Source organism: Medicago truncatula, chromosome 7, assembly GCF_003473485.1.
Source record: "Medicago truncatula cultivar Jemalong A17 chromosome 7, MtrunA17r5.0-ANR, whole genome shotgun sequence".
NCBI classification, from domain to species: domain Eukaryota; kingdom Viridiplantae; phylum Streptophyta; class Magnoliopsida; order Fabales; family Fabaceae; genus Medicago; species Medicago truncatula.
Genome location: NC_053048.1, coordinates 25939120 through 26002720, shown reverse-complemented (window position 1 = coordinate 26002720; position 63601 = coordinate 25939120). Strand labels below are relative to the sequence as shown.

Here is a 63601-nt window from a genome sequence, read left to right as displayed (position 1 = left end):
ATCGTTAATAATATTCGGCTAAAATATGGTTTTAGTCCCTGCAAATATGTCTCGTTTTGGTTTTAGTCCCTGTAAAAAGAAAATTTTGTTTTTGATCCCAGCAAAATTTTGTTTTTGAAAACAATATATTTTACAGGGACCAAAAACTACAAAATTGGTTCAGTTATAATGTGCCACATATGCAAATCATCACAAAAGTGGTGTCAGGGACTATTTTCAAAAACAAAAAATTTTGCAGGGACCAAAAACAAAATTTTTTTGAACTAAAACCAAAACGAGGCATATTTGCAGGGACTAAAACCATATTTTAGCCATAATATTCAATCTCATTACATCCAAAATAAAATACAAAAAAATATAATACAAAATTAAAGAAAAAACACTGAAAATGAACTTGAGTGATTTATGAGTTTGTTTGGCATAACCTGATCTCCATTTTTAAATAATGATTGTCCAATTATACTTATCTCAACACGAAAAAATATATGACTATTCTTTAATAACATTGGTAATTGATCTTTCATTCTAATTACGTGATTCATGAGATCTGTATAATAGCAATTCATTCAGATCTGGTTTACTACAAAACGAAAACAACCAGAACTAAATCCTAACGACAAATGCTTTTAAGCATTCAGATCTGACAATATTACGAATACAACAACAAAAATAAAATAAAATAAATTAACTTACAAATTTAGATCTGGAAAGTTTAGTTTCAGATCTGACAATTAAAAAATGTTAATCAAAACGATGAAGTTTAGTTTCAAGGACTTAGATCTAACAAACATACAAAAACGATGAAAATATGAAAGATTGTGAGGGAGAGAAACATGAAGGAATGGAAGAGAAAAGTTAAGTGAAGGAGGGGAAAGGGAGGAGAAATTAGAAATAATAGGAATGGGTGGAATTGGAAAGAGTGAAGTGAATATATTTCTTTCCAAAGAACCCATTCCCACAACTTCTAAATTCTCCAATCTCCCATTCCCACCACACTAGCCTGGCCGCCGTGTGAAGAGTTGCTGTGTTTGCTCCCTTATATATATACTACTAGGTTTAATGTACTTTGCTTACTCACACATGTGTCAAGTGTCACTACTTTGTTTTGTTAGATGAAGTTCGAGTACTTTGTTTACACAACTCCCACTTTCTTTTCTTTTTTTTTTTTACAAAAATAAAATGATATTCATTCATTTAAATCGAGAGATTGCATTATTTAACATCGTTAAAAAAGTAAAGTGAATCTACGAACAAATTCACATCAATCAAGTTAATAGCATATAACGGCATAATGTGTACAAAAATATATGATAAAATTAAAGTGACCGGAATATTCATGGTCTCCGGATCTGCAAGGTTGACGTCCAAATCTTTGATTGAATAATCAATCTTTCAATATGAATCAAATGAACACATCAAGAAAATGAGAAATCAAACAACGCCGCACAAGACGACGAACATATTCTTTAAAATTTCAACGCATTGATTACATATTTTCTCATAAAAACTTACTATTAATGGTTCTTAAAGAGTGGCACAGGGGCACTCGTTAACATTTCTCATATAAAAACTTAATAGACTTTAGGCTTAAGTGTACTTTCGACCCTCTAACTTTCAAATGTTGCGATTTTGACTCTCTATTAAAAAAATGTCAAATTTAATCATCTATAGACTAGTTCATTTGTAATATTCGTCCTTTTGGCCAATTTTAACTTATTCAACGTTGACATAACTTCTCATTGAACCACGTGGGTATTTTCAATTTTAAAATAATTAAAAAGTCCAGGGGTATATTTCTTTAATTAAAAAAAAACGTAATGGAAAACGAAGAAACTCGTGAATCTTCTTCTTTCACAGTTGTAACAAAAAAAAAATCTTATTCCATATTCTTCATCACCACCACATCTTTCTAATTAGTCACCATTCATCTTCATCGTCGCGATTCATCTTCTTAAAACTCTACCAAGCCCAAACCCAATCCTCGCCGTGATTCGACTCGTTCTGTTCCCATGTGTTTTGTTTTTGGATATGAATCCGATGTTTCTTGGTAAAAAACTCAAACATTCAAACACAAAAAAAATAAAATCATATGTGTTGCATATCTAATGCCGAGGAAGCTAGATAACTTGTGCAAAAGTTAGTGACGATGTATTGCACACCATGCTGATTTTCGAAGAGACATCTCTATTCAGTATCTACTATACTATATAGGACAATCCTTGTCCAATTTTTTACTATTTTACCCTTATGGGGTATTATGGTCAATTGATAATTGCTGCCTTTCCCTTATTTATATGTGTTGATAGAGAAAAAAAAACAGAAAAGAGCTCAATGAGAGAGAGAGAGAGAGAGAGAGAGAGAGAAAGGGACGCTGCCGTCGACCTCGCCGTCCAACACTCCGTTCGCGGCTGTCTATAACACCCCGTTTTCCCAATTTGTAATTTTTTGCATAAAATCAGAGTAATCAACTAAACAGGATGCTACACTACGTTAAAATATAAATAGAGTAAAGTTACTATTTATTCAAAACACTTCATGTCATCAATTCAAATCTTATTGCAGCGGAAAACATTAATTGAACAACGTAATGACAGAACGGCCTCAACATAAACAACTTATTAGAATTCAATCTAGGTGATTCATCAACATAAAATCATAGCAATTACGTAATACATGGAAAACAAGTAAGATCCCCATCCTGTTACGTATCAGAGCGACCCTAAGACGACGCGTGAGAGAGTCAACTCACTTCAACAACTATTCCTGATTATCTGCACGTTACCCACGTAGAGGCAACATTCAAACAGAAGGGGTGAGATTTCACATTCAATAATAATAAGCATATAACTCATCAATAGAATTTAACAACATAGACAACATCAATTAATAATATTAATTCTTCATGTAGTTCTTCATTAACAACTCATTGATATTTCGACAACTTAACAACAACGACATCAACTCGACAATGCAACTACAACAACATCATCTCGACAATGCAACTACAACAACTTAATCATGCATGTGGTACCAACCAGGGCATCAAGCCCCCCAACATATAGAGCATAAATATACTCACAAGGCATCAAGCCCCCAACTTATAGAGCAAATAGGCTCACAGGGCATAAAGTCCTCAACTTATAGAGCGAATAGGCTCACAGGGCATCAAGCCCTCAACTTTAATGAGTATGCATGGACTCAACAACCAACAACTTAAACAACTTAGACCGCTTTGACAACTTAGACGACTTCAACAACTTAATACAACAAACTTGCAACTTGGCGATGTTTATCAACCAACAACATCATTGACAACAACAATAACAACTTGCAACATAACAACATCAATAACAACAACTTGAATGATATGAACAACTATATTTCTATATCATACAATATTCACATAATATATGTATCTCAAATTATCCAACAACAACATTCATATTAATTTAGACTCACGGAACAACAATATAATTATAAACAACTTTCATTCTTACCCCAAAGACCAACTCAGAACGTTACGTGCGAAAAAGATCGCAAGAACCCTAAACAATGCTGACTGCCACTGAGTAACTCGCAAGGCGAGCCACTCTACTCGTTATGGCGAGTTCAGGAAAAAGGGTACTCGCTATGGCGAACAAGCTACTCGCCGTGGCGAGTTAAAAATGATGGCTCTCGGGAGTTTTGACATTTTTCACTCAAAAATTCCATTTTTAACTTCCCTATGCCCAATTTTGATCCAAAAACTTGGCTAATCATTTCTAAACATGTTAAGGCACTCAAAACCATCTAAACATGTTAAGCCCACTAATATATGTTTTAATTTTTGTTATCTAAAATATTGGATTGTAATAAAGGATCTAAATGTTAATTGTAATATTGGATTGTAATATTGTAGAGTTTAAAGTATTAAAATTAACGATTAATTGTTTTTCTTTAATATCTTTTGAGTCAATGACGAAAAAAAAAATCAAATTCGGGAGCATTTTGCACATAAATGCAAAACTTCACGTGGTATTTGCAAAACGTCGCGTTGACCAATAGAAGAATTTGATAGAGATAAATTGATCAACGTTGTACAATTTCAAGAGGCAATTGAAGTTTTGTGTGATAATTGACGAAACTTATAATTTAAGTAGGTTAATCGCCTATTTACTAATTAAACCACTATTAGAACGAAACTTAAGATTTTCTATTAATTTTCACTTTCAGCATAAAGTCCCTCGCTCAAAAGGGTTTAAAGCTTTTTCTTTCCAAAACTCTCTCTCTCTCTCTCTCTCTCTCTCTCTCTCTGTACTTTACCGATCCATGCCCATTAATCAACGTTATACCCTTCAAGCTAATGCATGTAATACATTGTAAAGACTCAAACTTTCAACCTAGATTTCATTTTTTCGTTCTATAATTCATCTGGGTCATTCTCTACTTGCCCCAGTTTCACTAAAAATCCTAAAGGGTCCTTTGTAAGTGTAAAACTAACAAATTAACAAAACCCCATTTGAAAAAAGCAACCTTTTTTTTACAATTTCAGTTCAGGAAAGAAGAAAAAGATGATTCAGTTATTGTTTTTGGTGATTATTGCTGAAGGTGTTATGGCTTTTCTTATGATGGTAAAGATAGGTCCATTAAGGGATCTTGTTATGAAGAGTTTGGATCAGCTCAAGATGGGGAAGGCACCAGCTACTGTAAAAACTATTGCTGGTACAATGTTTGTGATTCTTCTTTCTAGTCTTATGAGTCTTGTTAAGATCCAGAACAAAGGTGCTAAGCTTGGTACTATGTCACCTATGGATCAAGTTCTTTGGAGAACTCACTTGCTTGAGGCTTATCTACTTGGTATGTTCATGTTCCTTTTATCTTTGTTATTTGATTGTTTGAATGCTTAAGATTTATTTCAGTTTTGTTTTGTTAAGTTAGGTTAATTTTCAATTTGTTAAGTTAGGTTAATTTTACAGGAACTAAAAAGTGCGATTTTTTTTTGCTGGTTAGTTTTGATGCTCTAATGTTGTTAAGTTAGGTTAAATTTCAAGTTGTTAAGTTAGGTTAGTTTTGATGCTCTTATGCTGTTAAGTTAGGTTAATTTTCAATTTGTTAAGTTAGGTTAGTTTTAATGCTCTTATGTTGTCAAGTTAGGTTAATTTTCAAGGGTTAGAAAGAAGAATTAATGTGTGGCTGGTATGTGTTTTTTTTTACCTTTGTGTATAAGTTGTTTTAGAAAACTATATAATCTTTTAGTTTAATTAGAAACTCTAATGTACCGGTCGTTATTAAGTTGCTTTTGGAAATGGACATATTAGAAGTTCGTTTTTCGACTCACTAATCCACTTACAGCATACGTCATTTCCTTTATTTATCTGAGTTTATTACTTGATATCGTGTTTAGCGCGGACTGGCATTGTATATGTGTTATTTTCGTATAGCAGTTATAGCTCATAATTGCAAATCTGCCAGCTTTGGTGTTTGGTTTTTTTATGATTCTGATTAAAAACACCTTTATGACATCACAATTACATATTTATCTGTTTGAAATTATAATGGCTCATGACAATGGCCGTGTTTATAAAATAACCCAAAATGCAATACCTGAACGACGAGGCTGCATAGTGCGCAAAACATTAACCTCATAGCTCCCAAAATAATTGAAGTCAGATCAAGAATATATGTGCAGACCCACCATTGGAAGTTTGCAATGAAACCAACAGGCCAATGAGGTGAATGAAAACAACTCTGATGGGCTAAAACCTAGATATCGATCTGAATCTAACTCCAATGGGGGGGGGGGGGGGACCTAGTGCCTCCATCCTTCATTCTAGAAATTTTTATCCCTGTACATTGCCAATTTGTCCACCGACATTGAACTTGTTAAGCTCGTTTTATGTGCTGAATTATGAAACCTATACTTACGAATTTGTCCATCAATAATACCGCTGTGATATATGTTTCTGTATTCTGGTGTAGTATCCCAACTTGGCATTGAGGTGAATGAACCTTACTCTGATGAGATAAAGCCTAGCTCTATCAAGAATATAACTTCAACAAAGGGAACCTAGTACCACCATCTTTCACTCTTTAGTAATTTAGAACCTTGTGATTTGCCAATCTGTCCATTGATTTTGACTCTCTTACAAGCATTAAAAAGGCCACAACTTTCGGCGATGTTAGGACTAAACCCACCACGCGATTAAGGTGGCCAGGGATGAACCACAATTAAGGCGGAATTATAGAGTGATGTTTAGCAGCAGATATCCCCGTCGAAAACAGCTAGACTTTGATATGGTATATAAGTGTTGTTTAGTCCCACATCGTACGATGTTGAAAGCTGTCGACAGAAGAGAGAGCATAAAATAACCTTCAATTCCAACGTCTCAACAAGCTTACATAGACGGGGTCAATGGATGATCAAAAAGGTCCATGACCTAGACGAGTAACCTCCATTGCACTTAGGAGGGTTGCTGGTCTAAGGCCCACCCAAGTGGTGGTGCCTACGTCATAATTTGTGGTAGTGGGGCCGGCATTCGTGCGGCCCCTTCAAGTCAAAATAATGTTTTTTTGTATTTTTTTTATGTCTAAGGCCCGCCCAAGTGGTGGCGCCTACGTCATAATTTGTGGTAGTGGGGCCGGCATTCGTGCGGCCCAAAATAATGTTTTTTTTATGTCTAAGGCCCACCCAAGTGGTGGTGCCTACGTCATAATTTGTGGTAGTGGGGCCGGCATTCGTGCGGCCCCTTCAAACCAAAATAATGTTTTTTTATTGATTTTTTTTATATTTTTTGGTCTAGTAACCTAGTGGAGAAGCGGGGAATCCAGTTTTCGAACCACGACCCCTGCAAATATTGTCCTTGGTAGCTACCAACTGAGCTACACTTACGGGCATGTTTTTTAAACTGTGAAAAGGAGTTACATATTTTATTCATTTATTTAATTTTCCATATTGGCTTCCTACCGTTCCTTTTTGGTTGGTACCGATGGCACATTGTTGCCAGACCTCCTACGAGGATCTTGTTAAATACTTGATTTTTAAATTTTGTGTCTGTGTAGTATTATATCGTACAATGTATCTCGGCTTCTTAGAAATCAGGTGGGTCACGAGGAACGACGGCTTCTTAGAAGTCAGGTAGGTCATGAGGAACGACTCTTATTGTTATATTCCTCAAACAGGCCTAACATTTTGGACAATAAAAAGTCCTAAAGGCAATACCTGAATGATGAGGTTGCATAATACACAAAACATTAACCTCACATTGGTAGCACTAGATTCTACAACATCCTAATGTAAGCCTATCCGCAAAGAAGGTGAATGACGTTGTATTGAGTCTCAATCCGCAAAGAATAGATGAGCAAACCCATCATTGCAAGTCATCTAGGAGCCCAACAGTCCATTCGGGTGAATGGACCTGACTCTGATGGGCTAAACCTAGCTCTATCAAGCTGAATCTAGCTCCAATGATGGGAACCTAGTGCCATCATCCTTCACTCCATACATTTTGAGCCTTGTGATTTGCCAATTTATCCACCGATTTTGAACTTGTTACACTCTTTTGTGCGTGCTTAGTTGTGAACCTATATTGTGATTTGAGAATTTGTCCATAAATTTTGAATTTTGATCTATGTTTGTGGATTCTGGTGTAGTACCCCAACATGTCAATGAGGTGAATGAACCCTACTCTGATGAGCTAAAACCTTGCTCCGTCTTGTTGAATCTAACTTCTTTTTTATCATCATGCTGTGAAAACATGTATGTATAAGTTGTTTTTGCTCTGTTATTATTGAAGTTGTTTCAGAAAACTATATAATCTTTTAAATCTAATTAGAAACTTTAACGTACCGGTCATTATTAAGTTGCTCTTGGAAATGGTCATTAAAAGTTCCTTTTTCCAATCACTAATCTGCAAACAGGATAGTTCGTTTCCCTTATTTATCTGAATTTATTACTCGATGTCTTATTTGGTGCCGTTTGGCATTGTATATGCGTTATTTTTGTAAAGCAGTTTTTTTTTTTTTTTTTTTAAGAAGCTAAAGTAGCCCACCTAAATTGGAACCGGGGAGAATTGAACCTAAGACCTTGAGGAGGAGCACACTCCCAGGTCCAAGCCAATACCACCAGGCCAACCCAAGCGGGTTCATTTTTGTAAAGCAGTTAAAGCTCATAATTGTAAATCTGCCAGCTTTGGTGTCTGGTTTCTTCATGATTCTCACTAAAAACACCTTTATTACATTACAATTACATATTTATCTGTATGATATCATGGATCATGACAATGGCTTGTTTATAAAATAACCCAAAATGCAATACCTGAATGATGAGGTTGTGTAGTTCACAAAACATTAACCTCATAGTGGTAGCACTGGACTCCACAACGTCGCAACCTTTTCCTATCCGCAAAGGAGGTGAATAATGTTGTATCGAGTCTGTTAGAAACTGAGTTCACCATTGATGAATGTGAGAAAAGCTTGAAAAATTCAAAGAAAGAGAAGAGAGAGAATGAATCTCTAACTAACTTTGTTACAGAATTGTTATTATGATATTGTTGAATGAGTTACAAGGAGGTACAAGAATATATAGGCTAAGAGATAATATGACAGCTGCACACAATATGACAGCTGTCATTAGCTTGCAATGCAAGACTTAAAACAAGAGAAACTAACTAAACCTGAGATGCTTTAATGCATCAGAATCCTATATATTCTAACAGAGTCCAACCCCATAGCTCCAAACCAATTCAAGTCACGAATAAGAATATATGAGCGAACCCATCGTTGCAAGTTTGCAATGAACCCAACAGGCTATTGAGGTGAATGTAACCAGCTATGCTGGGCTAAAAACTAGCTCTATCGATTCTCAATCTAGCTCCAACGAGGGGAACCTAGTGCCACCATCCTTCACTCTAGACATTTGAACCATGTAAATTGCTAATTTGTCCGTTGATTTTGAACTTGTTAAACTCTTTTTGTGTGCTGATTTGTGAAACCTATACTTTCATTTGTGAATGTGTCCATCAGTTTTGAATTGTGATATATGTTTGTGTATTCTGGTGTAGTAGTATCCCAACATGCCAATGAAGTGAAGGAACCTTACTCTGTTGAGCTAAAACCTAGCTCAATCAAGTTGAGTCTAACTTCAACAAGGGGAACTCAATACCATCATCGTTCACTCTTTAGTAATTTCGAACCTCGTGATTTGCTAATCTGTCCATTGATTTTGATCTTATTATGCTCTTACAAGCATCAAAAAGGCCATAGCTCCCGGCGATGTTAGGAATAAACCTACCCAGTTTTATCCAGCACAATGAAAGCACAGGAGGCTGCAATGAATGCAGTCCAAATTTGCCGCAATTAAGGTGGCTAGGGATGGACCACATTAAGGCAGAATTTTAGAGTGATGCTTTCCAGGAGAGTTCCCCGTCAAAAACAGCTAGAATTTGATATGGTATATTCAGGTGTAGTTGAGTCCCACATCGGAAGTAGTTGAAAGCTGTTGACAGAAGAAAGATTATAAAATAACCTTCAATTCCAGATTGCAACATACTTTTACCTTGACGGTGCCGATGGGTGATCAAGAAGGCCCATGACCTAGACGAGTGACCTCCATTGCACTTAGGAGGGTCGCTGGTCTAAGGCGGGTGATTGAGACCTACGTTATAATGTGTGGTAGTGGGGCCTGTGTTTGCGGGCCCCTTCCAAGCCAGTATAATGTTTTTTAGACGGGAGTTTAGATCTGCTCCATTTAGGAACTATCCATTTAGTTATGACCGACGAGTGACCTCCATTGCACTTAGGAGGGTCGCTGGTCTAAGGCTCACCCAAGTGGCTGAGACCTACGTCATAATTTGTCGTAGTGGGGCCTGTGTTTGCGGGCCCCAGTATAATGGTTTTTAGACGGGAGTTAAGATCTACTCCATTTAGGAACTATCCATTTAGTTGTATGGATGCATGACACGTGGCAAAATAACATCTATGGGCTAAGATTAAAACTTGAAAATTAAAGTTTTTTTAATTAAAAAAAAATGAAAAGAAAGAAACACATCCACAATGCTCATTCCCTCTTCCTCTTTACCTTCACTGCTCCTTTTCATCTGCATCACCGCAGCTGCCGCCCATCGCCGTCCTGCAAATTGTGTTTCTCTCTTCTCCCCAAATCGTGTTACCGCCGCCGTCACAAACCAACACGTTTTTTTGCCTAAAATTATTCATGTTTTCGATATTTTTCATATCCATTAATTCCGATGATATTGTATCTTCAGCTTAGGATGAAAAAAAAAGACCTTGGTTGCAATATGGACTATAGGATGTTACAGTTTTGTTTGTTTTGCCACGACTTTTGTTGAAATACATATGTTGTGATACTAATTTGAATAATTTTAGCTTCATTGAAGAATAAAAATGTGTGATTCTGGTTTTGAAATTTGGTAGACAAGAAGAAAGAAACGCGATTCAGCGATGGGCGGTGCAAGGTGGTGGAGGCGATACAGATGAAGTGAAGAGGAAGAGGGATCGTGAATGGTGTTTGCGAATCTTGTTTGTAGAGAGGTGGTGCAGAGTGTGTTTTTTTTAATTGAGAAAAGAAAACCCTTAATTTCTAAGTTTTCATCTCAACCCTTGGATATTATTTTGCCATGTGTCGTGCATCTATGTACCTAAATGGATGACTCCCTAAATGGAGCAGATCTGAACTCGTGTACTGGAATTATTTATTCTATTCATTTGTTTAATTTTTCATATCGGCTTCCACCATGATGGCACATCATTAGTCGATTTCTAATGAGGATCCAGTCGATTTCTACGATATGTGCTAAAGTTCAGTGTTTGAATAAATAAAGATAGGCTGCTCCTAATGTGCACAACCCTTACATATCTTGCATGGTGCACAACCATTTTTTGACAATTTGATAATAAAATCCTACCAAATCTATCATAGACCCACCATACTAGATTTTTCTTACCCACTTTCATTGAATCTCCCTTTTCCCTCCTGCGGTTGAAGAGAACTCACCGCCACACAACCCACAGGAGAGATTTGATACGAAGGTGAACACTGGTGGATGATCAGGGAAATTTAATGGCGTTTCCCATTGAAGCTCCTTGATATTTTTGATACCAACAATTTCCCCTATATTGGTTTAAATCATCATCTGTACCAAATCGAAAGGTTTTGTGGTGGTTCTCTGTTAGAAACTTTCAATTTTAAGTTCTTAGCTTTTATGCAAAAATACAAGTGTGGTTCTTAGCATTGAAAATTGTAGCTCCAATAAGAAGTGAAAATGTTAACGATTGAATCTTTCAATCTGTTTTTTGTGGGCAGCATATGAACTGTACAATCTACGGAGCTGTGTGTGTATGTGAAGAAGTAGAGGAACATAGGGAAGATGCTTTAAGAGTGGGAAAGGGACTCAATGGGAGTGGGTAAGAAAAATCTAGAGTGGTGGGTCTATGATAAATCTGATAGGGATTTTATTATCAAATGGTCAAAAAAGAGTTGTCCACTGGGCAATATATGTAAGGGTTATGCACGTTAGAAGCAGCCATAAAGATATTATACATTATACGGTGATGTTTATCGACTGAGTTCCCAGTCGAAAGCAGCTAGAGTTTGTTATGGTATATACAAGTGTAATTAAGTCCCACATCGTTAGTATTTGAAAGCCGCTGACACAAGAAAATACATATAATAACCTTCAATACCAGCATTGCAACATACATACCTGGACGGGGTCAATGGGTGATCAATAAGGCCCATGACCTAGACGAGTGACTTCCATTGCACTTAGGAGGGTTGCTTGTCTAAGGCTCACCCAAGTGGTGGAGACCTACGTCATAATTTGTGATAGTGGGGCCTGTGTTCGCGTGGCCCCTTTCAAACCAGATTAATATTTTTTAGACTGTGTAATAGAGTTACTTATTCTATTCATTTGTCAAATTTTTTATATTGGCTTCCTACTGTGACTTTTATGTTGGTATCAATATCACATTGTTAGCAGACTTCTAATGAGGATCTACTAGCATGATATATTCAAGAGGAAAGGAATTTTTCGAAGGGTAGGGGTAAGGCATTAATAATTATAGAGAAAAGTGGTGAAGAAACAAGCTTCTATAGCTATAGTTTTCAAAGATAATGGTTGTTGTAGGTTTGTTTTAACGATGTTAAGATATTTACATGTGAAGTGTGTGAGTACTATTTTGACGAGTTCAGGCAATGCTCCATTTAGTCCATTTATGGTCTGGATGCATGACATGTGGCCAAAAAACAATCAACCGCTGAGATTGAAAGTTAAAAAATAAATCTGTTTAATAAAAAAAATCACAGATCACCGCTTCTTCCCTCACGGCTCACCCCCTTTCCTCTGCGGTGGTATGCACCAACTACTCTTCCCTCTTCTTCTAATAGCAGGGCGCCAACCTCCACCCCTTCGCCGCCCCTCTCTTTCAATTACGGTGTCACCCTTCTTCCTCTCATCACCTCTCTGCCCTTCTTCTAATCTCTGTCTCGCCGCCGCCGCCGTAACAAACTAGTTCATCACCGCTGCTACTGTTCCAGATCAAGGGATTATTGCTTTTCAAAACTGCAATGTTTGTTATTGGTTTGTAATTTTTTGTTCAATCATGAAGTTGCTCCATTCAATCTGATTTTGACAAAAGGGTGGGATGAACAGGAAGAAGAGGGAACAGTGAGGTTCCCCTGTGACAACACGTGATCTTTGATTTTTTTTTTATTAAACAAAGAATTATTTTTTCTTTTAATCTCAGCGGTTGAATGTTTTTTTGCCACATGTCATGCATCCAGACCATAAATGGAGCATACCTGAACTCTATTTTGACCCCCTCCACAATCGAGAGTGGAGAGTGTTTTGATTAACACATATCTTGATTTCATGTCATGATGATTGTACACATAATGTGTTGTTGTAAATGGTTTGAAATTCCTTCTGTTTATGTAAGATGTGATTGCTTAACATTAAAAATGAACAATTTCTGAACAAATCTGCTACGACCTTCCAAGTACTATACAAAATGTAAACTTCAAAAGCACACCAATTCTGACATTGGTTGAATACTTATATGAAACATCATTTAATGGTAACTACATCTCATGCTTCTTGTTAGAGAGAGATCGAGAATGGGAAAACAATATTAACAATCTGTACAAAGGCCATATCTTTAGGCAATGTAGGACTAAACCCACACGATTACACCCAACACAATGACAGCGCCGGACTGCAACAAATGCATCCCAAATTTTCCGCATTTAAGGTGACTAGGGACTGACTGCAATTAGGGCTGAATTTCTATAAGTTAATCTGGTCTGGTGCTTGCTTATAAAATATTTTGATTTTGTTAGTGGTTTTGTTTATTACTAAATTAGATTGATGAATTTTACTGCACAATGAAAGCGCAGGAGGCTGTAATGAAGGCATCCCAAATTTGCCACAATTAAGGCAGCTATGTTTGTGTATTTTGGTTTGGTGGTTGCTTATAGAATATTTGGATTTTGTTATTGTGGTTTTGTTTATCACTACATTAGATTGTTGAATATTTACTATACACATTATTGTGTTGAAATTCTATGATAGGTGTTTTAACTTTTAAGTATATATTATTACAGAGAAGAAGGCCTTAAGCTCGTATGGGGAGGCAAACATATATCATTATTAGCAATAAGCATGTTTGTATCTATTTATAATTAATTCACGTATCTATCTAATTCGCATGTAGTGGGGCCTGCGCTTGCGTGGCCCCTTTCAAGCCAAGATAATGTTTTTTTAACGGTGTAATAGAGTTACTTATTCTATTCATTGGTTAAATTACTCACGTCGGCTTCCAACTGTGTCTTTTTTGTTGGTGCCGATGTAACACTGTTAGTCTGCTAGCGTGTTGTATTCAGCCAGAACTGAATTAAGACAAGGGAAGGCGAAAGGAATTATAAAGAAAAGTGGTGAAGAAACAAGCTGCTATAGATATTGTTTTCAAATGTGACACAGTGACCAGATAGTGGTTTTTGTAGGTGTGTTTTAATGAGGATGAGATGTTTACATGTGAAGTGTGTCAGTACTATTTTACCCTCTCAGCAACCAAGAGTGTTTAGATTAATACATAGCTGACTTGGTTTCATGTGATGATGATTGCACAATTATGTCTTGTAATTTGTAAATGGTTTTATTATTTTCGTTCTGACTATGTAAAATGTATTGCTGTACTTTAAAAATGAACAATTTGTGAACAATCTGCTACTAACTTGGTTTTGTCAGCTTACTTCCATTGCATTAAGTATTTGATTACATAGTAAGCTAGAGATTATCTTGGTCTTAACTGAATTAAATTCGTCTTGCAGGTTTTACATTATTCCTCGGGTTTCTAATTGATCGAATGCACCATTACCTCCAAAAGCTTATTAATTTAAGGAGTAACATGGGAGCTTCAAAAGAAGAAGTGGAGAACCTCAAAAAAGAAAATGTCGAGCTCAAAGAAAAGGAGGAGAAAGCTTCCAAGGAGATAAAACAGCTGAAGAAAGAACTTTCAACTCTAACAGAAGGTTTGAAAAAGGTAAAGATGGAATCCGAAGAGAAAGACAAGAGAGTTGAGACGGCTGAAGCTCATGTTGCTTCCCTCCAAAAACAAGCTGCAGATTTACTGCTTGAATATGACAGACTCTTGGAAGACAACCAAAATCTTCAGGCTCAAGCAGGGAGGCATAAGAGTTGAGGAATAGACTGAGATACTTTGGTAAAACAAAGTTTTGAGGAGAGAGATCTTACTAGAACCACCCCTAGTTTTGTTGCAAAATCAGCTTTATTTAACAAATGAAAGAAGGGTGTTTTTTTGGTTCTCCCTGTGAAAGTTTACAGATTTTGCAGTCCTCTCAGTTTGTTCAACATTTTCTTATTAAATTGTTTCTTAACAATTAGCCATCTTAGTTGTTTTTCTTCACTTCTTTTTAGTTTGGTTCGAGTGGATACATTTTAGTTCAAGGGTTATTGGTGGAACAAATAGATGTCATGAATTAGGAAAAAAAGTTTGAATTTCATCTTTATAATTATGCTTCATGGTACATCTTTCTACTCGAATTTATTCCTAAATCGGTGTTGTTAATCGAGGATTGTAGATTGCGGAAAGCGGCAATTTGTTCAAATTCGGCTATGCAACAGTACCATAGCATCACTATAGCTGCTATTGTCAATGTTGTGTTAAGTATCGTACTGCAGAACAATAACGATTTGTTCATTTTTTACTGGTCATAACCGTCATCATTTGACAACACCGGCTTAAATTAAACTTAATTATGATTCCTCGAAACACTGCCTGGTTAAGTCACAAAAAGCACATCGCCACACAACATATTTCTTCATTTGAATCAATGTAAACCGATGGTTTCCCCTTGCCATGTAATTTCAGAAGTTTGCTACATCAAACACCCCTGATCAATTAAAGAAATTGAGTATCAGCAATAGTATTAGCATGCTCATTGATATTACACCTAGTTTTACACTGATATTACATCACCTTTAAACTCTTGTTTAAACGATCAACAAAGCATTTCATCCAACTTTTTAATGATTGATTCTTGATGTAAAGACAACAAACAAACTTAAAAATGTGAAAAACCCACTTGTTCAACTTACAATCTCTTCCTCTAGCTCTCTGGTAAAAGATCATACACAGTATTTATTACACATAAAACCGACCAAAGTACATGTTTCAAAGAAAAACAGTGTTCATAGTTTTCAGCTGGAAGCACTCTTGAATAGTGACCTTAAACCACCAAAATGCAACCCTTATGTCCAAAACATAAAAAATTAAAGGGAAGTAGTAATTCTGGATTCAATTACTAGTAAGAAGAAGGAAGGAAATCGAGCAGTGAATGGTTCAAATTGGTAGCCTTGAACTATGAAAAAAGAGGAAGTAGGAGTAGCAGGGGAGTGGGAAATACATTGCATATAGTAGTTGAGTCCCACATCGGGCAAAGTAAAAGGTGTTGAGAGAAGGAAGTGTATAAAATAACTTGAATGTCTTCATTGCAACATACTTACCTGGATGGGGTCAATGGGTGATCATGAAGGCCTATGGCCTAGAAAAGTGACCTCCATTGCACTTTGGAGGGGTGCTCTTCTAAGGTCTACCCAAGTGGTGGAGCCTACATCATAATTTGTTGCTGTGGGGGCCTGCGTTCGCGCGGCCCCCTCCATATTAGTTTAATTTTTTTTTTTAAACAAAATATTAGTCAATATGCTGTGGAGGATCGGATCGAGCACTCAGAATGTGATAAGCACCATTTATAGTATAACCCCCAACAATGTCTGGGTTCCACTGCTGTCACCTGTCAAGATTATCAGTTCTCCATGCCCCCAGTCTCCTCCACACCTCTCAACCAAGAGCACACATACCAGTCACCATGCACATCTTATTAGTCGCTAAATCAAATGGCTAAACCGTATGCGCAAAGGAACATCGCCTACCCACCCTATCATACCAAAAGAAAGTACTAGAACCATCTCCCACTCTTTTCGACACCCTCTCAGCAAACCAACCCTCATCAGCAACTCCTAACTCGTCCCTAATCTTCACTAGATCCTTCCACCACAAAGAACCACTCCGGCCCCCAACCTCCAACCTCTCTGCCTCCTCACCATATCGTGTCGCCAACACCCTATACCAAAACCCATCTCTATCCACCAACATCCGCCAACACCATTTGCCTAATAAGGCACTATTAAACTCCCTCAACTGCCTGACCCCTAACCCTCCATACTCCTTACGTAAACAAATAGAGCTCCAAGAAACCCAGGAAGTTTTCCTGTTCTCCTCATTCCCTCCCAATTTTTGTATTAAAAATAGATTTAATGATAGAAATGATACTCGGCGGAGCTTTGAAGAAGGAAAGAGCATAGACAGACAGAGAGGTTAAGACAAACTTAAGTAGAACCAACCGGCCCCCAAAATAAATTTAATGGAGAATTGATTCTAGTAAACTCAAAAGCTATGAATTGTAGCTTCAACCATAATTACTTTTGGAGATGAGAATTGATTTTGAGAAGCTGAACCAAACATGTTGGAATTGCTAGTTTTCACTTTTGAAGCTACCAGAATTGCTTTTGAAGGATGTAGAAGCTGAAACAAACGAGCTTACACACACACACAAAGTATCCCAAACTATATATTTAATTATATTTTTCGATAAAAAAAAACATCCAACAATCGTATTCTAATTTTCTGAAAATATTACTAAATTATCCATCAAGATATTTGTTATAAAATAAAAGTGGATCTAAGTTAGCAAATTGGTGCAAGTTAACAAATATGTTTTAATGAAAATTATTAAATAACCCTCAAACTATTAGTTTTAAATAATAAAGATGAATGTGTGTGTTCATCATTATGTTCATGCAAACCTAGAAAAAAAAATTATGGAACTCACCATCTCCATTTACCTTGATAACCAATAAAAACTCTAAATCTAGCAAGAGGTGAGCATCTAACATAAAACCATAGTCATTAGAAAACACAGTATCAAACCGGAATCCACTTCGCATTGTCTGGCTCAACAAAAAAAAATCATTTAAAATCCTCTACCAACAAAATACCATATAAGTCTTTTCCTCCCCCCTTTGAAATACTATGCGTAATTCAAACTATTGTCTATTGATTAGAGGTTGTTAGTAGTTAATTATTGTGTATGTTATAAGTAAGTTATGGAAGTTAGTTAGTCTATAACTAATTGTTTTACTTGTCATATAGGCAACCGGGTTGATTGATTCACGTAATCACATCAATATTTAGTCTTTCAATAATCTACATCTTTTATAAAGCATATATGATCCAATTGCTTTGATTTTCATGTAGTGAGGAATCAGAAAGTTCAGTGATCAATCATGGTTGAAAATGGTAATTTTCACGCTAATCTTCCAATTTTTTATGGCAAGAATTGGGAAAGATGTGTACGAAAATGAAGGTGTCTTTGGTGTTTATGATGTGTATGAACAAGTGAGCAAAATATGTAACAGAGATAAACTTAAAATATCAAAACGGAATAAATTTTAATTAAGGGATCAAAGCGATACTAAATAAATAGTTAAGGGACGAAAATAGCAATTAAGTTTATATTTTACTCCCAAAAGAGTCTCTCATTTCATCCCGTGTTCTCTCTCACACTTGCTTCAACTTTTGATTTTTGACTTTCTTGAAAGTTTTGATTTTTTTCCTTCACATATGTTCTTTTTCACATGAGTTCATCTCACCTAGGTTTGATTTTTTGACTTTGTTGAATGTTTTGATTTTTGATTTTTTTTTTTTTTTTTTACTTTGGCCCATGTGTTGAAATACACAAAATAATATAAGATTTTATTTTTGATGGATAATAATAGTAATTAGCTGTTAGATTTGTCCGGTTTAAAGTCATTACCTTCAACTCCTTATCCCTTATCACAACTCAGTTGAGCTACCCTAAGCCGATGAGTATAATGAATCAAAACCTTAATAGCTGATTGCTACAGTACCGCGAGTAAGAAAGGAACCAAACGAGACGTCACCACTATAGGGAGAAGAAGGAAAACAATGTTCCTTCTTGAATGTTTTAATTTTTTTTGGCCTTTTTAAGAATTGAAATTTGTAATTATGGTGTGTGTGGTGTGGAGGAAATGCAAAGTGGAACATAGGAAGATGATCATGGATGATTTAAGTGTGGAAGAAGGAGGGCGGTGTAGAAAGGAAATGGCGAGGATCTGTGTTTGTTGAAGATGAACCAAGAGGCAATATCCTATTTATGTTTTTTTATTGGTTCATTGCAATTTTTTTGGATCATTGATCCATTTGTGTTTTATCTGGGTTTGTTTTGCCGGTGGATTTTTATTTTATTTTTAAACAATTTTTGTGAATTTCGTAAATATTTGATAAATTATTTAATAGCTCAACACAAAATTGAGGAAACATGATTATGGGGAGCCAAAATTCCAATGTTATGTTCCATCTTCAAGTACACCAGATCGTTATGAGGTGTTGTTCATTTTGGGGGTAAGCCATTCACGACTTTGTCCTTCATAAAAGGGACATAGTTGAATTGAAAAATGTGGATGTTACAGTATAAATTATCATTGACCTCGATTCTCAAACAATGTGCGACTTTAAGGTGTACCGGAACAGTTGCCCTCAATTGAGGCTAAGGGAGAGTTTCTGTGTCGATCCCTAGTGAAGTCACCAATGTTTCGTTCCACCTTAAAGTATGTCACACTGCGTTCGAGATATTATCCGCTTTAGATGTAAGCCCTTCATAGTTTTATCCTTTATAAAAGGTGTCATGTTGGGTTGAGCAGTATAGATGTTGCATATAGATTATCCTTGACCTGCTATCGATTCTCAAACAAATGAGATTTTAAGATATCCTAGGAATAGTCGCCTAATTGAAGAAATTAGGAGTCCAAAAGTGCATTTAAGAAAGACAAACTATGAATTATACCCTTAATTATCATTGATGAACTAATGACAATTGAACTATAGTCTTCTTGGATCCAAGGTAAAAAAATACTAATTGCAACAAGCAATCAATTACTAGATTCACATAAATTAGTTTCCTCTTTGTCGGCCAAAGGAAATTCAGTGTGATACATTCCTTTTTTTTTTGAGAGAAAGTAACTTATATCATTTCATTAAAAATTAATTCAGTAATACATGTTAGAATTTCATCAAATGTACAGAAGCTAGAACTAGATGTGGTTGCCTTAGTTAAAGTATGTGTGACACATTCCTAATATTCCAAAGCGATAAAAAGAAAATGGGAAATGAATGGCTATGCATTACTTAGATTCATGGTTGACTTATCCCATTTAAATGAGTTTTTTGTTTTGTTTTTGAGGGACCCATTTAAATGAGTTAGTTAGTTTATTACAAATGAAAGTAAAATAAACCATGGCCCAACAGCTGAATGGTACCAATCCAATACCAATTCTGGATTTGAGATCTGCCTGCTGCAAGTTAACCAAAACTATGTACTGAAAATTAATACTTCATTATTTCAACATTTAGGTTCCTCCTTTGTTTTTATTATATAATTTCTTTTGTCTCTTTCAATTATGTAGAAGAATATTTGATAATTTTTTTCATATTGTATTTTTATAATTTCACCAAATAGCTTCTTTATAGATCTGATTTGTTTAATTATTAACTTATAGGCTAATTCTAACAAAAATAATGGGGACTTCTTTGTTGCATGAGTCAGATATATCACTATAACTCTATAAGTAACCGTAGAAACTAATATATATATATTCTAAAATCATAGCTTATATTTTGGATTTTAATTTAGGGTGGGATCTACAATGAACTACTTTGATAGGTCTTCTATGGTAGATTAGTACTAAAAAATTATTTGAAACTCTAACAATGACCGACAACTTTCAAAAATATAAACCTGCTATCATCCCCATCTTTAGATTATGACTTGATAAGTGCTCGTTTCACAAAAAATAGACAAAACGAATGAGTAGGGTTTTGAAGCATCCATATTTGTTTTTCCTTATTTTCCTATAACCGCCACCAATCAACTAATTGTCTCAAAAACCGACACTTCTATACATACACTTAATCAGCAATACACTTCTATACTTTTGGTAAATTTCTCTTCACTTATTATATTTTTCTGTTTTTATATTTTACTACTTATTAACATAAAAAAATTCATGTTGCCGTGTTCAAGTTTTTTGCCTCCTCCTATGGTTCCTTGCTAAGTTTGCTCTCTGGATTTGTTCTTCTCTCATATCAAGCTTCAACAAATTAGTAATTTTTTACTTCTAAATACTTCTAAATTTGAAATCTCGTTTTTGAACTAGAATAAGCGTCAACAAAGAAAGAAACTTGTCTCAATCACCAACTCCTTTAACCATTCATAACAAATATAAAAAAAAAATTATAATAGACAAATAACAAAAAAGGGTGATGAACAATTCCATCATCCTCAAGATAGCTTCTAAGTGAATGATTTTGACATTTATATGTGTTTGAATCTTGTTGAATTAGCAACTTGGTATAAGACTGCCAATATCTTATAATTGCAATGATGAATTCTTGATTTTTTTTTTTTTGACGTTGATAACGGATGCATAATTGAAAGTAACATATCGTCATAAATAGTGTGTAGCTTGATAAGCAACTTGCCTAATATGAGAAAACTGTGAATTCAAACCCAACTGCCAACATCATTTGGCCCATTCAATTTGTACTAGCCGGCAGGAGGACACTCCAAGCGCGCCTTCTAAATTGGAGTTACAAGAACTTGCGCCTTATTTCGACAGGTTGCATTGTTTGAGTTGATAAATAACTCAATCAAGGATTGTGCTCAACGCGCCCCTCTGCGTTAGACATATTCTGCCCGTCAAAGTTTCTTTTATCATGCGCGTGCCAGATTTCATAATAAATCGCCAACACCAGCGGAATAACCTCATCTAAGTCATGCTGCACTATCTGCTCACTAGAGATCTGATTCACATTGTTTCGAATGTTTCAAGAGGGATGTGAGCCAGACTGATCTCGCCCAATTACACTCCATAAACAAATGATCAATTATTTCAATACAAATGTCTCATACATGATACAACACACAAAGGAGAACAAGTAACACAATTACCTGGTTTTGGGGACTACACTTTGTAGCCATGTCGGAAAGGCAGCCAAGCCATCTCCCAAATTCAAATTCCATTACAACCTCCCACTCTCCACATACCCGCATGGATACTGATCTCTTCTCGGACATTAGCGATACTTCTTCAGGCATAACTCGAGTTATATCCAATAGTGCCTTTTAGAACATTTGGTCAGAAGAAGTTCGTCATTTTGAATTAGACGCCATCCCTTTATTGCCAAATTATAATCTTTTAAGAGTACATAAATCCAACCTTCCTTTCTTCTTCTTCTCCTTCAACACATTCTGCAACTAATACAGTGAATTTTCTTTTCTATTTTAAGGTTGGCACGTCCCCTTATTCATAAGTTCAAAATTTGGATAAATAGAGCTTCATTCTCACACCTTTGCTTTAATTGAATGGTTTTACCAATTCCTTTTCAGTGTGCAGCATCACCTTAGCAAGGTCCAACAGTGAAAAATGTATACTCCTTTATGGAGTCCTATTTGCCATCTCTAAATCCAGATCAAAACAAGTAAACTATATGCATTTTTTTTTTTGCTTGATAGACGAAATGACAATTGCCATGGGCAACTCACACACACACAAGGGAGGAGTCAGGGTTCGAATCTCGGTCACGACATCCAACCTAATAATTTTGAAATATTTATATTTGTGCCATTGGTTTATACATCAGTTAGTGAATAAAAATAAGAGTATGGTTCTTAGGAATCTGAAATATAATAAACCAGCACAAAATTAACTCAAGGAAGAGATAGTATTGTGTCTTGGTTGAGTTCCATATAAATGTCACAACAATTACTGTCAACCAGAAAATATATATCCAAATTTTCAATAACATGAATATAAATTGTTAGTAAAGCAATTGAACTGAGGTAGATTTCAGACTTGACAGAATCTTTAATGCTTCCTAGGTGTTAATTCAATGCATGCTATGTGAATTTGAAATGTAGTGTGTGTGCATGTTTTAGTCCCACATCGTTAATTTATAGATGCTGTCATTAGAAGCAAGTGTATAAAATAAACTTCATTAGCGGCTAAACAAATTACTTACCTGGATGGGGTCAATGGGTGATCACGAAGGCCCATGGCCTAGGAAAGTGACCTCCATTGCACTTTGGAGGGGTGCTATCCTAAGGTCTACCTAAGTGGTGGAGCCTACATCATAATTTGTTGCTGTGGGGGCCTGCGTTCGCGCGGCCCCCTTCAATTAGTTATCAATTTTTTTTTTTGTAATTAAATTAAATTTAATTTTATTAATAGTAAGTTTTCAAATACTATACTTGATATCCCATGATCAAATTGTTGACTATTTTTTACATGATTGATTAGGTCTATACTTTCAATGTAGAATTAACATAGGGACTTGTAATATACTATGTTCATTTTGTTATCTTTTTTATCTTGTTGAATTATAGGTTTCATATTCATTTTGCACTCTTTTTTATCTTGTTGAATATATAAGTTTCATATCATTCATTGGAATGAGTATCTCCAAGTTTATAGATTATTCTAGGTATCTATTAAAAAAAAGTTCATAGATTTTTCTGTTCTCTCTCATTTTGGTATAAGATTGTCAAAATATTTAAAAAAACCAAGTTGTTAAGCACTTTTTTAGGGGAGTACCATTCCTACTATAATCTGCAGTGAATTGTCAAGATCAAGTACCTATTAGCTATTGGCTCACGACTAGCCCTTTTGCATACAAAGTAAACCTAATTAGGTGATACACCCTCCTACCAATCTTGAGTTGGTAAAGAGAAAATATTAAAAAAAGAGACCTAGTGACATGGAAAGCAGCTTATAAAACAAACATAAAATAAAAAGGAAAAAGGAAACAACATATCTTTCATCTCTATCTATCCTCACCAGATAAGTCTCTCTCTACCAACACCGTTTGTCCTCTTCTGCGATCTCTTCCGACCAACCCGTTTTAGTTACAGCCACACTGTCGGTTCACAATCAACAACTGTTTTCTTCCCACAATCTCTCCATTCTTAGGTGAGGTTAATCTCGAATTTTCATTTTATTTTATGACTAGGATTTGTGTTTATGGTTTATCTGTCTGCATTTTGAATGTTTTTTTTAAATGATTTGTTAAACCCTAATGAGATGGTCATTTGTGCTGATTTCAAATTATTTGTGAACAATTTTGTTAAAATCTTCTGTTACATTACTGTCTTATTGTTGCCTTTTGGGTTGTTGCCTATTAAGATGTTATGTTGTTGGTTGCATTTGATGAGATCTACAAATGAGGTTGGGATGATAATTTGTGTTGGTTAAGTTATATCATTCTTTTGTTAGTTTGTGTGAAACATGTTATACATAGAGTAACATTCATCTCTCATCAATTATTTTCTTAGTCAAAATTCACAAGTTCTCCTCCAATTATTTAGTATGTCTTTAGTGATTCGTGGTCAAAGTTATGTTAAAAAAAATGGCTAAGTGCGGGAATTTTGGAGAAAAAAAATGTGTGGTTAATTATTTGTTATAATATGGTTAAGTGCATTAAACTAGTGTTGAGAACATGTGTTTGTATTTGTTATAATTTTTGTGAATATTGTTGCAAAAAAAACATTAAATTCAATGATTCAGTTGCAAGATCCAAGGTGAAATATTGTTATTCATTAGAATATCCCATTAAAATGTATTCTCTGTAAATTGTATACATAATAGTATAATAAATTAGGTGAAGAAGGAAATGTTTGTGATCCATTTTGTGATTAAATTAAATCTTTTTAAAATCATCATAACATATCAAATGGGTTTTGTTGGACTTATATTATGAATTGATGTGTGATTTCATTTTTCTCGTAGTAGTAGCTCAGTTGATTAGTGCAAAGTTTGAAGAATTTGTAATTTTCATGTTTGAAGAGAATTATGCCTATGAATGATTCATGGTGAATAAGCTTGTAGGTTGAATTGTATGGTTGTGCGGAGTTGTGATGTTTTTGGTGATGAGTCTTGTGATTATATTAATGAGTTTGTGGTTATAAGAGATGTCTTATGTTCAGTTTTGTATTGGTCAGGCGTGCCAAGCAATATATTTCACATAACATATTTTTGGGATTCATTGCTGTGTTGTTTCATTTGATTATGTATCTTCTTTGGTTAAGATTCATGGGGTTATTGGAGCCCTTTTAATTGTGCGGCTAGTTGGACTAATTTGTACTTTTAGTTGTAGAGGCATTTGGTTTTGGCTACACATATCTTATCTTGGGTTTCTTTGATTTGTTGTCATTGCTTTTTTAGCATCATTGGGGTGTTTTTGCATGTTTTTTGTTTAGTTTTGTTTGTTAAGTCCTGTTGTTAGTTTACACAGCGATGAATTTATTTGGGTGTAGTTTTATTTACTTAGCATTCCTTATTCAAACTTTTCAATATGTTCATTTAGTCATGAACCGTAAAACAGAACAAAAAGGTATGCTACTTCCTTCGATCAATGATGCTTCTTTGTGTTGAGATTTTGTATCCTTGTTAGATTATGATTATTAAAATTTGGACCAAGAACAAATATAGTTGCTCATTAAGCCATTGAACAAGTAATGATAAAAAAATGGACTATGCTCATTGCAATAACATGTTTGGTTACCTTTTATTTTTATTTTCTTAAGTTCGATATAGAAGCATTAACATTGATGCATTTTCGGGTTGTTCCATTGATTAGCAAGTTGATTTTGATAAAACAAGACATCCATGAAAGTTGTGAAAATGAGAGCTTTGATATTGAATGCAGTGCTTAGATCAATTGAATCTCTAGGATCGATACTTATCAACAAGTCAACCTAATGACGTACCATCATATATGATACAGGATGAGGTGAACTCAATCACAAGGAAAAGTTCATCCCTTTGTAGGAAATTTGTAAATTAGTGATAGGACTTGATGAGTTATAGTTCTATTGTAAAATTATAACAAGACATGCTAAGTTGTAGTTCCGTTGGAAGATATTATCATTTTGTTATAAGTTCGTAACTTATTTTTGTATGTAATGAAATTTGGTAAAAAAAATGGGTTACTCTTTTGATAAAAAGTGGATACAAGCTTCAACAATTTGGTTAGTTTGCGAGTTTCTATCATATTTTTGAAATTTCTAAAAACTTATCATAGAAATACCACGAGTGTGTCCCTTTTATATGTCTTGTAATGTTATGAGATGATAAAAAGTAACAAATGTTAATTTCAACACTAATTGTTTTTTGCAGGTACTCCTTTGATAAAAAGTGGATAAATGCTTCAGCAATATGTTAAGTTCGCAAGTTCTTGTCAAATTTTTAAAATTTCTCAAAACTTATCAGAGAAATGTCATGAGTGTGCCCTTTTTACGTGTCTTGTAATTTTAAGAGACGAAATACAAAGTCACATGTTAATTTCAATACTAAAAAAATTGTAGTTACTCCTTTGATAAAAAGTGGATACACGTTTCAACTGTTTGGTTAGTTCAAGTAACCAAATAATTGAAGCATATAACCACAATTTTACATAGGTATATCCATCTTTTTTCTCTGCTTTCAAATTTACTCAACTATAAGTTTACCAACCTCATAACAGAAAATTAATGGAATTAGAGTCCAAGAAACGTAATAGGTGGTTATTTTTGGTATTTTTACTATTAATTGACTTAAATTGACATAGTTTTCATATGATAATCCAGGTAACCAAATAATTGAAGTATATACCCACAATTTTACAAACGAGTAACCATATTTTTTTCTTGCGTTCAAAATTTCTCATTTGTAAGTTTACCAACCTCACAAAAGAAAATTAATGGAATTATAGTCAAAGAAGTATAATAAATTGTCACTTTCAGTATTTCTTTGATAAATTGGTTTAAAATGATATAGTTTTACAAGATAATTCCTGATAACCAAATAACTGAAACATATAACCACAATATTATAAAGACGTAGCCATCTTTTTTTCATGCATTCAAAATTACTCATCTATAAGTTAAATGATAATCAAGATAGAAAGTTAAGTGACTAGATGCAATTATCTGTGTTCATAGTGCAACATTGATACATGGATAATTATTTTTACAATCAAACAAGCATTCAATTAAAGATGGTTATGCCTATTAGTACAAGTAGCAAAGGCTGCGACTTTAGGGACATATCCCAACCATGAGTTAAAACCAAACTTTTTTCTACTCTCACTAGGCTATGGACAACAACAATCTTAGTTCTTTTAATAAAAGTAACAACACAATTGGACATAGTGGATAAAATGTCTACGCAGTCTAAAATAATATTTTATATCTCAACCATCCAAATCAGACCTGGAATACATTTCACTGTGACTCTAGAATCAGTTTCTATGAGGAAGTGTCCATTTTGATTTGTTGTGAGGATCTATTGGAGACACCACTGAAGAGCTAATGCTTCGGCCAAAGCAGAGGATAGTTTCCTTCGTTCTAGTTTTGTTGTAGCAAATTCTATAAATCCTCTACAGTCTCTATACTACTATCTCACTGTATCATCCTTGAAGCATCCTGCATCCACGTTCAGATTCATCACAATAGAAATGGTTTGTACAATTGAACTTTGAAGTGAACTCACAACAGAAATCTAATGCAATTAAGAGACCAAGAAACATTTGATTAAATCATCTTATTATGAAATCTAATCTGCATTACGCCTCCATTGTTAACTAATAAACTGACTCAATTTCCATAAAAAAGTAAGGATTTATTAAGAGACTAACCCAGTCTCTAAAGACTTAATCGATCAAACTCAATCAAACACTAATAACATCAAATTCCACCCACAATTAACTTCACATCTTCAATATCTTAGCCAAAGTGCATATATTTTTAAACCATGATTTCAAATGCAAGGTACAACACACATGAAGTCTTGTAGGGCTGGACAAAAAACTGTCAACCGGCCCAAACCGCCCGGTCCGAATGGCCCGTTGGCGTGTGGGTTGGTCTAAATAAGTAAAACGGTTTTGACGGGGTGTGCAGGTCCGGCTTTGAGTGGATATATACGGGCGGATTCGGATGGTTGAAATCCAACCACGGTAACCCACTTCCGACCGTATATAATGCAATATGCATATATACTCAAGTACTTTGCTATATGTTTAGTCCATCCTATTAAAAATGGACACATCACACCTTGAGACACACAATCCTGACACATCACATGCTAATACTCTCCCTTCTCATTGATTTTTCATTGACAGGTCCACCGTCCCACTCCACTTTCAAATTTCCAAACTTCCCCATCTCTCTTTTCTCTCTCACGTAATCCTTCAAGCTGCTGCTTCTTCTCCACACAAACAAACACCTTCTCTTTATTTTACAACAATATTACAACAATCGAAAAAATATATTCATATTCCCAAAAAAAAAATGTAAATTTGCAATTGCATCAAATTTGCTCAAAGGCTTGTAGATCCACATAAACTTCCACAATTATTCAAAGGTTGAGTTGTAGTGTTCTTCACCAAAACATACACCAGCGGCTCTTTTCTCAGTCTCTATGTACTTTATTGTTCAATAAATTCATCATGATTTATAGTGTTCTTCACCCTTCTCATCTTAATGTTTCTATACCCTCTTGTTCAACAACTTCATCATCATCTGAAATGTACTTCCATTCTCTCTCCATGTTTATTTTTTCTTCTCAGTCAGAACCCATCTCAGCAGTGAAACCGAATACTCAGAAGAAAAAAAAACATTGATTTTGAGGCTTCGAAATATCCGAAGAAACCGTCAACCGACGAGACCGACACCGAAATAAACCGCAAGCTTAACAGACGGAGATGGGTGCTATATTCCCACCCGCGGTTACCTTCGGATTGGGGTTTTTCACCCGAAATCCGACCGAGACCGCCCGATGTCCACCCCTCAGTCTTGATAAGATTATTTACATATAATTTTTTTTCTTCTTCTAAGGATTATTTACATATAAACCTGTTATGTTATTCATGGAACAAATAAATTACTACTTTACAGTTGGCTAGAGTCTATGATTTATAGATACGGATACGGTAGCTAGTCCTGCTATTCGTATGGATATGAACTACAACAATTTTTAAAAATCGAAGGTACAACTACCGGGTACGCTATATTAAATATAAAAAAATTTAATTATTTGATGGAATTACCACTGTTGTTGGTGTAAAACCATATGTTAGAGAAAAAAAAAAATCATTTATAATAAAAAATATTATAATGTTTTGAGGGACTAAAATGAAAAATTGGTATAGTTATAAAGACCAAAAACATATTTAACCTATTTTTTTTAAGGTTAATTAAGTTTTTAGTCCCTATAAATATTCACAGTTTTGTTTTTAGTCCCTATAAAATAAAATCACACTTTTTAGTCTTTGTGACATTTTTCTTAAGCATTTTAGGGACCAAAAATGTTGACGGAAATTTTTTACAAGGACTAAAAATGTTGATGGAAAATTTTTATAAGGACTACAAATGGTGATGGAAAATTTTATAGGGACTAAAAAGTATGATTTTATTTTGTAGGGACTAAAAACAAAACTGTGAATATTTATAAGGACTAAAAACTTAATTAACCATTTTTTTTATTAAGCTACCCTTAATAATATATATTTGGCTACCCCAAATTTGATTTTAGATGGAATAAGTTTTCTTTTTTTATAACTACTTACTTTTCAATCGAATTCTGAATTGCTTGATCTCGTCTTCTGAAAAAAAAAAAAAAAATTCTTTGATTGAGAATGAAAATATGACGACGACAACAACAATCTATAACTTTCTTAAAAAAAAAACTCTATCACTATTGACCCCAAAAGAATTAACGACAGTTGATTAACTCGTTATTATAACAAATCCATTATTATCACTTTGAACTTTTTTCTTTATAGCTAAAAAAAAGTACTCCCCCCCGTCTCAAAATATAAGCAAATTTTACTTTTTAGGTTCATTCAATTAATGATGTATGTAGTTTATAATATGGACCACATACATCATTAATTGAATGAACCTAAAAAGTAAAATTTGCTTATATTTTGAAACGGAGAAGTAATTAGTAAATAGTGGGATTAAAGCAACAAGAATGAATTTGTCACAAATGCAAGTATGTTTTACCAAATTGTACTTTGTCTATAGATGTATTTAATGCTATCTTTTCATATTTCAAGATACATTGATGGTACTAATAAGGGGTATGTTTGGAAAAAGAGTAATAAATGTATCTAAAAATTTGTAAATGAACATATTTTTTTTGTAAATAGTCTTATAGGACGAAGTATTAGTTCCAAAAATTATTATTATTTTTAAACAATATCAATAAAAAAATTGATATTTCCCCTAAAGAATAAAAAAAGATAAAATATCAACAAAAATCTCGCCGTCTGTGGGAATCGAACCCACGACCACGTGGTTAAAAGCCACGCGCTCTACCAGCTGAGCTAAGACGGCTGCTTGTTATTAATTCATTATAAAATTACATAACAATTACATTATCTTATTTGAAATTTTTTTATAACACTTCACTATTTGCAAAAACCTCACTGAATTTCCAGAACCACGATCACTTCACGCTTCCATGGCGGAAATCTCAGATTCACCACCGGAACCAAAAACCACCGATGAAAACCCCCAAACTCCGATAGCTGATTCCGCTTCACAATTCGATTCCAAAACCATGCGAAAAACCAAACCCGGCGTTAAACGTCTCTTCATCACTCTCACAGTTCTCATCTCTTTCATCTTAGGTTTTCCTCTTCTATGGAAATCCATTGAAATCTACCGTGCACCTCTTCCTTTCGACCGCATTGAATCATTCTCCTCCAAAATCGAATCCAGTCCCTTACTCTTTCCGTGTAAATTTCGTGCTATCTTCATCGGTTTCAATTTTAGGGGTTCTAATAACGAACTAAGGGATGCAATTCGGAGTAAAATGATTGAATTTAACCGCGGTAATTCGCAATGTGGTTGCAATGGGGATTACACTGTCTCTGTCGTTGAAAGGTACAATTCATACACGAAACAGTTATATAATATAATAATTATAATTCACTAATTGATTAGTGATAAACAATTGAATTTTGATAGGTCTGATGAAATCAATGCTGTTGATTTTGGCGGGAAATTGAGGCGAAACGATGAAGAGGCAGATGAATTGGTGAAGAATATGGTGAATGTGTATGGAGAAGAGAAGGTGTATAGTGTTGTGGTGGTGAATGGGGAGGATGAGGTGAAAGCTGTGATTGGGAAGTATAGGCATGGGTGGATTGTTGGGAAGGTTTTGGAGGAGGAAGCAGTTTTGCGTGTGGCGGAGATTTTTGGTAAGGTGTTTGTGAATGGTGGGAGTGAAGATGGTTTGATTCGGAGTGAGTTTATGCCTGTTGGTTCTGATGGGAGGATCGTTCTTTCTTTTAGTTTGCTTAATGCTGACCCAAGGGATTGGGTTTATGATTGGTATGAATGGATTTTGAAATTTGGTTTGGTTGAATTGTTTGTTTTGTTTCTATTTTTGGGTTTTAAAAGGTTCTGTTTTTGGAATTTTTGTGCTTTGTGCAATTGTAATTTGTAAATTGGGGGTACACAGAGTGCACATGTTTTTGAACTAGTGCCAGAGTTTGCCAAATTTATAGTTGGGTGATAGTAGAGGTTAGTCCCATGTACACTTAAGCCTTGTTTGGATAAACAAATTGATTAAGCGCTTATCATGTTAAGTCTTTATAAATAGGCTATTTATGTAATAAAAGATAAAATAAAGCACACTGTTTTTGTGTGAGAAATAAACTGTTTTCATAAGTTATTTTGGATGGCTTATGGAAATAAGATCTCCCAAGCAATCATAGACAGTTTCCTAGGTATTTATGTCAGTAGATAAGCACAATTAAGCCTATCCTAACAGTCTCTTAATAATAAAATGTTTTTAAACCCTGCTGGCCATGCTTCTGTGTCATGTCTGGTTGTTAGCTTAGTTATCTTTATGAAATTTGTAAATTTGAAGTCTGTGTGATGGATGATGATCTTATTGTAGGGATTTTGGTCAAATAGACGAAACTTTGTTGAAACCTGTTATTGAGGCTTTGCAACCTATAGCCGATGTCACTGTTGAAAGCCAGGTGAAGTCTCCTAATTGTAGAAGTTGCAAGACTCATTGAATGCTTTAGATTCAAGTGATTTCATTGCTCTTCTTTGATTGGCAGGTTTTGTACCACACACCAAAGTCTTCGTTTTCTTCCTGGGATGACGAGCATGGCAGCCACATATTCAGTACTCAAGATCTTCCTTTCTTTGTATGTTCTATTGTTTTATCATTTACTAATTTATAATTACAGTTATTTTGAATAGAATTGCCATGTATCTTATCTTGTGACGTTGCAAACTTTTATCAATTGAATAGTTGGTGCAAGTTTCCACCCAGATCAGCTGACATATTAGCAGGATTTCTAGATTAGAAATGATGTTTTTATTGTTTAGAAGTTTCTTTATCCTGAGTTATGTATGTGTCTCTGTTTCATAGGTCCAATTTATGCGAGTCCTTTTTTGTTGTATATGTGAAATCTGCTGCAATGTCCTTTTCTTTCCTTGTCATATTTCATTTGACGTCTCTTGTAACAGAGACAGTGAGATACTATTATTAATATATATTGACTTGAATGTTTATATCTTAAACAGGTGAATTCTAATGAGTGGCACTTAGATACTTCAGTTGCAGCTGGTGGGAGGTCAAAAGTATTGCAACTTGTGGTGTATATTACTTCAGCTCTCTTAAATTAATTTACTTGTTGGCATCTTAAAGCTCAGATTCAATTTATATTTTTTAGCATCGGCCTTATGACATACAACTTGTGCAGTTCTAACAATCCGTGTGATCTCTGGATAAAGTTGGTACATAAACTGCAGCACCACTGGTCCTGTGTATGTCATGGCATGACTCACCCAATGCACCTCACAGGTTCCATGTCCTTTTGTAGAATCACGTCCAACATCACCATTTATGTCTGGTGCATGCCCCAGGCTAACTAATTTGGGTCCATCTAAATTTGTGATTCTGCTGGCATGCACGTAGTAACCATACTGATATTAGACCTAATCCTATAGTAGGGGCATGGAGCTTATGAGGTGCACTGAGAATGTCATACCAGGATATACTCCAAAGAAGTGGTGCTGCAGATTATATACTTATGATATCCAGAGATCATGCCGATTGTGATCACTTCACCACTTATAGTTTGTGTCTGTCTGCTGCCACTATCCCCATATTGGGAAGATGACTGCTTAAAAACTAGTTTTAGGAGTCTGTTTTGTTTGTGAGATAAGATTACAGTAGTAGCAGGAGTTTTTTCTAAAATAAATTTTGCTCTTGGGATGCATAAACTCATCTGCTAAGTGTTTTTCTTCTTCTCTTGTCTGACTGTAATATAACAGATGATGCATGGTTTCTATGTATGTTATTTTACTTATCTTCCTACTTACGTATCTTTGTGATTCTCACGAAGTGCTGGATTTCAACCTTTTAATTATGTTATGTCAGATATATTCCATCTGCGAAGGAGTGTCCTCTCCAACTAGAGCTTGCGAATGGAGAGATCTCTAAGACTAATGGCTTTATATCTCCAGTTATTTCTCTGACCTTCAAAACTTCCGTACTTATTTAATTTTTTTGGTTATAGAATTGCCTAAGCAGTTAACTTATGAAGAGCCTATTCTATACTATTGCAGATGTGGGGAGGTGTTGTGGTATGGAACCCCCAAAGCTGTATAAAGGATTTGGAAAGTAAGGATCCAGTGAGACATATGATTTCTCCTCAGGTTTTACTTTTTCTCATTAATTGGCACTGTTTATTAGTATGCTTACTGTTGACAATAGTTGCTTCTCATTGTTGAACCAGTACTTCGGATTTTTTCTGTTCCATGTATGATACACTTAGGACATAGATTTACTTCAAATAACTAATGGATAGACTTTTGTTTGGAGGCATTTCATTTCAGTTGCTTATAAAAGCTATTTTAAGTAGTTTAAGTAAATAGTTCTATACCATTTATTTCTGCAATTATACATACTGTCCCTCTATTGTTGATGTCATTAATTCTCTTGCTGAGCACTGTAGCATGCATATACTGAAACAGGATCTCCAAAAGCTTTTTGAAGTTCTCATGGGGCAGTTACGGCAACTTCTTGGTCTGAAGTCAGATGACCTTTATGTTGGCGAGTCCGGCACATCCATTCTCCTAGGGAGCGAAAGAGGTTTCACAGAATGGTAAGAATGATAGTTCTATAATTTTGAAACAGATACAAAAACATTTGATGTAGGGATTTCTAAAGACCTAGTTAAGAATTCAATTTTTTTTTCTTTCTAAATCCAAACACAGATAACTCCCCCGCCTTGAGGGAAAGTGGGAAGCTACCCATCAATAATCACAAATCTTTCTTACAATTCTTATGTATAAGATATAAATATAACAAAATTCGGGTACAGTTATAATTCAAGTCTTAAAAGGCTTCAACTTGTTTGTTTCCTTGATTTTTGTTGGTACTTACACGTATACTTTGTAGTAGACTTGTGATTTTTTTATTGCTAATTATGAATATTTCATGAATTTTGAATTATTTGGTTAATTTTACAAGAAAAATGTGTGTTTATAGTATTAAAATGTTCTAATAGCGGCCATCCCTCCCCACATTAATAAATGAGACTTCCGTAATTTCTGTACCACATAACCGTATTACAAAATCCACCATTGGATTTAAAGCAATTATCACATAGATCATGTCTACAATATTGACATTAATCAAATATCATTTGCTAAGCTAATGAGCTGCATCAAAATTAACGTTTTATGAACTTTTATCAAGCGCGTTAATTTTTATGTATGTCGTTAACATATCATATTGTATCTGATTAATGTCAAATTTTGTTGACATGATCTATGTGATAATAGCTTTCAATCCAACGGTGGATTTTGTAATGCAATTATGTGGTAAAGAATTATCGGAGGTGTCATATTATTTTGTTTTTTCAGCAAAGGTGTCATATAATTTTTTAATTTGACACCATGGTGTCAATTGATCCTAATTGAAAATCGTTTCGTTTGATCCCAACAACATTTAAAAAATATATATTTTCCTATATTAGTTATAACAATAAAATGTGTTATCTTTGAAAATTATAAAGAATTGGAAAATGACTTCCCTTATTTGATAACTTCATGAATTTCACGTCTTTAATTAGTTGTATAATTTTACTTGAAATATATTTCTTTGACTGTTGCACCAAAATGAAAGAATAGTTTTTTGAAATGTATATATATTTTTACGCCAAATGTATAAAACTGTCAATAATATTTTCATATTTGAAATTCCATGAAACAAATAATCATTTAGACCACGGTGGGTTGAATCCATTAAAGTTACCATTGTGGGATGGTTATTCATTTTGTCTTGCTGAAGAAGAAAATCACTTCAAATATAATTCTTGTGGGCTGATTGTGTGCAGGGAATTGGATGTCTTGTCAAGGAAGCATTTTTGCTTTAATCTCCTTTCATGTGCCACAGCGCTTGGATCTCTTTCTAGATTGGTATGCTTATCGACTGGGTCGTTTAAGTTGATTTTGTTTTAAATGTTTATTGTTGGGGAAAAGTTTGTTTAACTCCTATTTCTTGCAGGTACAATCATTACCAAGGATGATTATAATGGATGAAATTGGAAAACAGGTGATTTTTTTTTTAAACTAGATATTTCTTTTGTCATTGAACTTATTGTTAAGAATTTTAGTTTAGAGTTTGTTAGGAATTAGTTAGTTGCATATGGTTAGTGATCAATCATTCAACAATATCTATTTTTCTATATCTTTTCCACCCCTATGAGATTTTCTCTCAATCCTCAAGCTCTCAAGCTTCCCTTTCCAACACTTATATCGGATGCTACTAATAACATTGAATATGGTGTCCATCATAATCAATTTTTTTAGAGATAGATGTTTCCCTCTTGCTTTTAGGTATGAAGAATTCAAGTTTATGATATTCATTTTCAAATTTGGGTCATAAACACTGCTTGTATTTTCAGTTGTATGAATGAATATAACAATTCCGTTTGGTGTGTACAATTACATCTTCCTGATTAATTGATATAAAATTTCTCTCTCCTCATATTTAGTTAATAAACGATACTCTGAAATCTCTTCTCCTTTACTCAATATTTTGTTGCCTTCGAGCAGGTGAAGTTTTCTCTCGAGGCTGCAAAATCTGCTCAAAATAATGCAACTATTGGAATGTATGATGCTTCGGCTGGTATGCTTTTTTTGAGACTTATCACTAATTTTAAGCTTGTTATTAACTCGACGAGGATTTATACGTTGTTGTCTATTGCCAACTTGTGACGTTTATCTTTTCTTGGCAGTATCATCAAGGCAATCAAGATCTCTTGCGGAGGATGCCTTTTTTCATCCTTCAATTATGTCCATCAGCTATTATTCATTTGAGCATTGTTTTGCTATCTATTCGGTCCGTCCTTTAACTCTTCTCTCTGCCATAAATACAAGAAATATATTCTTGCTTATATTGATGGATAACTTGATCTTTGATGATTCCTTCATATTGACCAGATTATCCTTTACATTTTGATATTCATAATTATTGAATGCAGATCATGCATCTATCTTCCATGAAAACATAATTCCTATTTATTTTGACAAGATTTTTTTTTGTATAAGAGAAATGGATATTATTATTATTATTATTATTAAGTATTAAGGAATTGGAAGAGCCATGGTGCCCATAAAAAGATGTCATGATGGAAAATTGGATGAATGTTGCCTTTAGTCTTGTATTAATTCTTTCGTTGTTTGTTATGTAAATCTAAATTCTTTTATCCTTTTTTTTTGCCAACCATGTAAGTTCTGTTTTTACGGACTTACGGCTCCTCTAGCTCTGAAATTGTACCAATGTTAGGTTCATGAGAATTGTGTGAGATGCACAGTTTCAAGGTACAAGTTGTTTACTGATTTCATGTCTTTTCTCCTTCTGTGCTATCAGCCATTTTTTCTGCCTGTTACAATGCATATCCTTCTAGCTGTGTTAAGAGAATGGAAAAGATACAAGCAAGAAAATAGGAAGTACTTGGCTTGGAAGGGCATAGCAAAAGCTAAAGCTTAATCATCGATCAACAGTGACAGGTTGAAGCTAGTTTCCAGGTAGTTGAGGTCTTGTGAGTGTCCTCTCTCCCAAATGCCATTTCTAATTTTATTGAAAATGACAGTAGTGCTGACACGGTCCTTAGGGACAACCAGTATACGTGGAACAAGACAGCTCTTGGTTGTAACATAGTTTTTTTTTCTTTTCTTTTCTTTTTCGCTTTCACTTTATAGGTGGCTGTGCCATTGTTACAAGCAAATTGAGGGAAAAGTGTACATTGTAATTTTTTTTCTTTACGGAATTGAATGAAAATTCTTGTTGCATAATCTATGAATTTGTCTATTCAGTCTTCTGAGTCTCCTGTTCACCAAAGCCTTGTTGAGAATGAAAGTGACATAATTGACTAGATTTCGTTGAATTGAGTGTGAAATTGAATGAGGTTTGTCAACATATCATTTGATGTTCCCATGAATTGTAATTCTTATTTTCTGTGAATTTTGTTTTATTTCTTTAATTTTCGCTTTATTTCAAAAAACAAATATAATAATATTTTATTATGTGACATGTACCAGAAAAAAATGATATTATATTATGTGACTTCACATATCTGGAAAACAACTCTGTTGTAATTAGGGATAGAGGGAGTAGTAATTAATGGAAATTGGATATGTCCTCTTTTATGACACACACATTGCACAAGAACAGCTACACATTCTATTCCTTTAAAAAAAAAAACTACACATTCTAAATTCCAGTAATTACTTTTATGAAACACACACACATTGCACAAGAACAACTACACATTCTAAATTCCGGTAATTACTCTTTATATTATTCCAAATGCTCTAATGCAATTACTATATTTATCCAATCTCCTTCAATGAGATCAGCTCCACAAGTGAATAATACTCCCTCTATTCCTTTTTTTTGTTGATGTTTTAGAACTTCAACTATATTCCAAAATTTTTGATGTTTTAGTGAATTTATTATTGTTTTATCAAGTTTACCCTTGTTGGAATATACTTTAATTACTCCTTAAAACTTGTGTCAAGAGCTAAAACATCAAAACTTAAAATATACAGATACACAAAACTTAATATATGGAAATATTCAAATAATTATCGATTCATATCAGTGCATGAAAATAAGCAGAAAAATGGTGAAAACCGAAAGGATAACTATAATTTGAAATGCTTTCATTGGTGAGCCATTAAACTTGTAAATCATGAAGTATACATATTTTTTTTTAATTGCAAATGTTAGTAGTATTTTTTCCTCCTTGTTAAGACTTGAACTTGAACCTTAAAATCCTCAACTCTTTTAATCCCTTAGCTCAAACTAGTTGAGCTACCCAAGAAAAATAATTGCATGCGATGGAAATATTATACAAAAAACAGCGATAGATGTTTGCTAACTGCTGTGAATCAAGATTATTTTTGGACATAACATACAACAAAAGCTACGTGCGTCACACAAGTGCCTGATACAATAGACAGATGCTATAAATGTGGAAATATCGTGTCTGAACAAAGTCATGCAGCCGCGTTGTAATCACAGAGCGAATAATTCTTTCGCCTTTTACTAAAGAATTCCGTGTGCTTGCAGCTTAAAACGGCATACACCTATTTTTGGACGGAGTTTTCCTTTTTGGATTAGCTCCACAAGTGTATTTCGAAGATTTTGTCTTAGTTTTAGTTTTGAAACTTAATTTTTCTTTTTGAGAGGAATCTTGCAACTATAGTTTGTTCACCAAAAAATATTTAGTTATGTTTGCAACAATAATTTTTTTTTTTGGTAGAAACTTTGCAACTATAGTTGTTACCTCTATCTAACCAGTATCAATAGAACCTTAAATACCAAACTAGACTCTCTCCTTCCTATCACTTTCTTCAACTCTAACTTGATCTTTATATCTTAGCTTTTCTTTCTACCAACACCAACAGGCAACAATGGAGATGAATTCTTTTTTGGATCAAACCATACCAATACCATAAAGACTTGGAGAAGACGTTTTGAAAGTCTCTTCACCCATACAATACTAACATTTGGCCAAGGAAACCCTAATCTTGCACTAGATATATATCTTGCTCGAATTATCTCAAATCTCCAAGTTAGTTTACTAGCTCAAATTCACCAACACAATATTCTCTAACAAGGATAAGAGGAAATGAAAAAGTGAAACCATGAGGGAAAGAGAGGGATACAAGTTCATCAAGGAAATGGAGAAATTGTTTTTTTACTTTTTCTATTTAAAACACACCCGTTAATCAAACTTGGTCTCAAAGATTTTCATTAAAAGAATAAGGTTTAATCTCATCCACTCAAAACCTCTCATACCCTTGAATATATCTCACCAATTAGAATCATATAAATTCAACTCACTCTCGAGAAATTATCTACATCGACGTAACTCAACTCATAACAGATAAATCTCCAAATAGATAAATAAGTCACAAAATTATTCATTGATAATAATTTTTACAGCAACTCGATTAAATAATTAACCGTCGGAAGCATATACTTTTCTTCTAAAAAATATTTCGACACCATGAATCCGATGGAAACAAATTAAGGTGATCTTGGATTATATATCCGAAATTTCCCCTAGTTAAATTTGAATTATATAATTCAAATTTCACTTACGCCCTAGTTAAATTCGGATTATATAATCCGAAGTGTACTTACGCTCTATAAAATTGAGTTGAACTCGAATTATTTCCATACCATGAATCCGATGGAAACAAATTAAGGTGGTCTTGGATTATATATCTGAAACTAGTTATAAGCCCATGCTTTGCACGGGTTCAATAACGTATTCGATAAAAAAATTATTCGAAAGAAGAGATGTTAAAACGACGGAACATTGTGATTCATCATAAAATATGTATGGGCTGATTAAGAGAGCATATAACCAGTTTATGAGATTATGAATTGACATAATATTTAGGTTGAAAACAATTGGAACCAATGATGTGTGAATTTACATATTATCCAAAATTATAAAAAAGAGTGTTATTGTTATAGAGTTACCAAAAAAATGATTGAAACACATTTACATCAAATGAAATCAAGCAAAGAAGTAGCATCTGTGAGTGAAGATAATCTAGTCTAGAATTAGAGTTAAGGTGATCCGTTGAAAGTGCGGATCATGAACACCAAATTTTTATTTGGAAACGACTTGAACGTGCATATTTTTAGGTGGCTTATCTAGATCAAAAATTAACTTATCACTACCTCTAACATATGTTCTCGGCAAAATTTGAACCATGGCCGCCTAAGTATTTTTTGTAACTTGCTCTCTTTGCGATTATCAAACGACACTTATACCTTTTTTGAGCTTGTTTGTCGATGAATGTGATTGTTTTCCGTGTTCCTTTTAAAAATGTCATTGATATCTCATTTGAGAAGTGCTAGGTACAAAACAAATTGCAGTGTTAATTAGAAGTTATATATATATATATATATATATATATATATATATATATTTCTAAAACATTTCCCAAAGCATTATAAAGATTTACTATAGGAAAAGAGCATGTTTTATTTTGTTCAAGAGATTAGGAAAACATATTACCATTAACATGATACTAATTGGCACCAAAGAAGGAACCAACAATGTGCAGATTAACGTTACATAATAGTTAGGTTTATAAAAGAGATTGCAAGTTTCATAGACTAACGAAAAAGAGATTTTTGCCAATATTTACATCAGACAAAATGAAAAGAACAAATGACATCCCAAAGTCAAGATAGTTTACAACTACAGTCCAAAGCGATACGTCAAAATAGTAGAAGTTAATTTGCAAGTTCTTCTATGACTTTTCGAGATTAAAGATGAGCTTACCACCTTCTTCCATCACTCGTTATCTGCATAAATTGAATCACTGGCCACCCAAGTAATTTTCATAGCTTGCTCTATCGGCGGTAATGAGGTGACAATTATATTGTCTCTGTGTCTGGTCATCAATGAGAGTGATTGTTTTGCGCTTCCCTTTCAAAATTGTTTTTGACACCTCGTTTGGGAAATGCTAAAGAGGAAAATAACTGCAATATTAGTCTAATGCATATTTACATTGATAAGATGTATGCGAATATAGTTACATATAATTTATAAAATAAAGGTAGCATAACTGATTTTAAGCTAAAGAAAATGTAGCATGATTTCTAGTTTATCTTCCTATAAAGTCTAGATAAATTCATGCATGTGCATGATTATATGTACCCCGTTGACCAATTAACATTGTTGAAACAAATGGAAATTAAGCATCACTTCCGCATGTGCATATATAGCTAGCACCATTTGACATTTATGTCATCGAACATTTGGTGCAACTTTCATAATACAATCCAAACTGGTTATGATTGAATTTAGTTGTTTTCCAAATAGTGATGCAGTATGTTTCCTAACATAAATTATGCACATGAAATAAAAAATAATGCAATATGTATTTTTAATTTGTGCGTAAAAAAAACTCAAAGCATGTTTGTGCATAAAAAAAGCAGACATTGACTAAATTTATAAATTCAGCAATTGGCCTAACCTGAGACAGTTTGGAAAAATCGTTGTACGAAGTACGTTGAGAAGAAGTCGAATTCTGACTTAAGTTCTAACTGAATCTTTGACTCTGAGCTTGAGAAGTGTTAAGGTCATGACAACAATTCAAGAAACATGGTCAAAAAACAATCAAATCGGATTGTGAAATAATAAGTTACTCTAACACTATATTGTGAAATCATAATGGAAACTTACTAAGTCTTAAACTTCTCAACAATCGGATGATGTAGGTTGACGAACAGCCTCGAACCTGACCAATTGTTACATATATTTGGGTTGCCATTGAATACAAAATGGAAGCAAAGAACTCAAGGTAAAATAGATGGTAAATGATAAAGCTACGGAGTATTTTTTTTTCCATAGTGTTACATCAACTATATTCCCACTACATAAGGAAAGACATCTTTCGGGTCATTATCAAACTTATACAAAATTCTATCATCTGATGCTGACAAAATAGAAAATAATACCTTTAATTTGTGCGTAAAAAAAACTCAAAGCATGTTTGTGTAAAAAAAGCAGACATTGACTAAATTTATAAATTCAGCAATTGGCCTAACCTGAGACAGTTTGGAAAAATCGTTGTACGAAGTACGTTGAGAAGAAGTCGAATTCTGACTTAAGTTCTAACTGAATCTTTGACTTTGAGCTTGAGAAGTGTTAAGGTCACGACAACAATTCTATAAACATGGTCAAAAACCAATCAAATCGGATTGTGAAATAATAACTTATTCTAACACTGTATTGTGAAATCATAATGCAAACTTACTAAGTCTTAAACTTCTCAACAACCGGATGATGTAGGTTGACGAGCAGCCTCGAACCTGACCAATTTTTACATATATTTGGGTTGCCATTGAATACAAAATGGAAGCAAAGAACTCAAGGTAAAATAGATGGTAAATGATAAAGCTACGGAATATTTTTTCCATAGTGTTACATCAACTATATTCCCACTACATAAGGAAAGACATCTTTCGGGTCATTATCAAACTTATACAAAATTCTATCATCTGATGTTGACAAAATAAAAAATAATACCTTTTCTATTTAGCAATGTTTAGTTTTTTTGATAAGAAAAAGATATGCATAGTTTGTTACGATATAAAAGTGCAATATATATATATATATATAAGATAAGCATAATTTTTTAGGCATCTCTACCTTTTATGAAGAAAAGATATCTACAATTTTACTTTTAATTAAAATCAAAATTTTATAAAAATTATACGCAATTAGCGTAACAAAAAAACAGACACACATAAAGTATTACTCTAAACGCTAATATGTGTGTCTGTATATTTGCGTGGTTGAAGAAAGAAAATAAAAATATTTTGTATCATTAAATGATAGCGTGAATAAAAATATTTGTAAGGTTGTTATGATTAAACGATATTGAAATTAAATATATAAGTGATAAAAAGATAATAAAATTTCTTTGAAAAAAAGGTAATAAAATTAAATGGAACCTCCTTAAAAAAATTAAATGTAACGGCTAAATAAAAATTAAATGGAAGAAAAAAACATATTGAAATATAATATTAGAAAATGAAGAGAGATGCTTGTGAAATAAATTGTCGAGAAGTAGTTTTTTGAAGTAGCATTCAACAACTTTTGGCCAAAGTTCATTCCCTTCAATTTTATGCATTAAAAAAAGTACCTTTTTTAGTAAGTACTAAATTGATATTGTACTTGGCCTAACTTCTCCTTAAAAAATGTAGAGAAGTTGAAAAAAAACCGGATCAAATAATATCTTAATCTCCCATAACGGCAGTGTAGAAGCAACTAAATTTGGGAGAATTTTTTTTAGAAAATAGTTAAAAATAAAAAAATTGGAAAATAGTTAAAAGTTTTTAAAAATATGAAAAATTGAAAATAGTTAAAAAAGAATCGGTGAGGTAGCACTCAACCAAGCAATACTAAAAAAAATTATATGCATTAGCCTAACAAAAAACAGACAGACGGACATAAAATATTACTTTAAACTTGAATGTGTGTGTGTGTATATTCGTGAGGTTGAAGAAAGGAAATAAAAATATTTGGTATCATTAAATGACAGCGTGAATAAAAATATTTGTGAGGTTGTAATGATTAAACAATATTGGAATTAAATATATAAGTGATAAAAAGATAATAATATTTTTTTTGAAAAAAGATAATAAAATTAAATGGAACGGTTCAAAAAAATAAAATAAAATAAAGTTAAATGAAAAGAAAACATATTGAAATATAATATTAAAAAATAAAAGAAAAGGTTCCCAGCGTGAGTTGAAAAGAGGTGCTTGTGCAAAATATTGTCGAGAAGTAGTTTTTTAAAGTAACATTCAACAACTTTTGACCAAAGCTCATTCCATTCAATTTTATGCATTAAAAAAAAGTCCCCTTTCTAGTAAGTACTTAATTGATATTGTGTTTGATCTAACTTCTCCTTAAAAATGTAGAGAAGTAAAAAAAAATCGGATCAAACACTATCTTAATCTCCAACAACGGCAGTGTAGAAGCAACTGAATTTGGGAGAAAAAAAATTGGAAAATAGTTAAAAATAAAAAATTGAAAAATAGTTAAAAGTTTTTAAAAATATAAAAATTGGAAAATAGTTAAAAAAAATCGGTGAGGTAGCACTCAACCAAGCAACACTAAAAAAAATTATATGCATCAGCCTAACAAAAACACAAATAGACGGACATAAAATATTACTCTAAACGTTAATGTGTGTGTGTAACTATAAGAAAGGAAATAAAAGTATTTGGTATCATTAAATGACAGTGTGAATAAAAATATTTGTGAGGTTGTGATGATTAAACAATATTGAAATTAAAATAATTGATAGTGTGTTTGACCTAACTTCTTAAAATGTAGAGAAGTTGGAAAAAAGTCGGGTCAAACGATAGCTTAATCTCCCACAATGGCAATGTAGAAGCAACTGAATTTGGGTGAAAAAATTGAAAAATAGTAAGTTATTAAAAATATAAAAATTATAAAATAATTAAATAAAATGGTGAGGGCAAAATGGGAAATGCACCATAAAAATGATGAGGTGGCACTAACCACACCCCCATCAATAGGAAATTACAAAAATGCCCCTTTTAGGGGTAAAATGGTAAAATCATAGGGATTTATATTTTATATATAGTAAGTAGATGTCCCCCAGTTAAATTTGGATTATATAATCCGAATTTAACTTACACCCTGGTTAAATTCGGATTATATAATCCAGAGTGTACTTACACTCTATAAAATTGAGTTTTTTTTTTTGAAGAGTCTATAAAATTGAGTTGAATTCAGACTATTTTAGTGTTTAAATGAACATCTTTGGCGTAAAGTAAAACATAATGAAAATTTAAATAATATATATTATTTAAAACATAATAAAACAATTTAATTCAACAACATATAACTAACACGTAATAAAAACAACATAAAACCCGTAATTAAATAAAACATAGCACATCATCACATATCATCTAAATTAATGTCTTCGTGTGGTGCGTACATTAGTGCCCTAATCTCTTCGTAGTTTCTGGGTCGGATCAAACTTTGTTGAATTTGTTCAAGAGATCTGACCAACGAAGCGTCCAACTCAATCAACCCTCTAGTACTATACTACTAACCAAAGATCGAGAACATGGTTCTCACGTCGCTGTCGTTCACGAGTTTCAACCGACTGAACCGCACACTCCCGACTGAGTCGGTCGACAAACGTCAATACTCAACACCATCCACCCTTTGTGTGTCTCTGTAGTTGAGTTGAGTTGAAGGTTGATTTGATTAAGCTGACCCTTCATCCTAGAGAGGGTGACATCAGTGGGGATCCTTAATAGATGGGGTGGTGATGAGTCAATAATGAGTCGTTAATTAGTGTCTTTTATTTAATATTTAAGTTTATTTTATTTAGATTTAATACATTTTTATTTCCTTCTAGAACTATTTTACTTCAATTGCAAGTTATTTTATTTTAGAAACAAATATTTGAAAGATGGAGTCTTGGAGCAAAAGAAAGGATAATTGGAGCTGATTCGTGCCAAAAATATGAAGATCTCATACAAAAATATCTGGTGCAAAGATTCATGTCAAAAATATGAAGATCTCATACCAAAATATCTTATGCAAAGAATTTGAAGATCTCGTACAATAATATGAAAGTGGCGCGCTCCATTTTACCCTTTTGTTGCTTTTGCTTCTTCGACAAAGCTGCATATTTTAGTATTTCTGGCCTAGAGCCCATGATTTCTTGTGCAACACTTTAGTGATTTATTCTTGGGGCTCAAGTCAATGTTAGACTATAAATAGAGCATCCATCTAGTTTGTAAAATCATCTTTTGTTCTTAGAATTCAATAGTGACAATTGTTTTCTTAATAAAATTTGTTCCTTTATTTTCTTGTTATTTTATTTATGTTATTCTTCTTCTCTTCTATGTCGACGATGAACATGAGTTAGTAGACTCTTCTTCTCTTGGGATTCTTGGATAAGTCTAATGACGTAATCCTAATCAAACCAAACCATAAACCCTAACTCATAAAGCGAACGCGGAGGGTTAGTATTTCACCGTTTTTATAATGAATTAACAAATACCAAACTCATAAAGCGAATGCGGAGAGTATTTGTTAATTCATCATCACAAATATCAATTCATAAAGCGAACGCGGAGCTTTGATATTGGAACAAGTGAAATTAAACAAGGATTGCGAAACATGAGAATAGTGTAGCAAACCTTGAGACACATAAAGTTTCGTTTTTCAAGGATTCTAATAGCAATCAACCATGAGAATAGGCGTGGTTGCTAGAGGAACACACTAAATGATTTTGAGAGAAACTGTGATACACTTAAGAGAAACTTGTCATTAGAAAGTAGGTCCAATATAAAAGTTTAGATTTAGGAAAACTACAATTAGCTTGGTGTTAAGATCAAGGACAAAGTTTTCCATGTTTTTTTTTTTTTTTGTGTGGTTTCTGGTTATGAAAACAGGGACACATATTTATAGAGATCTCTGACGTCCTGGACCACATAAATTGTCGGTACAATGTGGACCACAGAAAAAAAAAATGTTTCGGATTATATAATCCGAAATATTTCTCACCCTACATAAGGTACATAGTTTCCTTTATTTTTCACCTGTATCGAATAAATTCGGATTATATAATCTGAAAACCATGTGTAGGAATTCAATTTATATAATCTGAACAAAGTCAGTGTTTTTTGGTCGGTGGTCTACACCAAATAAAACACGTTTTCAAAGGTTTTTACCGCCATTAATGGCTGCTAAAACCCCTTTGAAACACGTTTTTTGACTCAGCATTAAGAATAGTTACACTCTATGCACAATTTGTTTTCCTTATAAATAGCCTTCAAACCTTCACTATTTCTCACACCATCATCTCACACTCTCTTTCCCTTTCCCCTCATCCTTCTGCAACAATATGTTTCTATCGTTGGCTTTTCATAAAAATAGGACTATTTGAAAACTCAGGGATTGTATGAACGGTCAATGTGAATGACAATGCACTGCAAAGAAATGCAGTTTGTCTGGGTGTCATGATGATTTGTTTTGGTGTAAGGTTGACCATCAAAGTCTCTTTCGCCTTAGACAAGAAACATACCTTACCCCATAACCCCTCTCCCCAACCATCTATTTCTCCAAGCTTTACCCCACAAATTTTGCTTTACCACAAGAAACATACCTTAGTGTAAATGTATCAATATAATAATAAAATGAGATTTTATGTGTATTATTTTTGTACCTTTATTTTTGTTTATATTTGCATTTATTTTATGGTTTTGAAATCTTAATAATATAAAATAAATCAAAGTGTATTTAAATTCTGGTAAAAGGAATTTTCATATTATATAATCCGAAAATTTATGGGAATCAAATTCGGATTATAAAATCCAAAGAGTATTTTGAGAAATATACAGGGTGCGCGAGTAACACATAGGGTGGAAAAAGTAATAGTCAAAATATTTTGGATTTTTTTTTGAATGGCAAAATATATATATAACGAAAAAAGTAAAATTGTACAAATACACCAACATGATGCCAAAAGATACCCCACACACAGCACTAGGGAGGAGGAGAACCCCAGCGGCACCAACCGAACAACACACCAAGAAAAAGAAAAAACACCCAAAAGGCCCCCAGAAAGGGACCCGCCATACCAAGCGCACCCAACAAGGAAAAAGCGCAAGGAGAGACCCAAGAAGACAGGTCGGATAGGTATTATTGGATTGATATTGATGTTCATGAAACCCTTTATATTTGAGTGAAGTTTGTGAAATTATTTCTAAGCGTTTTTTTGTGTTAAAAAAAGCCTCATGAAAAATGTTGAAAATTGCTTTTCTGACTTCAAGAAGTTTCTAATAACACATGGAAATGTCTAAAATACCCCGCGGTAGTTAACTACCGCTGAGCCCCAACGGTAATTAAGAACCGTCACGATTTCCCCCAAAACCAGTACAACCCTACCTCCCTATTCACTCATCACCTTACATCATCACCATACCTCAAAAAAAAATCCCTCTTTCAAATTTTTTTCTTCAAATTTTGGTTCCAAATCATTGTAGATGGATTGCTAGAAGGTTTCTACACATATTTGACGTCAAAAAACAGGAATTGCATTGTTAAAGTCGTTTCCATTTGAGCCATTTTCTGCAATTTTATTTTCCTGACATGCAGCTCAGCGGTAGTTAACTACCGCTACGGATGAAGAATCAGCTGCACTTAATTACGACTGGAGACTTAATTTTTTTTTTGTTTTTTTTCAAATGCAATGCTATAGAAAAATTATACATAAAATGAATTATATATAGTAAAATACATAAATACTTTAATCCATCCAATGTTTGATTACTGTGGAATCCCATTTTCACACACACACATATATATATCGTGTTGCATGTATATTTTCTGCTATAAAATTTTCCTTAACTATACTCTAGAGTTTTTTTTTTAGACTAGATACGTCAATTATTCAATGAATTTAAAAAGTCAATTGTTTCTTATATACAAAACCGAAATTAATATTATTTAACAACAATAGAAAAGCGTATGTTGTTTTTGGGTTAAAAAGAATAAACTAAATGCTAATCTTGAAAAAGAAAAATTGGATTTTTCAAGTAATCTTCATTGATTAGATTACCACGTTTTCATAAAAAATAATGATATTAAAATGTCTTTTTATATTTATCAGCTGATGGAAGTTGGGTTCTTATGAACTTAACTAAGTTGATAGGAACAATGCATTACATTTATAAGGTCTGAAGTTCAAAATAATAATAATAAAAATAAAAACTATGAGCTAAATATCTAGCTATCAACTATTTTTCCTAAACAAAGTCTACATCGATTCGAGTTGGATCATCTCATGTGTGGTGCATATATATTTGCCTTTATCCACGTTCCAGTTATTCTACATGCACCGAGCGTGATAAATGATCTGATGCACTCTCTTCATTTTATTAAATTCGGAAATGATTTTTCATCATTCTACATGAAACATATGAGACACATTTATTACGAAATCGAATGTCATTTTCGTGTATATGGCATCAATTTAAATTTTTCTAATAAAACATGTAATTTCTTATTATCTTCATATATATTTTTGAAGTTTATTTAGAAATTTTGTTTTAAATCATATCATTTTCATTTGTAAATTTCACTATTGGTGGCTGAAAGCTAATAACGTCATGTTTGTGTACGGTTCTCAGAGATGGTGGTCGGACCCTATGAATTGTTTGGGTATCGAATAACCTTTGTTTTGTATATACTTTGTATTGACGGTTAGTTTTTTGGGGTGAGTTTCTTGGTACACCTTGTACTGGAAAACCTCTACCGCCGTTGTTAATATATCTTATTTTAGTTTCTTAAAAAAAAATTCATTTGTAAATTATATTTCCATTAAAAAAACTATAAGTAATATTTAACAAATGATTTTTTAGAGGAATTAATTGTTCTAATAACTAAACTTTTTACAATTTGTAAGATTTTTATTATTTTTTTACGGTAAATTGAGTAATTTTCTTTTTGAGCAAAAATTGAGTAATTTTCTAAAATAAGAAAATTAGTTAATTAAGTGCTATGAAGTGGAAAAATCAATGTATTTCATTCGTTATTAGAAGAAAATTTATGTGTTGATGCTTTTGTAATTATGAGTTGCGATCATGATCCCACTTTATTATAGTTTTATGAGGGGAAATGATAGATGCAGTGATAAATTTTATCAAAAAAATTTCGAGACAGTGTATTTATTAACACCTTTCCTTAATTACTCACTATTATCTCCATTGATTTCCAAAAAATAATAAATTTAATTGGCTAAAACTTTTTCTTAATCAATTCTTGATAAAATCTCTCGAGATAAATATAAATCCTCTTTTATGAGCAATGTGTTGCTCGCATTAATGCTATTTTTATGATATTTGATTTGTTGCAGATTACCATCCCTAGGATGCTGTGAAGCCTGGATACGAGATACGATACAGATACGATACTGCACCGATACGTCGATACGGGAAAATTTCAAAAATCAAGATACGATACGGCTGAGATACGTTAATAAAAAAATTATATAATTAAATATATAATATATATATATATATATATATATATATATATATATATATGTATGTATATATATATATGACCTTTTTTTTAATATGCAAATATATTAACAAACACAAGAAACTAGACTCGTAGCACATTAACAAAAATATAAATAATATTGACAATTAAGAGAGTGGTGATTAGTCAATTACATACTCAAAATATACAAAAAAGAGCACCATACATCAATGTTATACTATATCCAAAAGGAACATTGCTAGTGTTATATTATATCGATCCAAGAAAGAAGCACTATATCCAAAGTGGAAGGCAACCATTTTGGAAGAAAAAGTTGAAACCCTAATTTTTTAGAAAGGGGAAGATGAAATTGTTTCTGTGGTATGGTGTGGGTCGTACTGGCACCAAAGAAAGATAAAGGAAATGTATATATATTATAGTAATATAATGTTTTTATTCTTATTTTTTACAAAAAAAAAAAAAAAATAGAAATCAAAATAATATAAAAAACACAAGAATTCGTGCGCATCGGAAAATTATTTTCTTAAAAAATAAAATTTAATATTTGGATACTCACCCGATACATATCAGGAAGTATCGGGCATGTATCAGTGCATGATACACAGGGGATACGATACGTCATCCATTTTGAAGTATCGGGGTTTCACAACTAGGATGATTGTTGTTTAGTTTATGCTTTTCAGCTTAGGTTCTTTTTGATTGATTAATTTGTGGGATCTGAATCCACATGAAGGGCAGATTGTTAAAAGAGAAATGATATTTGTACAATTATTTTCTCACAACTTTCTCTCTTAAACTCACATTATCCTTTTATTCTCCCTCTTCCTTTTTCTCTCTCCATTGTTTTTGATCAATGAAAAGAGAGAAAAAATAAGTTGTTACAAAAGTTGTCTTATATGATTGTTCAAATAACACTACTCTTGTTAAAAATGTATTTGTCGATAGCATGAGGCGTCAATAATTGTTCCAAATTTGAAGATATTTTTTACGAAAAAAAAGTTCCAATTTATTTTCCAAATAATGTTAAAATTTTTTGAAGGAAAAATAATATTTTTTTTAAGGAAAAAATAATGTTAGAATTATTGACAAAATCATAATGTAACGACCGACCGAGTAACCGAAAGCTAGGAAAATTATATAATTTTTTGTCAAAATATCACTGAATTTGAACATATATAATTTTCATATTTATTTTTCTTTTCATTTCTTTATTAGAAATATTAAAGAAATGGTTGAACTCCCATGGTTAATAAAATTTAATTATTTTTCAAGTTGTTTGAAGTTTGAACAACTCAGAATCTGACAGATTAATGAGCATGCTAACTGTAAATTGTGTAAATTAACTTTTCATTTATATCTAACTGATTTTTTTCATTGACATATCTAACTGATTTTTTTTTATGTCATAATATCAATTTTAAAACATACCTATTTTTTTTTGAAGAATAAAACATAACTATAAAAGCCAAGTAAATACAACAAAATAATATGTCATTGTAGACATGTTTTCTTTTTGCCTACTACCATAAGAATCTTTTCCTAGTAGGCGTCCAAAATATTTAGATTTAAATATTATAATTATTATTTTAGATTTAAATGTATTTATTATTACTTTTAATCGAATAGTTTAGAGGCGAGAAGAAACACACAATAAATATTAAGAAGTGGAAAATTCAAAATTAGAACCCGAGATCAAAAACTTGCGGTTTTCAACCCGGGATCATACTAACAAGTGTCATAAATATTTTGTTTAAAGAATACTCTCTGGTAACATTTATAAGCAAAAAAAACTTTTTAGGTACATTGAATAACTAATATATATGACATATAAATGTGACCAGATACATTGATTATTCAATGAATTTAAAATGCTGATTTTTACTTACAAATTTGATCGGAGGGAGTACATAAAAAGAAAATTTATATTAGAAATATAAATCAAACATACGTCGAAGTCATATATACATCATTTTTTATGCAAAAGTTGCAATTCCTAACAATGTTCTCACGATATTTGTTAGCCTTTCTCAATTAAAAATGTATTTTTAAAATAATTTGCGAGTGTGTAAATTAACATTGGGATTATACAAGTATTCTCAACCATTTATTCATCAAGACAAAACAAAATCTTAACAATTTACCATAAATAAACATAAAAAACACGTATCAATCACACACCGTTAGCTGACAAACAACGTCAGCAATCATGAAATTATTTTATGTACCACGAGGGACACATAAGCAACATTCTTATTATAATATTCGACCACGAGGATCGCAAAAATTAATAACTTAACTTCACTCAACAGTACCATTCAAAATCATACTAGACCAAGTCAAATTTGTTCTTCTATTTATGTTCCATCATAGTTCAAGAATTTAGATTCATCTTAAGCATAGACGTTGAGTTGTGTTTGGTATTTTGCATTGACAACATTGTCCTTTTTTGTCACACCAATTACCAAATCAAGTACTCAACCATGCTTGAAATCCAAGGCTACGTAGTATTATTCCTATTATGGTTCATTTCAAGTATTTTCATTAGGTCACTTTTCAAGAAATCAGTGTGTTACAAATTACCACCTGGACCACCAATTTCATTTCCAATCTTAGGACATGCACCATATCTTAGATCACTTCTTCATAAATCACTTTACAAACTTTCAAATCGTTATGGACCTTTAATGCATATTATGCTAGGTTCACAACATGTAGTAGTTGCATCAACTGCTGAAAGTGCTAAACAAATTTTAAAGACTTGTGAAGAGTCATTTACCAATAGACCTATTATGATTGCAAGTGAGAATTTAACATATGGTGCTGCTGATTATTTTTTCATACCTTATGGAAATTATTGGAGGTTTCTTAAGAAGCTTTGTATGACTGAGCTTCTTAGTGGGAAAACTCTTGAACACTTTGTTCACATTCGTGAGGATGAAATAAAGTGTTTTATGGGGACCCTTTTGGAAATATCTAAAAATGGTAAACCAATTGAAATGAGGCACGAACTTATTAGGCATACTAATAACATCATTTCTAGAATGACTATGGGAAAAAAGAGTAGTGGGATGAATGATGAAGTTGGTCAATTGAGAAAAGTTGTTAGGGAAATTGGTGAACTTCTTGGTGCTTTTAATTTAGGTGATATTATTGGGTTTATGAGGCCTTTAGATCTACAAGGATTTGGGAAGAGGAATAAAGATACACATCATAAGATGGATGTAATGATGGAGAAAGTGTTGAAGGAGCATGAAGAAGCTAGAGCTAAAGAAGGTGCTGGTAGTGATAGGAAGAAGGATCTTTTTGACATTTTGTTGAACTTGATTGAAGCTGATGATGGTGCTGAAAGTAAACTCACTAGACAAAGTGCTAAAGCTTTTGCTCTGGTATGAACTTTTTGATCCCTCATATTTTTTTAATATTTTGTTTGTTATATAATGTTTTTTTACTAGATGATTCATTTGGTAAACTTTGTGAACTTATTTAGGAAATGATATAGTTAATTTATTGAATATATGCCTTTAATTATATGATAGGTTATACAAGGTAGATCTCAATATAAATCTTTTGAAATATGGGGTAGGATGGCCTATATAATTAGTCACATAACATCAATATATTTTTTAGGAAAATACTAAGAAACTAAGAGGTTATGATATTCTTTAAAGAATCAAAAGAGGTAATTTTTGTATAGAAAATTATGTACTTTATTACTTTGGAAGTACTTTCTAAAACAGATTTTTCATTTATGGATTTACTAAAATGACTTGTAAGTTTTCTAGTTTATTTAGTACAATACTAAATATGGACTTGGATTGGGACCTGGATCTGCTGCTGTAGTGTTTTCATGCGGTCCCATGTTGTAACTTATCTCAAGTGTTGATTTAAGATCGAATGGTTCAGATTTCAACTCATTTTACCGCATAATACGATCTCGGCTGTTTATTTCGATCGGACGGTTGGCAGTTGTAACTACCACATACAATTATAATAAGAAATCCAAATCGGCTCTAGTTGGTAATATGTGCATTCAGGTGTTTTTTTTTAGGGGACCATACATGTGTTATGATACACAAATTTGTATCTACTTGTTTTAGTTTTAGTCGAATACCAACAAGTGCCGTTAGAGTATTATTTAAGAAGACAAAAGAGGTAAATTTTTATGGGAAAATGTGTAATCATTATATTTTTAATCGTCTACGCTGCAAAAGTTAAATTTTCAAAACAAAGTTTTCTTTTACTACTTCCTTAACCAATGTCCTAAGGGCACTCATTAGCAAGACCCTTAATTTTACGGTATATTTAACATATTGCTTAATGTGTTTGTTCAACAGGACATGTTCATTGCAGGAACAAATGGACCAGCAAGTGTATTAGAATGGGCACTAGCAGAACTAATAAGAAATCCACATGTTTTCAAGAAAGCAAGAGAAGAGATTGACTCAACTGTTGGCAAAGAAAGGCTTTTCAAAGAATCTGATATACCAAACTTACCTTATCTTCAAGCAGTAGTTAAGGAAACTCTAAGAATGCACCCCCCAACACCAATATTTGCTAGAGAAGCTACAAGAAGTTGCCAAGTTGATGGATACGATGTTCCAGCATTTTCGAAGATTTTCATCAATGCATGGGCTATTGGTAGAGATCCTAACTATTGGGACAATCCATTAGTGTTTAACCCTGAAAGATTCTTACAAAGTGATGATCCTAGCAAGAGTAAAATTGATGTAAGGGGACAATATTATCAACTTTTACCATTTGGTAGTGGGAGAAGAAGTTGCCCTGGTTCTTCACTTGCTTTGCTTGTTATACAAGCAACACTTGCAAGTTTGATACAATGCTTTGATTGGGTTGTTAATGATGGTAAGAGTCATGATATTGATATGTCTGAAGTAGGAAGGGTTACTGTGTTTTTGGCTAAACCATTGAAGTGCAAGCCTGTTCCACATTTTGTTCCATTCTCTTCTGCCTAAGGAATTTGGATCAAGAATCAAATTCATTTCTCAAGTTATTATTATTATTATTATTGTTATCTTATTTTTATTGTGTTTTTATGTTATTCGGAAGTGTATGTGAAAACTTCTTGGCAGGATAAAAATAAGTGATTAGGTAATCCAATTCTTCTCTATCTTTTAATGTTGGCACAGAAAAATTTAATGGAGTTTCTTATAACAAGTGTTCACTCTTTACTCTATCCTTTTAAGTGACCTATTTGTAAAAAAAAAAAATTCCCAAAATGAACGACGCATTTCACTTTTTAAAGTAAAGATTAATTACCTTTTTCAAATATACACACTAATTAATATTAATTTCATCACTTATAATTCAATATCTTTTACTTTACATTTATGATAAAGGTGAATACACTATTCTTTGAGAAAGATACTTACAAGTGTGTTCATATTCCTTTTTCTTTCTTTCTATTTCCAAAGTAAAACACTTAAAAGTGTCTTCATATTCCTCTGTTTCTCAATTTGTAAATTTGCAAACAAAAAACCTAGATTAAAATGTTTCTAATTTGACTAAATAATATGACATCTTTGACAATTCTTTCCACATAAATGTATTACAAAATCATTGTTGGTTTTAAAGTTATAATTATAATGACATAGATCATGTATAATAATATAACAATTCAATCACAATTCATACCATTTAACAAATATTTTATAACTTGCTTAATTTATAGAAAAGAAAAAAAGTAAGTCCTCCCTTTCTTTCTAAATAGAACTTACAAGTGGGAGACCAAAGTCAATATTACCATAATACTTGAGACACTAAAACGTGGATAGAAATAGGGAAAAATATAAGAAACATCTCCATTGTTAAAAATGGTCCAACTTATATATAAGTTAGATATCCAAATTTTACAATCAAGAAATTTGAAACACTAATAATTTGTTTAAAAGATGAGAAAATGGAAAATAAAAGAAAGAGGCACTAATTCCCCATATATCCATATGTTTTTTACCTTAAATTTAAAACAACCACACATATTTTTTTGGTGTAATCTATGTTATCGATGCATATATTATATATTACATGTTCTGAATTGGCCATAAGGTCAAGTTGGACACTCAAGAGGTCCAATACTTCTTTGGCTCAAGAATCCTCTACATATACCCATTCTTCTCACTCCACACAAAATCCATTTCACTCTCAATCTTAGAAAATCATCGCCACTCATCTTTGCTCCTCTCATTCTCTAGCCCAGAAACTGAAAAAACTCTCAATCTCATTCATCTTCACCATCATCAATCATTCTCAATCTCACTTACTTTTGTCACTCGTCTTCACCCAAAAACCCTGTTTACACCTTAAAATAATTATCATGTTGGGCAAATTAGGTAAATAGGTGATTAAACTATTAGGCGAGGACGCCCCTCAGTCGAGTGAAGGATATGAAATGTTAGAGAAATTGGGAGAGTGAACGGATTTTTTCTCAAGAAAACTAACTAAGAATGTGGGTCATAAAAGGCTCAGAGGTGAGTCAAAGCATAGTGGGACTACACGATTACGCGGCAAATCCACGATCTCTACTCTCAACAACTCTAACCACTTTTGAGGAATGAGGAAAAATACATGATCTCTAGTGGCATTACACACCAAGGACGTTGTGATCGGATCACGTCCAGAGTTGAAATTAATTAATAATATTGGTTCTTAACACCGTTCATTGATCTTCTTCTTTAAAGTAAACATTCGTTTGTTCACAACCCTTACCTTTTCAACCCACTTGTCTCTGATCAACGACCTTCATCTTTCTAAACGATCATCATCTTAAATTGTATGTTCATGGAGGTTCCTAGTTTCTAACCAAACATTAGTAATTTCATTGACATGTCTTATGTTCAAAAAAATCTAAACTAGTCACCTTTGGATTCCACAACAAACCAGATAAGTAATACAAGGAGTCTCCATTTTAGTCAATATGATAAGAATCTCTGGAAGATCATGTCAATATGATAAGAAGGTGCACAAGAAGATCAGAAGCTAAGATGTATTGCACAATGAATAGTTTCAAGTTTTTCTTGGTACACAAGGCAAATCACAAAAGGAAAAATTGTAGTTATGTTTCTAATGGCCAGTTCCATGCTTGCTCTCCAAGATCGAAGCTCTATAAAGGGAAACATCATTCAAATGAGATCACCATTCTCAACAACACAATCTCTCATCAAAAACCTTTTCTGTCAAAATACAAACTCAAATTGTCTAACACCCAGAATTTTGCGGAAGAATAATGTAAAGTTTACCAATTTCCAATTGTCTTCTTTTTATTTAGTAAAAGAGTAAATAAAATATGCAACATAGTTCACATGATAAAGCCATGTTCAAGTCCCACACACCTTCTTGAAGTCAACATAAAGCCACGTTCAAGTCCCACACCTTCTTCTTATAAGCAATGACCTAAGAATAACACACACATATACAAATATTAGCAGATATAAATGATAGTAGATAAACAAGAAGAATTTCTCTTTAAATTTATAAACCATAGTTTAAAATAGCAATACTCAACAGACTAAATTTCAACTTTGAGGTTGCCATATAATTAATAAATAAAAATTTGCAATCTATAAAAAAAAAAACTGCAACGGTATACAGTATACATGATCAACTTTTGAAAAATTAATTAATAAAGACAATTTCTATGGTACACTCGAAAAGTTTGAGTGTATCGGTACACCTATATTTAAATTAATAGTTTAATGAGTTATATTTTTTTAGGAAAAAATATTTTCTATCATTTACAATTATAATAACAATATTTTATTTCTCAAAAATGTTGGCGAAGCAAAATTCAACTATTTTTAATTTTTTATTACTTATAATAGTGAATATTTATTATTTTTTCAATAAAATGTAAAATAATTAGTATGATTCTTATAAATAATGAAATGATATTTTTTCTTATGAAATAATATTTTCTAAAATATAAAAGTCGACAAATAGTTCTTTTTTACGTAAAAATGATCGTTAACTTTTTGATTTATGAAACAGGTGTACCGGTACATCTTAATTTAAGAGTGTACCATAGAAACTCCCATTAATAAATTACCAAATAGCCACGAATGAGATTATTAGGAATGATTTCAGCAAAAGAAGTTTCTTCCTCTCTTGTCAGAAACTCAAACTTCATGTTACTTGGGTCGAGATTGGCATCACCAAATATAATGTTAGGGTTACACTCCTTTACTACGAACAATTCAATCTCTTCAGTTTGCAATGAAGTTTCAAAGGCAATGTACTGTAAATTGAAAAACAAAAACTTGTATATATTATAATTTAGAAATGACAGTAAATTGAGATTTGTTGTCTAATGATTAGGGAATATGAAAAAATACCTGATAAAATTGACTGATTAATGTTGCAGGCTTACAAGTAAAGAATGGCCTCTCCAAATTTGGGACCTTTACCTTTTCCAAAGAGAGAAGCTTGATAAAAATGTCCGACTGAAGAATAATAAAAACAAAATGTTTACTAAACAAAAGTGATAAATAATGAATAACAATGAGAAGAATAAATAATAATTAGAATAATATAAAAAATGGAACACTATTCTCTTTTAATATAGTAAACTATGTGTTGGTTTTCGAGGGTTAGTAGTTAAGTCTTACTGTTGTGAATTCAGACTCAAAACTCACACTAATACAAACTATGATGTGTGGAGCAAAGGAAAGTAGTAACCAATTTCAAAGTAAATACAAGCAACAACAATAATAACAACACCTAGATCTAATCTAGTAATCAAAGTGAAAAACTCAAAACCACAAGCACAAAATAAAGGGAGAGAAGAGAGAAACAAACACACCAAAGATTGTTCACCCACTTCGTTCCAAACTTGACTTACTCTGGAGGAGAGATTGATCTCTCCAATCCACTATCAATGAGTTCTTACAAAGAGATACAAAAGAGTTACAAGAAATTAGCTTTGACAAGCTCACAAAAAACAACCTTAATTTCTAACCTTTTTTCGCAATCTCACCACTGAACAAGACACTCAATGATTCTCACTCACCAAGGTGTTTACAATGTTTCCCAACCCAAGAGAACTCTAATCAAAGACCCTCAACCCTAAAGTTACCTCATTTGATTTCTCAAGTTTGTCTCTCTTTAAGCTCTCCTTCAAAATCTGCAAAGAACATTTATATATATATATATATATATATATATATATATATATATATATATATATATATATATATCAGTCTTCAGCGTCGAAATCGTGTCACGTTTTTCCCAGATCGTGTCACGATTGATGCGTACGACCCAAGGTACGACCAACCTTATCCTGAAAATCTTGCCCAGCAAGCCAAAAAATCGTGGCACGTTTTCCCAAAATTGTGTCACGATTGGACACCCTGAAAACAGCTCTCGACATTACCAAAATGTGACATGCTTGCCAAATCGTGTCACGATTTCTCTAGTTTCCATCTTTGCAATTTGAAGACATACGCAACACTTACATTTACTAAAAATAGAAAAAATGTTGGATATATAAATGAGAGGACCCATATACCTAAAACCTTAATGTTTTGGATAAAAATATGGTGTCAAAGTCTTTAAAGATCGTGAACGTTTATCTCAAGGCATAAAGTTTACCATGGTCTATAGCGATTTCAAGTCTATCTCATTATCCATTCACAACTCAAGAGTCAAATATGCCTACTATATAGGATTTTATATCAATGCCTAGTTGCCTTCTATATGCCTACTCTTAGAGAATCATAGCCATGATGTTTTGAGTGTCATTAGCTTTTGGTAACATTGATAACATTGTTCTTGTCTTTCTCTTAATCAAACATTCTATTTCATCTAAAGAATATATTTTAATCATTCATTTATCATTCTTTTTTATCTAAAATACACTAATATTACCAATATCACCCAAAACTATGTCAGGTAAGTGAAACATGCGAGATACATCATACATCCAAAACCATAGTTATGATTTGATCGTGACAACATAAAAAAAATCATTTTGTTATAGCTCAGATTCCAATCATACATCATACATAAATATGACAGACATGTTAGATTATGAAAAAATAATTTACCTCATTTTCATCCTTTGCAGAGTTTTTGAGATGCTCAATAAGTAGGGAGATGCGATTATTTCTATTAGCAATAGGGTTATCAAGATGTAGAAGATGAGATAATTAATAACAAGATGCATCAAGGTCTCTAGAGAACTAATAGCATGATCTATGAGAATACTTTAAATATATACAACTCGTTATAAAACAAAACTAAGGAAATACATTAAAAACATTTAATATACAAAATCTAATACCCAAATTAAAAAAAAATCTCAACAATTATTAATATATTATCCATAACATAGCAGAAGATATTATCACATATTATTATTATATATATAAGCTTGGTGCCATTATTGTTCCTTAGGTTTTGTAAAAATAAAAAATAAAAAGAAATTGTTCCTTAGGTGTTTGATGACTTCCTCTTGTGGAGTCGCCATTTTATTTTTAGGAATGCTAGCAGCACTCTCTTTTGAGTACTTTCTCTAGTACTCACTCTTTTATTGGGTGAAATCAATGTATGTCCCACCACTTTATGTGGGTTCCATTTTCAAAGTGTAGATCCTACATTGATTTCACCCAATAAAAATGTGAGTGTTAAAATAGATCTACAATTCACCCAATAAAAATATGAGTGTTAAAATAGATCTACAAAGATATATACATGAACAAAATACAAAAATATGTTCAAAATTCAAAGTAAAATATTGTATTCAAGTTTGATAAATGTTTGTAAAATATATTTAAATTTCACCAAAAATATATGAAAAACTTATTCATGAAATCCATGTCATTTGTACATAAGGTAACCATGTCATTATGTCCCCCATTTTTTAATTCAAAAATTTAGTCCCCCAATTTTAAAAGATTTAGAAATTTTCATCCCCACTAAGTTTAGAACTTTTTGTCTGTGTTGATGTGTCAAGTTGAATAATAAAGCATACGTTGATAAAACCTTCTTAATTTAATTTCCATATCATTATATTATTAGTTCAAGTTAAAACTTAAAATAAAAAAATATGAAACACCTTAAAATTATCTTATCTGTAAAAAATTATGTAGTTTCACAGCACCCATTTATAAATGGTGAGCTTATTATTCAACATAACACACAAGAATAAGCCATGAATTCAATAGTGGAGGAAATTTTTCAAATTAAAATTTTTTAGTACTATATGATATGATATGATCAGATCTAAAAATTGGGGACCAATATTATGAAGTTAGAAAAATAGGGCAACTAAAACTACATTTAAGCATGTTAAATATATTATTAAAAGCAAATTACTAGAATGAGATTTAAAGCATACTAATGAAAGTGGAATTGATCAAATGGGGCATAAATAAATAGGTTAAACTGCATTTTTCGCCCTTTAAGTTTTAAAATGTTGCGATTTTGACCCCCTATTAAAAAATAGCAATTTTGGCCCCTTTCATCCCAAAATGGCTGAGAAGACGCCACGTGTCCTAAAACAGGGGCCATAATCACACTTTTTGAGAAGATAAAGGGTCAAAAAATCATATTTTCCTTATGTTTGGGGTCAAAATAGCATATTTCCATAAACATGGGGTCACTTTTGTCATTTTTATTATTAGGGGGACAAAATCGCAATATTTTGAAAAGAGACGAAAAATACAGTTTAGCCTAAATAATAGTTTAACATACTTTTTGCTAGATTCATCCATGCGAGATGATTTTTCTCCATCCTCCTTTGAAGATAACATAGATGCCTCAGCTAACCATAAAATTGAAAGAAAAAAAAAAACCAAGATCGTTAGTAATATGAAATTTTAAATAAAAATGAATGAGAAAAAAAAAAAAAAACCAACATAGATGAAGCATATCTCATGGTATTGATACAAACTGAGAATTATAATACATACCAACATCATTCATTTCTCTGATCAACAAGAAAGTAAGATATCTAGGGTTCTCAGAATGAAAAAGAAAATGTAGAGAACAAAGAAATGTATTGACACAGTGAGACTAAAACTCTCTCACTATATAGCATATAATTTTTTGTCGACTCAAGTTTCAATTTGCAATGAAACTTAATCACACAATGTTATAAAGAGTATTTTTTTAATTACAATGAAAATATGAATTGTTTGATCTTATTCTAACTATTGAAAATTTCCACAATTTAAAAATATCATATTTGACTAATTAATTGTTACTGAGAATGCAATACTAACATTTGTAGATCACACCTTTTTTTTTTTTTTTTTTTAAGGAATTTGTAGATCACACCTGTTGAATGAAGATTATACAATCTTTTTTTTTATGGTGTATTAAATCCTACTCCCCCGTTTAAAAATGTAAGGAAAAAAAACACACTTTCTTCGTCCCAAACAAGCAAAAAAAACAAACTTTTTTTTTAAACTATCCTTTTTAAGAAAAACTTTTACTTATTCGCATGAAATTAAATACAAATTATATTCAATTTTCTTTCTCTTCTATTTTCTCCATAACCAACAGTCGATAAAAATTGTTTTTGCATATTACCATGATGAAATTTATTAAAAAAAAATACAAAAAGTTATACTCTAAATTTTTATGTTTTAGTTTTCTTAATAAAATATGATTTAGTTTTTTTACTTATAATTTGGAACAGAGAAAGTCCTATTAAAGTAAAATATGAACAACTCATCTATATCCAATGGATGGAACTCATTGTTTGCATTGATGGCAATATTTGAATAGTAATTAAGAGAATTCAAGTAATTTATTATTGACCAAAGACATGCATTTAATATTCCTTATTTATTGATTTCTTAATTACATTTGGATTTTGTCTTTTATGATTGTATTTTTATGGAAAACTAGCGAAAAGACGGGCACTCACATGTCTGTCTTTCCGCTCTTTTTATTGCACCAACGTTTGAAAATTATGAATTCTGTTTTTTTATGAAATTCTGATTTTGATTAAAACTAAAGATATAAATGTTTGTTGCTTTTTTTTTTAATGACATCAACAACAATTTTATTATAGGAAAAAATTGTTTAAAGGTATAATTGAGATAATGAAAAAGTAAGTATAAATATATTCATCTTGTTTGTTATACTTTTTAAATGATAAAGGAAAAAAACATACATACATATATATATATATATATATATATATATATATATATATATATATATATATATATATATCGTGTTTGTTATATTTATTTTAATATTCAAATTCATTCTTATCTATTTGTTACATGTGTTGTTTGTACTGAACATTGTGGGTATTTTTGGAAAGAAAAATTCAGACCAAAAGTGCTGAAAGGGATAAATTTCTTTATATATAGTATAAAGTAGATGATAACGTGTGTCCTGTGACACTCTTCAGAATCTTAAATAGTTAATTTTTCGTCCTTAAATATATGACCTTTTTACCAAAATAATGGGAATTAAGAAAATTGGTAGTAGTATTAAATTTGTTTATAATTCCTATTGTTTTTACAATTTTATCCTTAAGAGAGAGAGAAAGTCAGTTTATGTTTTCAATATAGTACTTATTGTTGATTTAAGTAAAAGATGCAAAACAAATAGGGGTATCTTAGTAAAGAAATAATTAATGTAATTGAAAATATCAAAGGGATCTTATAAAAAATGATAAAAATTTTCTTAATTTTTTTTTAATAATTAGGAACGGATGTAGTAAAATTTGTCTATTCATTACATTGGAATTTGAGCTATTTGATTTTTTTTTTCAAAATAATTTCTTAATTTAAAATTC

The 63601-nt window shown here is 32.6% G+C and overlaps 3 protein-coding genes, 7 non-coding genes and 2 pseudogenes across 10 annotated transcripts; 11 read left to right on the top strand and 1 right to left on the bottom strand.

Annotated features, from left to right (window-relative positions):
* The first annotated feature begins 4233 nt into the window (after positions 1 to 4233).
* On the top strand, positions 4234 to 15040 carry LOC25498259 (uncharacterized). Its single transcript, XM_013593142.3, has 2 exons — positions 4234 to 4836; positions 14324 to 15040. The coding sequence occupies exons 1-2, from the start codon at positions 4551 to 4553 to the stop codon at positions 14692 to 14694; spliced, it is 657 nt and encodes a 218-aa protein (XP_013448596.1). The 5' UTR covers positions 4234 to 4550; the 3' UTR covers positions 14695 to 15040.
* Positions 6371 to 6530, top strand: LOC112416886 (U1 spliceosomal RNA). The gene has a single exon (XR_003007398.2). It is a non-coding gene; the product is annotated as a U1 spliceosomal RNA (small nuclear RNA).
* Positions 6599 to 6729, top strand: LOC120577269 (uncharacterized; annotated as a pseudogene).
* LOC112416892 (U1 spliceosomal RNA) lies at positions 9523 to 9676 on the top strand. The gene has a single exon (XR_003007404.1). It is a non-coding gene; the product is annotated as a U1 spliceosomal RNA (small nuclear RNA).
* LOC112416893 (uncharacterized) lies at positions 9691 to 9861 on the top strand (annotated as a pseudogene).
* Positions 11692 to 11852, top strand: LOC112416865 (U1 spliceosomal RNA). The gene has a single exon (XR_003007377.1). It is a non-coding gene; the product is annotated as a U1 spliceosomal RNA (small nuclear RNA).
* A 971-nt stretch (positions 15041 to 16011) lies between the features above and the next one.
* Positions 16012 to 16172, top strand: LOC112416855 (U1 spliceosomal RNA). Its single transcript, XR_003007366.1, has one exon. It is a non-coding gene; the product is annotated as a U1 spliceosomal RNA (small nuclear RNA).
* Positions 16173 to 22663: 6491 nt separating this feature from the next.
* Positions 22664 to 22824, top strand: LOC112416844 (U1 spliceosomal RNA). The gene has a single exon (XR_003007355.1). It is a non-coding gene; the product is annotated as a U1 spliceosomal RNA (small nuclear RNA).
* A 7125-nt stretch (positions 22825 to 29949) lies between these two features.
* Positions 29950 to 30022, bottom strand: TRNAK-UUU (transfer RNA lysine (anticodon UUU)). Its single transcript has one exon. It is a non-coding gene; the product is annotated as a tRNA-Lys (tRNA).
* A 74-nt stretch (positions 30023 to 30096) lies between these two features.
* Positions 30097 to 37145, top strand: LOC25498256 (GPI transamidase component PIG-S). The gene is made up of 13 exons (XM_013593140.3): positions 30097 to 30574; positions 30659 to 31024; positions 31596 to 31680; positions 31765 to 31854; positions 32237 to 32310; positions 33096 to 33180; positions 33284 to 33373; positions 33692 to 33822; positions 35059 to 35140; positions 35229 to 35276; positions 35780 to 35852; positions 35962 to 36065; positions 36597 to 37145. Exons 1-13 carry the CDS (start codon positions 30150 to 30152, stop codon positions 36714 to 36716), a joined length of 1773 nt encoding a protein of 590 aa, XP_013448594.1. The 5' UTR covers positions 30097 to 30149; the 3' UTR covers positions 36717 to 37145.
* A 1087-nt stretch (positions 37146 to 38232) lies between these two features.
* Positions 38233 to 38351, top strand: LOC112416901 (U5 spliceosomal RNA). Its single transcript, XR_003007412.1, has one exon. It is a non-coding gene; the product is annotated as a U5 spliceosomal RNA (small nuclear RNA).
* A 13824-nt stretch (positions 38352 to 52175) lies between these two features.
* LOC25498254 (beta-amyrin 24-hydroxylase) lies at positions 52176 to 55005 on the top strand. The gene is made up of 2 exons (XM_013593138.3): positions 52176 to 53216; positions 54165 to 55005. Exons 1-2 carry the CDS (start codon positions 52311 to 52313, stop codon positions 54801 to 54803), a joined length of 1545 nt encoding a protein of 514 aa, XP_013448592.1. The 5' UTR covers positions 52176 to 52310; the 3' UTR covers positions 54804 to 55005.
* The last annotated feature ends 8596 nt before the right edge of the window (positions 55006 to 63601 follow it).

Bases quoted from the DNA above. Each gene is read 5' to 3' on its own strand.
- LOC25498259 (XM_013593142.3), top strand. From the start codon at position 4,551: ATGATTCAGTTATTGTTTTTGGTGATTATTGCTGAAGGTGTTATGGCT. The intron at 4,837-14,323 runs GTATGTTCATGT...TTCGTCTTGCAG, and splicing joins GCTTGAGGCTTATCTACTTG to GTTTTACATTATTCCTCGGG.
- LOC25498254 (XM_013593138.3), top strand. From the start codon at position 52,311: ATGCTTGAAATCCAAGGCTACGTAGTATTATTCCTATTATGGTTCATT. The intron at 53,217-54,164 runs GTATGAACTTTT...TTTGTTCAACAG, and splicing joins GTGCTAAAGCTTTTGCTCTG to GACATGTTCATTGCAGGAAC.
- LOC25498256 (XM_013593140.3), top strand. From the start codon at position 30,150: ATGGCGGAAATCTCAGATTCACCACCGGAACCAAAAACCACCGATGAA. The intron at 33,823-35,058 runs GTAAGAATGATA...GATTGTGTGCAG, and splicing joins GAAAGAGGTTTCACAGAATG to GGAATTGGATGTCTTGTCAA. The intron at 35,853-35,961 runs GTATGCTTTTTT...TTTTCTTGGCAG, and splicing joins AATGTATGATGCTTCGGCTG to TATCATCAAGGCAATCAAGA.